The 72089-nt window shown below is 34.5% G+C and overlaps 1 protein-coding gene across 2 annotated transcripts; it reads right to left on the reverse strand.

Moving 5' to 3' along the window:
• Window positions 1-8804: 8804 nt before the first annotated feature.
• LOC138333520 (probable G-protein coupled receptor 139) lies at window positions 8805-57601 on the reverse strand. 2 transcript variants are annotated; one of them, XM_069281950.1, is made up of 2 exons: window positions 57245-57601; window positions 8805-11720 (listed from the first exon to the last, which is right to left on the reverse strand). In XM_069281950.1, exon 2 carries the CDS (start codon window positions 11709-11711, stop codon window positions 10479-10481), a length of 1233 nt encoding a protein of 410 aa, XP_069138051.1. In that variant the 5' UTR covers window positions 11712-11720; window positions 57245-57601; the 3' UTR covers window positions 8805-10478. The 2 variants fall into 2 exon arrangements, with proteins under 2 accessions (XP_069138051.1, XP_069138050.1); XM_069281949.1 differs by lacking the exon at window positions 57245-57601 and adding an exon at window positions 52686-53234.
• Window positions 57602-72089: the final 14488 nt, after the last annotated feature.

Here is a 72089-nt window from a genome sequence, read left to right on the forward strand (position 1 = left end):
GTTAGACGGAAACACAATACGAATATACCACAGTCTCCCAAAATCATACAGACATTGATTCACACACCATAATACATTGCGCATATTGGAGACCGTCCTTAATAACCTTGGTTATAAATAGGACGTTATACTAGTGTAACAAACGTGTACTTCCCCACCCTTTGAAAGATAGATTTAAGATTTACTGTGGTCTGTTATGTATTATGTAAGTAATCACTATTATGTCTGAATTATGTGAAAACAACAAAAATGCAGAAATGATTGAGTGAATGATAGAAGCCATCACATTTTTATGTGTCGTGGGCTGGCACTGATACATTATAATGAACAAACTTTATGTTCTCTCGAATTTTAATGGTTTTAACACACCATACACGATTAATATATGTAATGAAATAAGCATTAGACATCATTTTGGTCCGTGTTATAATCCTCTAACATGAAAGAGGACTGCAGCCAAATATTCATAATGCGCTTGCACGAAGAAATGAAGTTTAATGCTGAAATTTTAGTTGCCACATTTTGAGTTTCGTTTAATTTAACCATCCAGTATCTTTTATTTTTGGCAAAAACACGTTATTTTCTGTTGATGCCAAATAGATATGTTTATGTTTACAACTCGTTTTCTTACATTTTTGATCGTCCATACAGACAGACGCCCGTCTTAATTGGACGAATAACGAAGAGTTGGATGCTCCTATAGACAAAAGCCGATCTTGTGTTACATATACACTCTGACTGAAATTACCTCTGTCCAATATCGGCCTGTCTGCCTAGTCGGTGAGACAGAGAATGGTTCTGATCGCAGAGGTAACCGATCTATTATTTGTACCAATTAGACTACACACCAGTATTGACATGTCTATGGTACAGCCAGCGAACATGTATATATATAATACGTATCATCATTCCTTCATGGTACTTTGTACTCGGTGTAACGTTCCTACGGCAAAGTCTGGAGCGATACTACTGTGTATTTCATGTGTCCCTTTTAGTACTTGGATCATGTATAAGGTATCACATGTGTGTACTAGCATGTTGTGGTACATGTAATTCTGATCTGGTACTAAAATCAAATTGTACAACAAGCATAGCTTTAGCATTTGACGAATACATATACAGCAGTTCCGAACCACAGGATCTAGCCAAATTATAAAAAGCTCAGACACATAAGCAATACATAACGCGGTATTGGCGACATAACAGGACTATGCACTATATGAACATACATTTAGATTGTAAATACCCCTAAACTTTTTTTAATGTAAGTAGACCTGAATGACAGGCCCCAGTCACAAAATATAAACGTACATAACAATAGCGTATGACCTTACACGTGGACGGTGTAGTTCGACATCCTCTAACCACAAATACAGAGAGTACAGAGACATTGGGCTACTGCTATGGCTTTCCAACTGATGAAGGCGCCAAAAGGGCGGATCCCTATTCCATTAAGAGACCGTTCAATGGGGAAGATTTTGGGCTGTGGTATTTTAGTGATCTAAAACAACAGTTTTAAATCATTCTTAGTCTTTAAGTCGTCTTTTTCTTCCATAGATAAAATAAAGTATTCTGTTTATCTACGTTCATTTTCAGAACAAAATATGCAACAGAACATCTGAATGTTTTTGCGGGTATGGTATTTCGAGTGACATTGTTGCCGCGAAATTTAATCAGCAACAGGATGGGTAGCATTAGTCTGATCTTTTTATTTTGTCTTTGAATTTTAATCTAGAAAAGAAAACTGAATTTGATCTTTTAAAATCTAAAACATCGGATTTTGCCGGAAAATAATGTACTGAATATATGATAATCGTGAATTCATATTAAATAAAGTGATGTTATGTTTTTACTAATGATAATTAATATAGGTAGAGGTTTCCTATCTGTGGAAGGTAATACTATCCTTATTTTTGGTTACGAATTGTAAACTGTTCAGATACACACCTGTGACTGACAATATGTTGCTATGTAGTACAATGTAGGAGGTGTTTAGTGTCTAATTCTACTCCTTGTACTTGATTTACCGGAACTTGACACTGAAATAACGACATGTCTAAAATAGAAAAGGGTATACAATTTCATTACGATTTTTTATTATTAGCCGAGACACTATTAACATTCCATGTCGTAAACGGAAAACAAATTACCCACAAACTTGCAGTGAAGACGGGCATTGTTACACGGACCTATGTGTATTTTCTATTAGCTGATGATGATAAGATAAGATAAGGAAGAATGTTGTTGTATTGTGTAATATCATACCCGTGTATAGTCATTCTATCTGCCAATGAGGTACAATTCTGGTTGTCTTCATTGATAACATCCAAATATTTTGAAGAGCAATTCGTCCGATCCCTCTGCTTTGTATGTGATGTATTCATGTGTATGAAATGTTTAGCCGTTGCTAACAGCCGTTGCTAACAATTTCTCCTTCAAGTCAAAATATGAAACTAAAAGCAATATTCTAATATTTTGACATTGGTTGTTTGAAATTTCAATGCTAAAACAAAATTACAGGTTTCTTTAAATGCACATAAAGAAAATAAGAAAACATGAAGGGGTTCAAAAATGTCCTCTGACTAATTAATAAAGTAACTGACGTAACTGTATTCTCTATACAAAATCTAGATCAAATAAAGAACACACGGTCAAACAAAATTAGGGTTTGATTATTTAAGCAATCTTCCTTTTGGCGTTGCTGTTTCTCTCTTCTGTAACAGTCTCTCACTTATTACGACAATGCTGTTGTGTTTCGTCGTTTACCATTGTCCTTTCTCAGTTTCCTGTCTGGATGTTTCATGTCCTTCAACAATGCTGTCTGCTGTATTTATACAGTGATATATTACTTCGTATACTGGGCGGATACCTGATGACGTTATGTTTGCTCAGAGGGACTGGACACAGCTGAACATCATATAGAAGACCCTATAGCCCTGAGGATGTTCTAGTCTGCTCACTTGCATCATATCGGTATCAATTTTATTGTTAAATTGCAAACGTCAGGAAATTCTGGAGTTTTTATTCAGTCTGTTTCTTCTATCAATGGAATCGAATATATCCAGGAACTAGACAAATATACGTTTAACGTCCGACAGGCCTGTCCTTTCAAGATATTGCTCATGAGGATTCCACCCTGCAGGTAGTAAATGTTTTGCATGTTTGTACTTATGGACAATGCCTCGTAATGTTTGGATGATAAACTAATTGTTTACCTTGTAAATTCCGTTGCGTCATAAGAACCTCGTCATATCCAGACAGCCTAGGGATTTACTGCATGTTAAAAGAGAAAAAACACCGGCTATATAGTTTACCAATACCCTTTCATTACATTTTAGGATATACAGAATTTAAAAGTTACCGCAGGGTGTTCATGGTTAATACTCTGTGTGTTGTTGCTGTAAGTTTCAGCACACTGATGTCATGCTATTGTTTAGTTAACCAGATAATAAAGCTATGTTTCCCAGACGTCCAACACTCCTTCCACGTGGCTACAATCTAATAACGTAAATATGCCGATATGTGTGATGGTATTACAACATTCCCGTCCGAGACTGTTATTCGTTTATCTGGAAACTGAACGACTAATACACTATATATGTTATGATGTCTGTCCTTAAGATATTACTGTCAGCAGCGATTTCCTGCAGACACACGACTGATTGTTATCTATTGTTTCAACATGGTGAAGTTGTTCTTCTAAGAAAACGGAATTGAAAAATTGCACATATCCATGCTGTGATAACGGTAATTATATTAAGATAACTTAAAAAAATTGAAAATTATGATTGCACTTATTGAATTTGATGTGTTTGTTGTTAATGCAGCAAATTCCTAGCTCTTTAATGCGCTTGCTTTTTCACAATTGGTAGCAGTTGATTAATTGATTTAGCGGATTTAGTTGCAATGGTAGCCATCCGAAATATGCATAAAGTTTAAATATGAAAATTGCCATTTTTGTCAGCCTAATTTACAGTGTCTGTATAAGAAACAATAAAACGCACTTTTCAACATATCTAATATTAACTTAAAATATGTAGGCACTTGAGATACATATTTAGGAGAAATATAAAGATTGTTGAAGGATTCTCAAATGTATATATTTACAGTTGACGTGTATTTATTTATGATAATATTGTACATGGAATTTTATTCTAAAGAACTTCCGTTTACTTACATCATTTAAAGCTTATGATAATAAATCCAATTTTTTAAGTTGTGTGTGTTGTTTTGTGTGTTGTTTGTGTGTGTTGTTTTGTGTGTTGTTTGTGTGTTGTTTTTGTGTGTTGTTGTGTGTGTTGTTTTGTGTGTTGTATTGTGGTTGCTGTGAATCCACGAATAAGAAAACATTTTTATATTGTTTTCATTATATTGCTCCATCGACTAACCACGAATATTTCAATTCACGAATTTATTCACAATCTCCAAACCACGAAAACATGTACACACTAATATTTCATGTTTTACAGTATAGTATGCATATCGGATTCAGGCTTTGAGAATCCTGTCATACTACCTTATCACTTAACTATGTATATGTCTCCCTTGATGTAATCGACAGATCTCCCGAGGCCGACAAGCAAAGACAAATACTATTATGCAGAACTGATGTAATTCTTCACTCCTCTGTATAGTCGATAGACCGCACGGTCCTATTGTACAGAATATTGTTCCTTATATATGGGTTTTTATAATGATTTACCATGGCTAGACTATGGAATTGTTCTGTAAGGGACTGTTATTTAATATAGACTCTCATGTGACATTCCCATTTAGAAGAATCTACGAGGTGTACTTGTGACTAACAGAGCACAAGGTCTTGAATAAACCTTCAAGTATGCAGGAAAAAACGAGAAGAGATATATATAAGTTATTTGATAAATTATTTGACCCATTGCTACCAAGTTTTGATTGTCTTTGTGTGCTGTCAACCGTGGGTAAGACTATGTCATTTAAAAGCACACTTCTCATTATCACTTATGTAGTTAACAACCAAATCGGGAGCGAAAAATCGCTGTTGGAGGCCAATCATATTTATATACATGTAATGAGATTGTCCAACTTCCTGTGGCAATGCATCAGGGCTCAAAAAAGGCTGATTTTTTGCTCTGAATATCTACTCATCCTTAACGCTTGTTTGGATTACAATCACCTTTAGTTTGAAATATCATTGGTAGAGGAAAATCATAATTCATATAGATATGGTTGTTTAGATTTCTGGGGCATGGGGTGTGGTTCCAAAAAGGCAACTTCTCTCGAGCTTTTGATATTGGATCCTGCACATTGTCTTCGATGACCGCCAAGGATCCCTGTGTCTCTTGTTTACTGTTGTCTCATAAATAGATATTATATAGTATTCTTATACACAATACTGTTATGTGAAAATGCATCAATCCGTTTGCCATTGGTTTCTGAGCGAAACGTCATCAATTACTGAGATTTTCTTTTATCCAATGTCATAACGTCTGAATAATTAATCTGTTATGAAGAGTGTGCCACAGCAAAAATAACTGACTCAAAAATACAATGTATTACTTTGTATAACATACAACATATTTCTAGTTATTACACCATAACTCTATTGCACAATTTAGTACTTAACAATACTGACGTCGGTAACAAATAAAGGGAATTTTACATCATTTCTCTCATTGAAGTATAATTTGTATTTACACTTTGTACTGAAATTATAGGCATCTTTGTTGTAGTGTGTCATACTGCTTACACCCGAAGGAATTCTGTGTAACAAGAAATAAAATGACTGTTTAAAGTACGAGTGTTGTGTGTCTTGTGTCCACCGCTTGTCTTCTTCCATACTCAGGTTTTAATTGAAGTTGGTGTCAAATTAGCTAGTGTATTAATTACTTATTCCAATGCATGTTCATATCATGCATCAACGTTCTATATATAGTAATTATGATTACCCTGTTTAAATCTTAATTTGAAGTCACAAAACTATAGAATTTACATCAGTCTGTCGGAAGGATTGAATACAAGACTCGGTTAAGAAAGGATGACCAATGTAATTACATTTTTTTTGCAACATGAGCGCGAGTTAGAGTTATATATACATCCAGTGATATATGAATCCGTTCCTACCGTAAATTCTATGGCTGCTTGATCAACATTTGATCTTAAATTTGCATTTTGAAATAAAGTCATTTATTCATACAAAGAAATTAGGGACATGTCTCATATTCAGGTGTTTTATTTTTAGTCGACGCAAATTCTCATTAGGATTTTGGCATTAAGTGTGATTAATTAAGGACTCCCCTTCACCTCCTATTAAGACGTCAGTATCTAACGAGAACTTCAATGACGATACGATACTGCAGTAAGTCCCTGACGTTACTTAGGTGGCATATACTGACGGAACAACTTTGTAGCGTTCTTCACATTACTGACGAAACATTTATATATAGTATTCGAAATCCTTGTGAAGTCTTGATTGCCGTAACTGTTGTTACCTATTTTCATGTAAAGGAGAGAGCTGTATGGGTCCACAATATTGAGAAAACAAAGTTGGTTGCAAATATACTAACATCATTGACGAAACACATCTTGACAAAATAGCTATATGAAATTGTCGTTTAAGGCCATGGGTTACTGTAGCGAACAGATTGAGTGCCGACTAAAAGAAATGTTTAGCTAAAGTAGAGCAATGTATATTCAGTGTGAAGGTTGATTTCGGGCTCTTTTTGTAAAAGTATTTAAAGAAAGGATGAAAAAAAGTTAAGGATGCTGTTAGTTGTAGAAATCTCAGTCGACTCGGGCTTTTCTCTAACTAATATACTGTGTAAATTTTCATACCCTGTATACCATGAAGTTATCCATAAACAACAACAACGTGTACACAAAATTAATCGTTATTTTATATAATATGTAACCGATGAACAAATGCATAAACATGTAAGTACATTTGGATGAGTGAAATTGTTAATATTAGTAATCCTCCTCAATGTATATAAGGCGAGGACAACGTTTTATTGAAATATTTAACAAACAAACTCATTAATAAATTATTGTTCATTTACAGAGCGTTGCAGTATATACAGAACACGTGTTAAGTACATCAAACTAGGCACATTTTGCGAGCAACACTTTTTTGCAGAAAATCGCAAATCATATACATATAGCAACTGTGCATCAATACTTAACATCTTATTTCATTTGATGTGTTTCACTCTAAGCGCATTACAGAATACAGAAAACACAATTGCTGCATAAGTCACAATAGAAATCAAAATTGGCTGAAAACGGAAGGGCTTGATGGTCGCTTTCAAAAAAGAAACAAGAGCTGTTGGAGAACAGCAAAGCTCGCCTATTCAGAAGAAGTTGATGTTCAAGTATTTACTATTTAAACATGGAAATATGACAAATTAACAGACTCAAAACCCCCTAAAGGGCCCCAAATTGGTTGTATTATCACGTTCAGCATCCATACACATTAGGAAAATAAAATTATAAACATTTATGATGACTTATGCTTAAACAATTGATAAAATAGAAACTTGCTCAAAAACTTTAACATGGAAACATGACAAATTAACAGACTCAAAAACCCCCTAAAGGGCCCCAAATTGGTTGTATTATCACGTTCAGCATCCATACACATTAGGAAAATAAAATCATAAACATTTATGATGACTTAAGCTTAAACAATTGACGAAACAGAAACTGTTCATCAGAAATGGGACGCCAACGCTGACGCCGACGCCGACGCCGGGGTGACAACATTAGCTCCCTCTATTCTTCGAATAAGCGAGCTAAAATATCGGTGTTCCCTTATACAGGTGTCAATACACCTTATACTATTTATTCTATTTTCTGTGAAAAGAGTAAACATTCAAAGAAAAATCAATTTAACTTTTTAAAAGAAATATGTATTAGTTGTTTTATTCTGTTAATCAAACGATCTTGGTTTGCATCTTACGTCCCATCAACCTATATCCTTTTCAGGGCATGCATGGCTTGGTTATTAAAAAGAAACCAGAAATTCTAGGAAAAACTATCGATCCGTGACCGTTTCCAGGAAATTATCCCACGTATGTCTCGTTGTTGCAAACTATACATGGCGTAAATAGATTAGAAATGTATGCACTGTTCCTCACTTTGATAATGATTAAGCGCACATTTTAAAGTGTTCATGGTGCATTCTTAGTTTTCAGAGAAATTGAAGAAGTTTATTTGTTTTTATACGGTTTTAGTTCTTCCAGTTAACAGTGAAACAACTATCTAATTTGTCTTAAAAGGCACATGAAAATCGCCAAGTCTACAAAAGCGATGTAAATTATGCTATAATATGAAAGGTTACCTTTTAGTCTTTGTTTGGAATTATCTGTACTATTTCATCACAACAATTAATATTGTCCTCGCTTATCTATGCTATTTCATCAAAACAATACATATTTTCCTCCATTTGCATTTTCAAAGCTATTTCAAGGTATTTTGATATTTTGAAATAGACCTAATTAGTTAAGGCATACCATATTAAAAAAAATTAATTGCAAGCTTAAGTCATATTTATTTTGGAAATAGAATATAGCAACAAAACGTTTCTAATGCGTAAGAGAACCATGGTGATTTCAATTTTGAAGATTAAACAGCAATATTACAATTTAAGCATAATGATCTTAATTCTGTTGTACAGTCTGAAAATTTTGAATTATAATCTTTAGGTAATTCAATGCAAAAAAAAACCCACTAAGTTTTGAAAAATTTATATAAGACCAGTCATTAATTATATAACATTTTAAACGTCATACGAGACATATTTTTTTCTGATATGCAAAAAAAAATTTTTCTGATATGAAAAAAAAAGAAAAAAAAATATACATAAACATATTCATCATTAAAATGTATGAATTAGCCAATCAGATACAGTATATGTGTCATATAAACGTCAATAATTATATAAAGCTATGTTTCTGATATTTTTCCGTTTTTCAACTATAAAGAGAGCAGGCAACATTACCGTATCTTACACATTTACAGGCAAATCATAGAAAGAAATGGAATTTGAGAAAAAAATATTGATTTCTCAAATTTATTTTATGTCCTACTTCCAAAGACTGTTGTGAGTAATTAAACATTTTCAAAGCATAATCGATTATATGGCACCAGTATATGTTTAATACAACATAACAATAGACTTTGAAATGTAGTGTATCGAAAGTATTCACAATTGACCTTACATTGATCAGTTAGTAATTAGCAACTGCAAAATTAACATAATATTTAAAATACAATGTATGCCTTAATATTCAAATACATTGTATGTTTCCCTCAGCCTTTTGTAGGCTTTGTCGGTAGAAACAAGGCATGATGATCAAAATGCACAATATCTTCTGTACTTCTGTACATAAATGCTGAACAATAAAACTGACGTTATCTTATTACTTAATCCTAATTTTAACAAAGATTAAAATACGAGTTTTCAAAATATCCAGATTTGGAAGGTATTTGAATGTAGTTGAGAGGAAACATATTGTATGCGATCCATTATAGTTCTACAAAATAAATCTGTACTTTCATGATTAAAGTGTCCCGATTTTTTCACTTTCTCTTCAGAGAACAACTGAAAATTCAAAAAGGTCCTTAATAATCACCGTTATTACCCATGATAAACTTAATGCATTCCAGTTAGATATAGACAGCGTTAAACTTAATGTATTTCTATTAACAAATAGACAGCGTTAATGTTAAGAAAATGAAAAACTCAATTTTAGAGAAAAAGGTATGTAACTTCATACCAATGCACAGAATATTTCGTACTGGTAAAGGTTACATGTGACCGTTGAAAACAACTAAGATTCACGGTGTGTGGTCTTTGGTGTAGTATATCAGCTTTCTGATTTAAATAAAACAATTTTGGTTTTATGTTTAACCTATTTATAAAATCTTCGGATAGTCTGTCTAGTTTTCTAGTTGAAATTTAAAAATTGTTTAGAATGATATAATAGTTTTCATGTCAATGACACTACTTATGATACAGATTTAAATCACAACTGTAGATATCATTCGGTCCTCTAAACACAATATTTATTGTATTTCTTTGTGATTTCTTGGCATCCAGGATATTTCAAACACATATAGTCTGTTTAGATAAGATGACAATTAAGAATAACCTTTATATACAATTGTATGTTGATGCAAATGTACAGTTACACAAATGGCATGAATGCATTCTTTTTATGAACGCATCAAGCGGGGATGATATTAGCAGAAATCTTACGACAATTTTAAAACAATCAAATTAATATCAGAAAATTCCACCGTTGCATATTACAAAGTTTTCTGCTCTCGAAGTAGGTATTGTTTCCTACGTCATTAGAATTGTGCCCAAATTATATCCTAATGCAATAAAATGTGACGTTTTGCTCACAAACAAATGAAGTAAGAATCAATACCTTCCCGATGAAGCAGATAAATCTGCAAAATGCAAATACAGAATACGCACAAATGTATCACGTCAACATTCACAAGGTTGTCTCTGATGGTTCAGCAACTATCGGCTGAACACCGTTTGTAGCGCTCGTTGTGCTGAGTCCATTTGCATGACCATTGGACATGCGCACTGTGAGGTTTTTAGGATTATTACGTAAACTACCACGTAGACTTGTGTACTCTGTGGTCCAACTGGGCAAAGCCGATTTCATTTTGAGGCACACAAGCGACCTCCACAGTCGCTTGAACTCCTGTCTAAATACTTTTCCGGTTATACAATAAATGTAGAAATTACATGCATAATGAGTTAAACCAAGCTCCTCAATGATTGTTTTGATGTACACATAGTCAAAATGTCTTTGCCAGATAGCATCAGGAGGATTTAAGTTCGCAGGTTCCCCCATTGGAAAACTATAATACAATGTCACAACGATGGTGACAGGCAAAGTGGTGAATATTTGGTAAAATGACACGGCCAGTAACATCACGGTGGTGGCCGAGTTCTTATGAGTCCGTGATTGTAACTGTGTCTTCTCAAACTTGGATAGTCGTTTCGCCTCGACGATGACGAGTATGTTGAAGACAAGAATGAGAATTGGAACAAGGAAGAATACAAGCGCTTCAACGCACCATGTCCAAATAGACCAAAAAGAGGATTCATTATTTCTCACTACTTCCGCTCTAAGACTACAGCGCCCTCCACTGTCGTAGTGCCAAAAATAACCTTGTATTCCGTTGATTAGAAACGAAAATATGAAGAGGCACGCGATGACTATTTTAGCCCTTTTCGTCGTGCAGAACTTCTCCCTTGAAAACGGATGACATATTGAAATGTATCTCTCCACAGTGAAAGCTAGAACCAACAACGGTGACAAGTATTGTGACGTCAAGAAAATGATGGGATAAAATTCACACACAAATTCCACATCCAAACACCGGATTCCCCACTTCTCATTTAGTTCATACACGATTTGCAACAAGAGGAAAACTAAATCTGCCAGAGCGAGAGCAGCAAGATAATATCCGGATGAATTTCTCATCCTTTTCTGTAGCCATATCACAAGAGCAAGGATATTTCCTGGAAATCCAACCACGTACACATATGGTGTTAGATATTTATCTATCATGGTAGCTTCCGGACAATGCTCTTTGTATATTTCCCATACCGAAGTTGGAGTCTCATTATCGCCGGCTTCCTCCGTATGGTTCAGCAGGGACGGGAAGTACGTCGAGACGTCATAGAATACAGTAGAATTATTCGTCATGCTGGCTTTCTGAAAAGACACAAAGGAATCGTAATGAGCACAATGGCAATAAATGGAAACGACTAGCATAGAAATATAAAGAGAAAGTTTAACAGACAGACAAATAGCTTTGTGGAATTCATTATACATTGTAAGTACATGTACTTCATATTTGTCGGTAATGATTTACGGGGTGTTCGAGGTTCCAAAACGACGTGAGTAAAGTACTATTTACCGTCGATTAGTCCCACCTTCCGGTGATTATGACGTCACATAAATTACGTCAAATGACGACGTCATAATCACCGGAAGCTGGGACTAATTGACGGTAAATTGTAATTTACCCGTGCCATTTTGGGATCTCGAAACCCCCGTTAACAAACCATATTTTTCCTATGATTTTTTTCAATCGGTAATCTATGACCGAGAAAGTGACATACACTTTCACTTTATCATGTACTCAAGATGGATTTTCTATGTTTTCTTGCTTAGCTACATGAACAAAAATAATATAATCTATCGTCGCTATATCGACGTTTTGTTGTTTCTTTTAAACCAAATTCCTAACCTTTGTAAACATCAAAGTCATTCTGCCACCAGAAAATAAATAAACGTATCAATTCTATGGAATATTATCTGTTGATACCAGGCTGCCTCGTAATAAACATTTTATTGGTTTTTATATGAATATATTCATCATGAATTTTAAGGTTTTTTTTATACATTTTAAAGGTTTGTTTTCATTGTGTTACTCTACACCTCAATCCTGCTGTATATACAGTTACGTCCCATTAGAACAAAATATTTGTTTTTGTGGGCCTGCTGCTTTCCTGTTATTTTAAAGATAAGTCATCAACCTAAAAAAACTACCTTTTTGATATTTTAAGAATCCGATTTCATAATTAGCCATCTTTTATCGAAAAACCTGCCGGTAATAAATATTTTTCATTTTTTTCCTTCTCGGTAGATATGTCTTTTCCTATCAGAGAATATTATATAATTCACGCACAGTTTGGTTTTCACGCTTCAATTCCTTCACCATCTGGAGCTGTTTGGTCGATTTGATCGTTATCCAATTGTATTTATAAAGATCAAATGAATTCAGGTTATTCTGGATCCAAAATAGATTGGTAATGAGATATCATTTGCAAAAATATCTTAAAATAAACCTGACATTTGTATACATCATAGATATATATGGATGGTAGCGATACAGATTTGATGGGATTAGATAAGCGAACACACACAGACACCTGGGATTTGCTTTATTTAAAAAAGATAAATATCTTTATAGAAATATAAAAGTAAATAAACATTAAATGCCAAAGTAAACATGATTTTGTGTTAAAGGAAATAGCAGTAGATAAGAGTGATAATCGTGTACATTATTTTAGTCCCATATGGCATTGTCAGTTTAAAGTTTTATTCTAAAAATGTTTTTCGAGCTTAAAATGATGTAGGTCATGAGTTTTGATGTTAAGGCATTAACAAAACAGGCCGATATAAGATAGATAGTAAATATCTATTATTAATTCACATATCACAATACAACACAGAAATTGACATACGATTTTCTTTAACCATGTACCGTGGGTGATTTACCATAATTTCAATATTTTAGAACTGTTTTTCAACAATATCTAACTTTTGTGTATTCGTTAAGCTTTTACACAGTCCTTAATGTATGTTGCTTCTTGGTCAATAAACCTTCTGCGAAGTCAACAAAGAATCTCTACTGAACCATCCATATACATCGTATTCCTAAATGAAGGCAATTTTCCTTTTTCATATCAATCGTGATTACCATCCCAGATATGATCAATAATCTTTTGTCAAACGTGAAGGTAAGAAATTGATTTTAAGGTGTAAATGCCGGATTCGTAAAACTTTCTCACCGCACAGGACTAATACTAAAGCTTCTTTACTAAACGAACGAGTGATGTTTTCAACTTGTTTTTTACTACAAAGAGAATCATCACACATTTCCGCTTTTGAGACGTCAATTATTTATCAATGGTAAAGAAATTCAGAGAGTAGAGTTTAGTTATATCCCGAGGGAATGGATTTTCATCTGACGCGCCAAATATAACTGATATTAAATTTTAATAAGTATATTGGATAGGGATATAGATAGCTACTTATCTTAAGCTGCTTTCATAGGTAGTTGGTTAGCCAGAAGTAAAGAGTTGCTGAGAATACATCCCTTATAATTATTCATTCTCTGCTATTTTTCTTTTTCGTCTATTTTCTCTATAAATGATCACGGTAGTATTAGGCGAAAAATTGTGGGATATTATCTTCTGTTGATATAAATGTGTATTATCGCTATTGGTAGGAAAAATCTTGTTCATGTCCTATGATCGAGTTTAAGCTAATAGTTCAGTATTCACATATATGTCGTAGGACCATTTTTATCGCATGCTGGTAGTAAAAGGTGTTGTATCAAATGTATTAGGTATATCTTGAAGTGAACCAGACACAAAATCAGACACAACTAGACATCACATACAAGGCTAATCTACCTGGGATGGAATAGTATTGATGTTGATATCACGCTAGGTAAGACAATGAGTAAAGAAGACTTCCAGTCGGGATTAATAAACACTTGTACTACTTAATTTGCCACGATAACAATATATTCTGAAATGAAATCAAGATTCACGAAATGGTATAAGTTTAATGCCGTGTACCGATCTGTTTGCTCAGAGGACGTTGCAATCAAAGCTGCAATTGCACTCAATGACTTTTTAAAAGTGTCACACAACAAATCTTAATGTATATGTACGACAAGTTCATACACTGGGGACACTTTTCTTTAACTATTTATCTATATTTTTTATGTTTCAGATGCATTGTGAATACCCAGAATATATTTCTAGGCTTCGTACTAACTGCATTTTGTAATTTGTTTGCTTTAGCTGCGGGTTTTGAAGTCATTTGTCGGAGGAAAATCATAAAGACCATTACATGTATATTAGCAATTGGAATATTTTATTGACCTTAATGTATAGAGAGCAATCTCAGTGATTTGTCCTGTCACATGAAACAAACAAGATTGTTCACTACATGAGCTTCTATTGGGTTCCTCGAGACCCAATAACACAACCATGACAGTACAGGTCGGTCCGTTTCTCACCTTAGCCGAAAAATAAAAATCGTCATTGGGTACTGCACCATCTTAAGTACCTTGACGAACACGCCTGGCGAATAAGTGGTCTTGCAGCTCATTTACATTCATATTCATTTATGTGATCACCTTCACTGAATTTCAGCAAATTGTGTTAATAGTCATTTTTACCGTAGCTCTCCAATCAAGCTACATACTTTTGGAACACGTGAAATGGAGGACGTGACTATTTTATTACTGTAGCAGACAGGAAGGCGTCTCATACATAACATCATATCGATTACAACTAAGTATTATATAACAGATATGCTAGGACATCTTTTATTTCGCGTAAGTATTTGAAGTTTATCCTGAATGGCTTATATACGCTCAGAGGTGCATATATTGGATAATATCTGAAGTTGTCTTAATCAATTACAGAACCAATTGGATTATATAGGTATCCTATTCATGTAATTTTAAATGTAGGTAAATTGTATACATTGTGAGTTACTTCATTGGCATATCCATTAAATTTTGTTATACAGCAAGGTCATACGATACAGTTGCCGGATAATTAACAAAGGGTGGGTGAATGGGTGAGCATGCTTTGGCAATGATCGTTTGTCAACAGATGTTCGTTTGGCAAGAGGCAAATACAAACGCCAAAGTGTACCGAGCTATCCCTATAAATTTGTAAAAGCAGCGTCATTGTTTTTGTTCAATACATTAGTTCCTTGGTATATTTGAAAACCTTACTCAATTAAGATATTTTATGGTGAAATCAATATTACCAATAACGATTAAATGGCGGTGAACCTATTCGGGACACAAAACGTTGTTTTGCAGATAAAGTTGAGAATAGACATATTAACCGATGTTCATTACTGATTGTGAGAGTTTACTTCAAATCAACAGCTATATGGTCATCGACGAGCTAAAGTCGTTCTGTGGCACAGCATCTTATCCTCGATAACCGGTAAGTGGAGGATGTATATTTACTGATGTAAACTGTAATGGTTATACCGCCTGGGTTACCGAGGATGATAGCATCTTTATTTATTTTATAGTGCTATCTCACTGTAGCATACTGCTCAAGGCAACAGCAGGATATCTGACAGGTGCTAATTGTACAGTGATATAATATTGAGGAGTACTACCAGAAGCCCAAAAGCCGATATTATAGTGTTATACCACTGAAGAATTCTGTTGAAACGACGAGCATGGCAATTTCCCAGGCTATACAAGAATGTAAAAGAACAAGTCTATCGCTCCACTCTCCTACACGCTGAAAACTTTACAACTGTCTTATCTACACCATAACACAAAATATATAAACATTTCACTCCACATATGAAACCTCCCGTACTAAATATGGGTTAGCCCTAAGCTAGTGAAAACATACTCAAAAATGTTGTATACTGGAAGGCTACATTTCAATACACAATGAGAGCATATAAAAAAGGAGTTTATTGGGCGTAAATTGATATGCTGATTACATCTGCAGGTTAGGAAAGTCTCTGTCTCACAACCCAAATAAGAAGTGACAATAGTATTTCTGGAATGTAACTCCCCAGTCAGTATTGTCTTTGGTAATTTGAATAATAGTCGGTGAATGGTCAGTCTATTGTCTTAAGGGTCAGTTAATGAACAGTATGAATTCATGGCCTTTGTCTGAACTCTTTCTAAAAATGTTGTTACTTGTAGCAGCATGCAATTTGCTGAAAACACTAACTATCTCCGGGTGTGTATGTTGCTTGACATACTTTCTTCTTCTACAATCTTCTATGAAATATTAAATTTATTAGAATCAATGTCCAGTTAACGTTATCATCTTAGGGTATGTTTATGAGGCTGCTGTATATCTGTGCTGTGTTTTAGGAGGCTGCTGTATATTCGTGCTGTGTTTAGGAGGCTGCCATACACCCGTGCTGTGTTTTAGGAGGCTGTGATGTGCTGCTGTAACCCGTGCTGTGTTTTAGGAGGCTTCTTTATACCCGTGCTGTGTTTTAGGAGGCTGCTGTATATTCGTGCGGTGTTTTAGGAGGCTGATGTATTCTTCCGTTCTAGGCTTTATATTGATTAAAAAAGTTAATTGTCTACAACACATAAGTAACGACCAAATGGCTTCCCTATCCCTTAAGACATTCAGTATTCTCAAAACGTTTTTTCTTTAAAGGATGTTAAATTGGCATTTGGTATTGTTTAAAGCCATTTGCACTGCGGTATTTGTGTAATAACGCAATTCAAATATCACGGCAAATTACCACTGTCCATAACGCCTAAACAGTACACCAAGATGCAATCTCGACGCCATCTTAGAATTTTTACAATAATCTTTACTGCAGAACAAATATTACCAAAGCAACGAAATAGAGCTCCGGCTATATAAGGTAAGTAAACTATAGACTGATAATGTTTTTGTCTTTATTTGTGTTTGTACAAAGAATGTGTCCACCCACTCCTGGTCTATAAGAGGGTGCCACAGTCACAGACACGATAGAAAATCAAATCACTGATATTCAGATATACCAGTAAATTCCATGTATTACGTAATAGTACATAGGGACATGGTCACTTCCGCCTAATACCACTAGTACAGGACATGTAAAACTAATAACCCACAATAGACTTTGGGGAAATAACACTCGATTTCGGAGTTCTCCGCAGTCTGTTGTCTAGTTGCAGTGAATTATGTACTAATCAATATTCAATTACATAACGGAATCTCTCTTCTGAAGAACTTAACTTTGATTTCCTCTCCATTCCCCCAATTTGTCTACAGCGATGCACGATGTCTTTGATATTGTGAACCTTAAAACCACCATCAATCGCCATGATAGGAAATGGAATGTACGCATGAGCATTATGAGGGAATGGGCGTTGAAAGATGTGCAATACTGCATAAAGAATGAAAATATCCCACTGGCTACAATATGGTGGGTTTAATAAGTAAGTGTTGACATCATTTTAATATTGAAATACATATTTATTTTCAATACGACTTTTTCATGTTTTCATGCCTTGCCTTGCTCTTTTTCGGGCCGATATTATTCCACGATTTATAGCCATTTATGAGGCGACTAATTTTCGCGATTTCCACTTGCTCGCAAAATACGTAGAAATTAATCACACTCGAAAACATGCAACAAAATTATGTGTCGGCATAAGATCAATAACTTCCTTTATTCTTTGTCGTTGTTTGAATGTATCCATTAACATCAAATTTATTAAATAATAATAATAATTAATATTTTTATGGAATTTTCCGGGAGTAAGGGTAGGGGTATGCATGATATGGCTGTGTTACAACCAGAAATACTGATAAATCATTAAATTTCCGGAAGTGTGGACAGGGGTTGGGCTGGTGTTACAACCAGACATTCTGATAAACCATTAAATTTCCGGGAGTGTGGGCAGGGGTTTGGCTGGTGTTACAACCAGATATATCGATAAACCATCAAATTTCTGGGAGTGTGGACAGGGGTTTGACTGGTGTTACAACCAGACATACCGATAAGCCATTAAATTTGCGGGAGTGTTGACAGGGGTTTGACTGGTGTTACAACCAGACATACCGATAAGCCATTAAATTTGCGGGAGTGTTGGCAGGGGTTCGGCTTGTGTTACAACCAGATATTCTGATAAACCATTAATTTTCCGGGTGCGTGGGCAGGGGTTGGGTTGGTGTGACAACCGAACATACCGGACAAATCCTTGCAATTTACAGCAGCTGTTTCCCGTTCTCACGGAAGTTTGGAAATTTGAAAAACAAAGGACATAAATCTGTTTTAATTACACACGGAAATTGATTCTAAAAAGCTAAAATTTATTCAAAACTGCTTGTTAACTTGTCAAGAAGTATTGGAAACACAGGTGTCCAGCTATTCAAATGAACTTTTTTAAATTTGCTAATGGGATTTAAAAACGGTCCCTTTAAAACATCTAATGATGATTTATCTCATTCATTAGAAAAAACGAAGTAATTTGTAGCACAGCCTTTCCCAACTGTAATAAACAACAAAGAAAATTAATATAATTACGTAATAACCTAACATTTTACGTAAAGTGTTTTAAAAAAAATCAAATTTAAATTATCTAAATTATAAAGAAATGAACAAGGAAATACATGTGTAGGACCATTTGTCACGTATGGTGAGGCGTCTTTTATTTAACTTAAAGCAAGTTAAGTCAAAATCTCAACATAGGGCGATAAACTGAGCAGGGGTGTTAAAAAAGAAAACAAATCATCAATGACTTTTTATAAGACGATCGTTCGATAATCAATACATTATGTATATCTATGTTGAAATACTTTTTCATAAGACTAATCTATATTGACCTAATTTTTTGGTATAACATACTTCGTAAATGGAAATAACCGGGTCACATTTTACTGACAAGTGAAAAACAGTCGTCTCACTCCCTTTATGCTGAGCATGCACGTGAAGAAAAGTTGCCAGTGTACCGTCGTGATACGAAGGAATGAATAATAGCACATATTGTAGTAACATATTTAAATAACATGTAAAATATAAACATGATGCAATGACAAATTCTTCAAAGAGAAAAGAAATCATCATAAGTGACTGCATGGTCTACTCTATATCATTGCATGATATGAAGTTTTATGTTACATTACCATAAAGCATGATACCACAAACACAGCATTAGCATTGGAGTAGGAAGGATTGTGCCTTATGGTGAGGATTGTGCCTTATGGTGAGGATTGTGCCTTATGGTGAGATGCCATGTTTTGCCTTATGGTATCCATCAAAGTGCAGCTTATTGATGTGTCAACACTTTTCGTATATTATTTTCCCAATTAGGAACATTATGTGATTCAAAACATTTCGTCACCAATATCATAAATAGAAAATAAATCAACAACACAATCATTGAATATTTATTAATGAAATGAAATCGCGTTAAAAATTTAAGGCAATTTTATACAAAAAGCATCACATCAGATAGCATTATCAAATTCATTGAATTGTATGAAAGAAATAACACCAAGTAACTACAAAAATACGTAACTCTTCTCAAGAATGAAAATGAAGTAAAACTGCTTAAAACAGATACCACTTACCAGGCTGTTCAAATTTCCCATTTTGACGCGAATGAATTTATCACAAATCACAAACAGTAATCCAGGTTGGTTATGTGAGCACGAGAGCACGTGTTGTATCCCTTATTGCTGTGAAAGTGTCTCTAGTGACTATCGTTTTGCTGAAACATACTTTCCAACGCGTGGCTATTGGACGCTATACACAATGAATTGGTAAAGCCAGAATGGAATTAACGATTGAACATGGTAACCAATAGTCTATTACAATGAATAGTCGTGTATGTATTTACATGTGCCATCTAGAGTGTAGCATTTAATTCTGCATTAATCAAGGGCCCTATACCTAAATGTATTGGAGATAATCTCATATGGAGTTTGTACGAGTCCCTGAGGATCTTAATTAACCAATTGTAGTCACGAGAGGCCTTGGTTAGGACTCAAAGCTAACCACGTTACAAGCTATTTCCGTTTTGTCTAGTCTAGAGCTACACGAGAACGTGTGTCCAGTATTGCTGTTTAATCGTGGATCAACAACTGGACACAGACAAATGACAGTTTGACCTTCAGAACAACAAAACACAGTACTATCATACCATTATAAGCAATAGAAATTTGTTGCAAATGAATATAGCGAATCCGGATTACAATGCAGCATGAAGAAGTGCAGCAACCTTCAATAAGAAGGAGGCTCAAAAGGTCGCTCACCCTACCATCTCATCACCATATTATCCCAAACTATCTCATACGTTTATTTTTTGAAGACAAATCTCCCTCTCAGTTTTCTTTTGAAAGACTTTTCGTCTAAGATTGAGCGTTACACCAGTAGATTTCAACAACAAAACCCAGTACTATCATACTCTTATAAGCAAAAGTCATATGTTGTAAGTAAATATCATGAAACTGAATAGTCACCACAAGATCCTTCGCATTCCCTATCACCACATCATCTCAATCCCGTTTTCTTTTTGAAGCCATTTCCCCCTCTCGTGTCAGTTTCCTTTGTAAACAACAATGGAGTCTTTGCTCTACACAGGAATGTTTCAGAGAGACATCTTCATTAGTACACAAAGGTAAAACTATTCCTATCCAACATCAATACATATTATAAAGTCATTCCCAATAAAAAAAATGTCAATGCATTTTCATTAAAACAAAGCAATGTTTGGAGTTAAAATAAACATTGACGATATCACGACGTAGAATTGCGTGTTAATCTTGACTGCGAACTCTTCACCCCGGACCAATTACACCTTGTCTGAAATAACGAGATAGGGATACTCTGATGATCCCTAACTTTCGATTTTATTGCCGAACAAAATCATTCCGCATGATCATGGTCGTCACAAAGCAAGAATTAATGACTTTGTGAAATGTTTTTCCATTTCAAGCTGAAATGTTAACATTATTCATCAATGAATTCGGGACGGCGTTTATTTTAGTAGCTTGCAAATTGCGATTTGGTTTTTCCAGATAAAGATGTTTTCAACATGATAAAAAAATTCGGTTAATAGCAAATTTCGGTTAATTGAAGTAATTTAAAGTGAACCTGTTATACTTATCATCCTAAGTGTACAAAACATACCTAAACAGATTAGTTAAAAGTGATTTATTGATAATAATACAATGTGTTAGAACACTTTTAATTTACCTTGCTATCCATGTGGCCTAAAGTTTGATCAGAGTGCTAGATAAGGTGACGTAAATATGTAAATATAGACAACAGAGAACTCCAGCTAGTCCCATAGAAATGATAGATATATGTGTGTATAAAAACTGGGCGTCATCAGAGATAAATCAAAGATGACGGCTCTCTGATAGGTTCACTATCGTTTGACAAAGTTATGGTGTAGATATTGAATATTATCATTTCAAAATGTACGCTTTGTCGAATAAATTCTGATTTAATACCTGATGATACCAGTAAAACAATCTATCATTTGGGATAGGACGACTTGACTGGTGTCAGCATTGAAGAGTTACATATATTGTAGACTACCAAGGAAAGACAAGCACGCTACGTTTTATCCTTTTTCTTTAATGACTTCCATATTAGCTTTTGTCGGTGAGTGTTAAAAGTGTCAGCGAATAGCATGTTTTTAGACCTTTAACCAAAGTAAGTAATACTCCGTTAAACGATATGAAATCAAATGTAACTATTACTTCATATGAACATAGCCCAATCAAACGAAATATAAATAGATAGTTACAGATACATGGATAGCTATTAAAATACTTATCAAAGTATTTAAATGAATAATCTTTATTTGCACATTGCGAGATATCTGCCATTGTGGGGAGGCATTGATTGAAACGTCATTTTTCGTGATAAAAACGTGAGAAATACGTCGTTTTCTCTGACAAAAATAATGTTGTGATGGTAAATACGTGACATCACAATCCATGAAACAAAAAGCAGGGGGCGGATTAATTTTCAGTATGAAAATATGGGATACGATTAATATATAACATCTATCATTTTACTACGATATATTCCGAATAGAAATAAATGTTGAAACCAAAATTGAGACGCATGAGAAATAAAAATAAACTATTTCATTCAAAATATTGCCGACCTTCAATCGGGTCCTGATCATGGATTCCGTATGCAGACAATATTGGGCGTCCATTTGTAATTATTGCGTTGACAACTTCCCTTTTTGTACATATGTAATCCATGATCTCAAGGGACAGACATGGCGATAGAGGACAAAGAATGGTACAAATTGATAACACGGACAAAAACTCATGAAATGGTCAACACGGTATGATACAAATATGTTTTGGGCCAGATATCGGGATTTCCAAATGTTTCCGAACGTTCTCCAAACAAAAGCACATTGTATTAGACCTAGATGATAATTTCAGAAGTATAGCTATATCCAGACAATACTTCTTTTCAGGCAATAATCAATAGGAATAAACTTGTTATATCAAACTAGTTTTACACAACACAATTCCTTCCACATCACTATCTTTTCCCGTCATTACTGTATTTTCATATTACGAGAAAAATCTATATTTCTAAATAAATGTGACTAAATGTGTACATAATTGTCGTTGGTCATGGTTTTCATCCTTTGACGGTCACTACTGTACAGTATACCATGAAACAAGTGTCCTGATCTTACTATGTTCTAATTTAAATTCGTAGATGTAAGGAGTTGAGCTTAATATAGTTCTTTGCAATAGTATCAAACATTAACATTGTAAAATATCATAGTATGTTATCAACCAAAATTATGAAATAAAGACATATGGACCATAATAAAGACCATAAGAGGGATCAGTTATTAAAACTGTTACCTGTTTTGAGAACAGCCATCAAAGCGCGGCTTTAGTAGCTTTATATGAAAAAAGAGCATTATCGAGTTTGCAGACACATTCTGACCCATCGAGCCTCTGAAAATTCTAAAAAAAAATCCAGCATTTTTCTTTTTTCAATTAGAAATGTCTATACCCATTACAATAATTAAAATAATATCTTAATTTAGAGAGCAATGCCAGTTAATACGGAATACAAAATTTCACAACCAACCCCGACGCCAGGGTGATCCCATAAGCCGCTCTCTCTTGGAGAGACGAGCTAAAACGAAAAATATATGCATAGTTCTAAATCTTTATGTTCTTTTAAGAAAACATGTGTTAAGATGTGATATAAGATATCCTGGCATTCTGCAAGGGCCACATATGACACTTCCGTTATTTGAAAGTTTATTTCCCAGAGCAAATCTACAAATAAACTATATCTACGAGAAACTTTCTATGTACTGCATCTTTTTATGATATTCATTAAAATGATACAAGGAATCCCAGAGGGATCTTGGCGCCATCTGATGATGGTGGGCCAAAAAAAAAAGTAAATGTATTCGGTGTAAAAATTATGCACATTCAATGAGGTGAATTTACTCTTGTGACACAAATAAATAAATAAATACATAAATATTTTTGTGTGTGTGGATGTTATGTGTATGTTATCATTACACCTATCTATTTATATACAATCAAGGGTTGTTCGGTACGTCTTTAAGATATTTTCCATAATCTCCGTGCTGTACCCTACTTATTAAACAAACCAGCAGGTTAGCTACATACTGTACAACTTCCCATGGTAAGTTGTCCGGTTTGTAATTCCTTCTACTTTGGTCGAAAATATATAATATAATACCGCTCATGCAGCACATGTTTAAACACTACTGAACCGAAAGAAGGCATCACAGTTTTATAGAAATATGACAAGTTAAATTCAATCTGATAAATTATATTACCACTCGCGAACATTTGCATATAGGCGAGATTGATTAGAAAAGAAGTGTCGACATATGCGATAGAAGTGGAAAATAGATGACTGTGTACTGGATCCTATGGGAAATTTCGGTCTAAGATTGTAGCCAAATTAAGGGCAGAAAAGCGCGAAAATCAGCAAATGAAAGAAATGTTGTTGTTTTGTTGTCCTTTAAGTTGTAGTTTTGCAAGCATTGCATTATTTTGTAATTTTCAGAACCTATTTTGATCGTTCCTATAGTTGTATAAATCGATCCAAATGATAAATGCCTTAAATTTAATAATTTACGTTTTTATATCAAAATTTGTTTATTAATATGAAAAATTTAGATTCTTAATATAAAGGTTCGTAAATTTTCACAAGGACGAATCCTTTCAACAATTATCCGCAATTTTTAAGTTTTGAACCTCAGCTCAACTTTAGCTGGAAGCACTGTTAACTGCACTGTTTTTGAAATTCGTTTTAAAATATGAGCATTAAAGGAGTTGATTAATAACTTGCATGCTGAAATTGACATTTTCCAGACTTATTTCTTCCAGGGGATATTGATGATCACGGTCTGCTCGTGCGACTGTTGATAATATATTTATCATCTTCACCGCATGTTGCCGGGTCAGAGAGGGCAGAGAAAACTGCGCATCGTCTGTAAGAAGACCTTGATTGTTCCTATGAGTTAATATATGTTATCATTTTCAGTTTGTTTGTATGTAACGTTTTATTACTCGCTTGTAAAGGGCTAATTTCTTTGATGTTGTAAATAAGGAGTACACTGCAGAAACCATCCGACCTTCAAGAAATGCCTACCATCTATCCTAACAAGCTATTCCTAGAAACCCGAGAGCTGTTAAAACAACAATATGCTAGTCACAGATTCACGTAGGCCTGAATATGTCAACAAAAGTAATGTTCATTTGTTTTTTTATAGATATCACCATTCTCTTTACACCACAATAAAACATTTACGTGGTTGGAACGTGATAGGTTATACATGTTTTACAGTGTAAAATGTTTGCAATACAGAACAAATATTTCAACATAATAATGTAATATTGTTTTAAGACTTCAATTACAAATTACACAAGAAAAGTAAATGGGTTAATTAGATTTGCTTACAACCAAGGTTTTTTTTATAATAGAGTTTAAAACCAGCTTTTCGGTATATTTACCCAGTAAGTTTATCATTTGTATAAAATTACATTAATTTTGCCTATATTTCTCATTCTGCATCCAGCTCTCATCTATTTTATGCTTCTACCTCGGTAGATACAATTATGTTATGTTTTAAATCTTGCAAACATCGTGATCAGTATTAAAACAACATGATTCCTTTCTGTCCTGTTTCGAATAAATCAAGAAGGTAGGGAAGTGCAGATAAATCTCATCCCGATTAAAGTGCTTAAAAATAAGAGAATGTCTTTAATTCTATTTCTATAATGAGATCAGAGACCTAAACGTTAGCACATTGCCTTGCATTATTATGGCGTAATGACTTCCCACCAGAGGGCGCTATGCTCTATCTCTGCGAGTTTTCGCCACCTCGATTACGCCATATGCTCATCCCAAGGTCTCATACGGTTCAAAGGCCAATAACAAGAATCCAAGGAAATTCTTTGGATATTTCCAAAGCTATAAAAGATAGACACATATTTTGGGAATTAGAAAATGGAGATGCCAGATTCAAAACGTATAGCACGTGGCAGATGCCAGCGCTGTTTTGTTTTGTAATTTAAACAAGACAATAAAAATAAACAAGTATAAATACATACAAAACGATAAGCAAATTATTTTCGTTAAAGATACAAAATGTACATGTGATATCTGGATCCACTGTCGCTTTAATAGAATTTCAAACGCAAAATCTTCATTTTTATTAATTTCAAATTATATTTCTTTTATGATAACTATTTATTTTACTATTGTGTACATGCATTCTATGCTTTACTTAAGCTGCAAAACATCATAACTTACTATCGAAGAGTCTCGAGTCATTTTCATATTTCATATTTTTGTGTCAAAATGTCAAAATATAGATATTTACACTATATCACATTTCGTCACATAGTTAGTTAAACCTACACATCCTATTTGAAGGTTAGAGAAATGTTCCCATTAAGAGCGAAGAGTTGGTAAAGTGTATGACATTAAGTCAACAAATCTCATCAAACTTGGTAAACTGTAATCCTAATGTCAGACTTTCTATATAAATCCGCTAAATGGATCTTAAAAGGCTTAAAAAGAAGTGTATATGTCATCACATTTATAAAAATGTCAATACTTTCTATATCCCTAGGACGAATTAAGCTTCCACAATAAAAAAGCATTGCGCGATCATAATGCATTTATGGTAATCTTCCCACATTTAAGGCGAAAATAATTAGCTTTATGGCATTCTCTCAGAAAAAAAAAGCTTTTCTGTAGATGAATATTTAAATGATTTCATAGACTATAGTGATGCTTTCAATGTCTCTTACACGGTATCGAGAAATAAATGTTACAGTATAACTTGTCTAAACCGAACCCTGTATAAACCGGAAACTTGTCTATACCGATTAATTTGTTTGGTCCCGGCAAATTTCTTAATAAACTATTGTACCCAAAACCTGCATAATCCGGAACCTGTCTACTCTGAAAACCGGAACTGTCTAGGTAATGTTACTATACCTTTCTTTGTAAAATTAACTTGGGCAAACCGGCAGCAATGTTTTCACAACATGGGACTGATCATGAGGCGCCTAAGGGGATTTACCTGTACCGGTATACTAAGGGCTAGATAGTGACAACTTTTCACTTTTCATTCGACGGTTTTGTTACATGTACATTGTATTTGTGAATACTTTTCACGGTCAATTCTAACAATAAAACATACACATAACTTCTGAGAGTTCATTTGAATGTAGCACACACAGAGAAATGGATCGTACATGTATACCTCAGAAAACGTAGGATGGAATTCTGTGTTCTACCATGTACATATGTGAGAATAATTGTTTGTGCTGTAATAAAAAAAATCTTCTGATGATTTCCATGTGAACATATTGTGATAAGGTTCTATCCTTTATAAACCGGACACCTGTATAAACCGAACAAATAGACTGGTCCCGTTCACATCCGGTTTAGACAAGTTATACTGTATTTATTTCAGTTTGTCAAATTATATATATTTCAAAATTAAAAATATTGTCCATCAAAGTTCCTTGTTGGCCATGTGGTTCTCTCAGATAGTTATCCTGTCATAGTCAATGTGAATCTCGCCCCTGTACTTTCCAGAAAAAACTATGATGTATGTGGGATCTTCAATCTTTACCAAATATTCTACGAACCACGTATATTTGTACACGATATTGAAAGTAAGACACAAATCATGATGATTTACAATATATATTGAGCTCAGTTGCCCGACTGTACCAGAAACCTTTCACAAAGTTAAGTTGCAATTTAATCGTAGAAATACGACGTGTAAACTCACAATAAGGTCACTTTTGTTACGAATAAAGCTATGTGGAGGTAGACATACGAACGCATGGCTGAATTTCCGCGTTTGTACTGAAAATTGTAGTTGACTGAAATAAGAAGAGGTTGCCGTTAAGCTATACAGTCAGGCTGCAGGAAACCGACGCCAATTATTGTCCACAGGCAGAGAGGTCGAAGGGGATGTTTTGGTAGTCGTAAAAACTCGCAAAATAATCATCCTATGGGACGGAAATTTTTAACATGAATGGCAAAGACCTCATGAAATAGATAGTAACGGATGTAAAGTCATAATATACACTGACAGCAACTATCCATATATATCTAGTGAGCTAATTATAGTGTCAACGCTTGCTGTAACAGTAGCTGTAGTTAATTACATTCGGTTGCCCTTTTATTGGGCCCCGGTAATGAGTACGTCAGGGTCATGCATTTATATAAATAACTTCATTTAGAAATAAATGAAAATATCTCTTCTAAATCTCATTTAACTTAGACGATAAAAACACACTAAATTACTTGCATGAAAAACTTTGATTCAAAACACCCAAGTAAATTGACTAATCAAATTAAAACCTAATTCACTTGGCAAACCCGAATGAACCGTGCAAAAATGCATACAGATATTTTGAAGCCACCTAGCTGTGTGGCACAACCTTAATAGCACTCTGTACAAACATTTTAACTCCTTACTTAATTCACGTATAAGCGTTTCTCTTGATCTTTAAATTCCTGTTAACTTCAATATATATTTTTATACTTATTGCCTTCCATTTTGCTATTGAAATATGTACGGATTACCATTCTTATATAACCTCGGTTAGGGATATAAGTCTCAAGAGGGCATTTATTTAGTTTTTTCGTCAGAAAATATTATGATAAGACCTACTAATTATGTTTATTGTGCCGATTTAGTTCTAGATTCGAATCTCATGTGGAAGATTTACCAGGTAATGACAACAAACCTGATACGTGACCTGACTGTTGATATATGTAGGATCTAAAACTTAAAACACCACACAAAATAATTCCGTGTACGATTGAGATGTAATCAAATATCATAAATGACCTTTCAACAACCCTTTTCGCCACTGACCAAACCGTAGTATTACACGAATTATGATAATATCTACATATTTTACGCTACTACATTTTGTATTTCCATATATTCCTTTTATTTCTAAATCACACAATAACCAATCCAAAAATCGATGGCAAACAACAGGAAACGAACGCGTCGCGAGTGACGTTTAATCAAACACAATGTGCACCTAAGGAACTATTGTCTTTCTAGAATACAGTAATGAAAAGTTTGATTACACTGCAACCTTATAAGCATGTAAACTACGAATAAAATAAAAGTGTAGCTAGAACAGAGGCATAATTGATTTGTAAAACCCTTCTTGGAGAATTTGTGGAAGCGTGAAAGTTTGTTGATTTTCCAATTGTGAACACAGTCATATCATTTGTTTCTTGGTATCACGTTTTGTTTGCTTTCTTCAAAATACATTCCTCAGTACCGTGCATTTCCCCAACTAGTATCGCTCATATGGATACCGTTATCATAATGTCGAAAGCTGGCGTTCAGCCTGACAGTTCATATATACTCGCTGACAGACATGGTTTCTTAAAAGGGTGGTCAGTTTATATTAACATAACTGAGCTGGACGGTAAACATGTAGTGATATTAACACGTACCTCTGAACGGACAATAGCCGTGATGACCGGCCACTGTCATACCCAATCAGCATCACTGTCCAGCGAGGACTATTAAGGGGAATCGTATACGGATATCGTATAACCGAAATGAAAATGAAAAAAGACATGAAGAAAGATTTTATGAGAAAATTATATTTATTGTAAGGAATTCTTGTTTTATTCGAACATAAAGAAATCTAAATTGGACATTTTCTCTTGACGAATAGCCATTTGAATTGCAATAATTGCTTCAAATGTACACCTGTTTTGACTCCCATCGACGAAAAGGTGCTATAGTGCCAGATATCATTACGTGTTCTCTTTTCTGTTGAAGAACTAGACTGAGTAGAAAGTTCATATCTCCAAAGATCTGTTAATTACCCATCAAATTGAGAAATAATGTGTAACAGGACAGATGGGCTAGCCTTGCGTGGTGGTGTGTATATGTAAAGCTGTGTTTTATGATGTAGTGAACAAGCCCAGACCCAAAAAGCTCAAAAATAGTCAACTTGACTAAATATCGCTAAATAACCCACAATAATGCATTTTATATAGAACATTATGAAATGGAGGCTGAATATTTGAATAATTGTATTCATTGAAAAAACACGTTCCGACTTATACCCTCCATACGTTGCTTAAAATGCCAAGATTTTATTTAAGATGTGGAGAAAACAAAATTATTTCTAGCAAAGTTGACAAAGCTTTGGCGAGATAATTCCTGTAAAAGTATCAACAGTGATAGAGCACCGTCTACATTATGAGGAAACCCATAAAGCATACATAGTTAATATCATGTTCTGTTTGAGGAAGAATCGGCCAGTAGTGATAAGTTTTATCATACTTCTAATCAGGACTGTATTTATTTAGTCTTAATACCAGGATTTACCATCAGTAAGAAACGATTGTACTACCCCAAATCCCATGATTACTTTATGAATATACTCTTTTTTATCTTTATAGAGCTTTCAGCACACTGCTATCATTGAAAAGAATAAATCAATCTATGAGCGTGGGCAGATTCATTGGACAAAATGGCTATGATAAAAATCATAAGGATAAAACGCGCTTTAATCCATCTGATCTAGAAGCGATATAAAAAAACAAATTTCGTTGAAAGTTGATCGTTATGTTAGTGAAATATTCATTTTATTCCAATATATTATATGGTATGATATATGTAAGTAAACACTTCACCAAGAAAAGAAATGATCAAATACCTACAGTGTGTGAACATAATAGATTCATCAGATAATGTACGTGATGCTGTATAAACACTGTACCGCCTTGTGCTTATGATGATGTTGATTTCGGTCAAAACCGAAATGTAAGCTCAGTATGACGTCAGTATGACCTCATGTTCCCACAGTTCCACATATGATGTTACAGCTTACAGAACATGGCATGGGAATGCATATGGCTTATATCATAGACTTTTTCAATCAGAGAACATGTTGGGGCAATTGGGATGTCCGAGACAATAATCCATAATGGCTTTGAGGTCAAATTATTTTGTGGTTATATTGTTAAAGAAATTTACAAAGATAGCTATGTGACAAAATCTTCTGACGAAATGGTTTAATAGATAAGTTCAAAGTTAACGATCATTGAAGTAAAATATCAAACAGTATTAGTGTATCACAATGAGTGCGAAAGAAAATAAACCAGATGAGTACTACATCAGTTAAACATTGTAAAATGGACACCGTTTAACATGTAACTGTAATTTGTTGGTCACAGTTTTAAGTCATGCATGTTTTATTAAGTATTTCGTTTAACGTCCGGATGCATACTTGCGTAGAAACGTGAAATTAAAAACTCACTGATAATCAGACAATAGGCTAGACCATGGGTATGTGCATACATAATTATATTTAAAAAAAACCATTTATAAATGTTATCTTTATTGTCCGAACGAAAAAGTCGTTCACGTAGTGTTGATTTTGTAAAAAAAAATGAAATAAAACGCAGACTAATGAGTTTGTCTGGAGATCCACAGGCATAACGCTTAACAGAATGTAAGATGTTTTACTAAAATCTACATAAAAGAGCTTTTCACGCATGACTTTTACTAAAGTAATTACTTGTGCCCCTGGGACAGCAACAGCAAGTGCAGTTCATTGTTGTTCCTTACATACAATGCTTTTCCGAGTTTTGCTTTTTAATGAAAATGTTTTCGTGTGTTTACGTTGTTATTTTTCAAACATAGATAGATCCTAACCCAAGGGAATATGGGAGTCGCTTTCCACTGTTCCTCTAAAGATGTCCACGATACACGCATTTAAGCTACATTTCAATATTGCAATGTAAACTGCATCAAATACCTCTTCTCTTCCGTGTGTCTTATGTGTGGTCGTCTTGAGTGAGGTCTGCTTGCTTGGTTTGAGATGCATGCCTTGATGTGAATGAACCGATTTTACTTTGTTCTCAGTTCCATAACTAAAGATGTTCATACCTTTATATTTTCCATGATTTAGCTTCAACCGTTAATTTTGCGATTTGGACATAAAACTATGAAATTAAATTGTAGTGAATCGAAGTTTCAATATTTGGATACATTTTTTTAATAATTCACATAACAAAATTCGCGAACCGCGACATCTAAAATATATCCAAGTGAAATAACTTATATTAAACTACATAGAAACTCATGCAAACGATGTACTTCTCATAAATGTAACTTAGAAAAACATCAACAAAGAGTTTAATTTCAATTGTCCTTCGCCTAGTAATGCTGAGATACAATATAAATATGTGCTCACAGCTGCAACCATTTTCCAGGCTGATATTGCGATCCGAGATCGGTGAAAATACACGCCAGGCGGTAAAATCAGTTATTGATATATCATCGTGGTTCTCTCGCATACATTCGAAATTAATTGGCAAAATATCAAAACCAGATTTTTTATGAAACATTTTGATGCATAGGAATTTTCAGGGTAACGGGAGAACAATATCATAACTCACAAAAAAGTCCGTCATGACCTTTGGTGTAACTCTTTTGGTTTCGTTATAGACAGCTACATGGAAATTTCAGCCAGTTTCTCAGCACACGGACGGTAAGACTGGCCTATGATATTGATATTTAGCTTACCAATAGCATTACCATGTTAAGAATAGAAAACAGCTATCGAAAACATTTAAGTTAAACGTTTACATGTAAACGTCAACGAATATTGTAAGCTTAGGACAGCCATTCGATATCACAATTAAAAATAAACGTCACATCAAACCACGTGATTCATAATATCAGTCATGTGATATAAATATCGTAGTTTTTTCCGCATTCATCGATAATGAATGAGATACCTTTGTAGTGATGAACATGAAATTTACATACGACGATGTCTCGCTTCGTTGGACCTTGACAATGAACGACATACGACCTCATTCAATTGTGTTCTGTTCCTTAAAGTGAGGAGTCACCGAGAATGTCGTCATCTGGGTCAAAACTACAGTTCTTAAAGAAGGAGAATGAATGTAAGCTGAATGAGGGAGTGTGAGATTGTACGGGATACGTTTTAACATCATTATAGTAGAACATCTTTGAGTGATATTGAGGCAATATAATTGTTGACCGAGTAATATTTGTCAATGATTTTTTCTCTTTAGTATACAAGACTTTGTCGTTATACAATATGACACTCGTTCAGCTGAATTCTTAAATGCATATACTATAGTCCGATAGATAAGTTTTCTTTTAAAAAACCGTTTCAATAACACAATTAATTAGCTGTAATTAATTATTTTATCGTCATCCACAAATTCTTATAATATGTGCGTATATACATGATCTGCTGAAGTGTAATGGGTATCTGGCACTTTGTAAGGGGTTTAACAGCCCTCTTATATCATATTTCAACCTAATTTAAAACTTAATTCAATCTTAAAAACATCAGCGTTATTAAATGAAATCAACTTTCACATCAATGATAAAAAATATTTAATTATACCATCATATAGAATTTCACTTTAAGTCGTAATATCATTGTGAATGTTGCGAATTTCAATAGCATACGAAACACATTTGATTAAAAACTAGATCTGATAAATGGCTAGGCAGAGGAAATGGTAACTTCATCTTAATTGAGATTATTCAAATTGCCGTACATCACTGATAATTATAAATAATAAACTGCTAACTCTGCCCTGAACAAATGTACTAGGTTCAAGCTAATGTTTTATTTTACTCCGGTTTCCTTGTAACTTTCAAAATGACTTTATTAATTAGGAAATCATTTGACATATCAAATTGAAGAACAATTTGCAACGTAAACATATTATTATATATAATTTCCATGTATTTGTCGATTAAGAAAATGCCTTCCATTTTCCAAATCGCAATAGGTTTTCCATTATATAATTATCTACGTATTTAGTTAATTATTTTTGGATATGTGAATGTCATTGAGGTTATTTAATAAGATGTTGTTTTCAAATTTAGTTTCTGGTTACCTATTTTGTGATGTTTTATGTATGTTTGATGTCAATGAAAACCACACAGCTCTGACGAGCAAGACTTAAAAGTACCTTAAACATTCATTTATAATCCTATCTGAAAGATTGAAGGTAAACGCGTCATCTTGTGGTCAATCATAGAGCAATTACTGATTTAAATAAGCGGAACATTCATAAGAATGTTATAATTTTAAACATGACTGACACCAATGTATATATTATGAAACAAACTGAAGAGAGTTCGACAAGTGTTTATGTTTATTGAGATAAATATCCATATGCATAATATATTGGATTATACTTCTCAACACCAACCGCAGCGAATGAACCTAGTGACATAGCATAAAACCACAATATTATTAATACTTTTAAATTGAAAATAGTCCTTCCTTGTATATAATTTGAACCACCGTATCATTATTTTGAAATCTTATAAAAATATGTTATTTCCTAGACAACTAAACTATCTGTTTCCTCAAGCAACTCGTAGATATATAATGCAGAATAAATCTCTGATATGTAGTTGTAATTCTGTAACCCTAAAGACCTCTCTTCACCATAAATTTATCTATTAATCATTTCATTTCTTAGCTTTCAACGTAGCACCGGTAATAATTCCCTCTTAGCATGTTGCGGGCTTACCTCCCTTGCGGGTAGATTGTGACATCATTATTTTTAGGCAAATCTCATGTATTTTAACTCAACTATAAGAACTTGTGCTTGCAAACACTTTATGTCTTCACAATTAATAAATAACCTAAAGAGAAGATAACTCTGCAATATGCAAATCCAGAATAGTGCATACTTCCTCATTTTCTAGGTGTATACTCTTTACAAGAACACACGCTCTTATACCCTTGAAGTCACAAAATCAAAACAGCTTACCAATATATTTCTATCTTATTCATCTTTTTGTATCAATATTTCCACATGACCTTCACAATATTACCCCCTGGCATCTAGTGATTTAGAATAATAACATAGCCGTAAAACAAATCGGAGACCCATAACTCTGTGGCATTGCGTTCTGTTTACATTGGCTTCTATGCCAGTATTGAACAAATCATTCGTCGTAAAAGAATCACAAGCTCTCTAACATCAACAGATTCCTCCATTCCAACACAAATGGCAGCGCTGGCTGGTGTAGTATTACTGCTGAGGAAATGATATTATAGCAGTAGAATGATCGACAGTGCTGAAACACTACACCGGTTAGTATAGCTGGAGAGATCAAGGAACTGTGGAAATTAATCCCACCAATATTGCTCCTATCAACAGTCAATAGTTTTTAGACATTTCTCAGCTTAAATAATCTCCCACACAGTTCAAAACGAGTCAAGCGAGATCCTCAATAAAAGAAATAAAGACGGACTTACACACGCATCTATGACTTTAAAGTGTCTTGAAATGTTTTACTCGTAAAATGTGAAAACGACACTTTTTACCTATAATGAAACATGCACAGATAACTACTTTAGATTATGAAGATAAATATAATTTTCTTTTATTTACGATATAAAAATTAATCGCAAAGTTCATCATTATATAATTATATGGATCGTCCTTCTATTATTCTTAATAAGTAATGTTTACACCCATCCCTCGATCGGGAAAGATATTGCTCCACAAACAAGTTTTATTAAACGCGATAGAAATGCACTACCTCCAAAAAGTTCTGAAGGCCGGTGTATGTTTTTGAAATCACTTTATAGTATATTACACATCTCAATTCGTCAACAGAGAGGAGGAATGCAAAATGTTTTGGAAATTTGGATCTATATCTGTTTAAGCCGACTACTAACCAACCTTTTAAATCAACCTTGGGTAATCAATGGATTTGCATATCTGGTACAAACTAAATACTGATATCAAATATGTTTGATACGAGGTCCTTATGACTATACACAACGTTTAAATATATCATTTAAGACATTTATTAAAAATATTTCGCTTTATATAACTTGATATACATGATGTTATGCAAGTAGGGATATGATAATTCACGTAACTGCTTCATCAGGTTTCTCATAAACAATCGCTTGTTCGTCATATTGCCCTTATTTGGTCATATATGATTACCCTTACATTTGATCATATATGATTACCCTTACATTTGATCATGTATCTTAACGAGTACAAACAGCATCTGACAAATATGAAACATGCCAGAAATGGTTAGGGAGATACTCTCCAGGCTAAAACCCGAGGTCATCCGCAAAGCTGAGATGGCTGTCCTGGGAATCTCTCATCGTGTTAAGTAAGTTAGTGAAACATCTTTATTTTGTTACGTCTAACATGTCCTGTGTCACCGTAAGTGATACATTATGGTAGAAAATAATTATTCGTGGAGATATATGCTCAATATGGTTACTGATATAATAAAATAGACATTACTTAAACGTTATACATGATACTCCACAAGGAGCCTTGCACAAATAGATGTTTTACGATGTCTGATATTGGCAAAGATACCGGAGAACGCTCATAATTATTGACCTTAGATGTTTATTCGCCTCAAAATTTCATTATCATCCTATTTTCGTAAGTTTCAATAATGTCATACAGCGTGAAGAACATTATACCACTTTTAAATTGATAACAGTGTAATTAGAGCCGTATTTATGATTATATCAATATTTTACGTTTCCCAATTTCCTTCAAATATCATGATGGAATTATGCAACTTTGACTTCGCAGTATACATTTTTCCGGAAAGTTTTCCATGTTCACAATATGGTTTCTAGTCTTTCTTGAAACTAATTGTCCTTAATCAAGTTCTCTTGAGATAGAAACTTCTTACGGTAGTTTTCTATCTTAAAAAATAAAAGCTTTGCATCATCAACATTAAAAGTTTAAAAACCAGCATCCATTCAAACGAGGAAATAGCATAAAACCTAGATAATGATGTTTTGAACATATTTGATCTTAAAACCACATACTTGCGGAAGAGATTCTCAGTGCTGGACTGTCAAAATTACTCAAATTGACAGATACCTTATCGAAACTTTGCTGTACAATACATAAAATTTAATCTTTTAAACATTAGTACGATAGCAACTGGATAAGCACAGACGGAGAACGATAAGAAAATGTCATCTATCCGGGAAACTATGGTTTTGTTATGCCAGATGTTGATCTGACAGATAAGGTTTTGAGTACATTAAATGTATAAGGAACGTAATGAACTCTGTAACACATATGTCGGACTGATGCTTTAATAATGTAGAAACTATATGGGGCTATAAAACGCACTGATGACCCTGCCTCATGTCCCGTGAAATTCCACATTATAATACGGTATGTGTGAAGTACAAATAAGATGTATTCTAATACATGTAGTAAAGTCCTGTCACACCAGGTCCTTGAGGTAATATTTTGTGTACGTAATATTCACCAATATGAGTATCTAATGGCGTACCAATGTTTTAAAATGAAAAAGAAATTGTAGTTTCCTGACAAAACCGTCGTCCTATTTACATATACAAGGTCAGTATATGGCAACTATTTTCATAAAAAAACTTTCGGTCCATCATTACACAACTCCAGATTTGATTTTGATTGATTAATATAACGTCTTATAATGAACCATTTCTTGGTAATTTTAGGAATATTAGTTTAAAACATTTTTTATTCAAATAAACATTGAAGATATACAAACACATACCATACCTACAGCTAGGCTTGGAGAACAAGCTTAAAACATATATGAGTAAAGGATTATTAGTTATAAATGGTGGACAGTACCCAGAAAAGAACATATGTCATGAAAATTATATCTCATACACCATGTTAAAACAATGATATCTGAGTATGTATCCATATTCAGTTATGATAATATTTGAAAGTTATATGGATCCTTGCGCACAAACATGGTTTTCCAATACAACTATGACGTCATACAACCATACAATTACAGTGAAAGGTGAAAGAGTTCCTTGCAAAGTTAAGCCATGGCGAATTAGCAAATTAGTCTTACAGAAACGATTGATGCGACCTTAAAGGAATTAACTGTTAATGTTATTGAGCCATAAAATTTCATTATTCTGTAACAATTACAGCGTGTGTGACCCTCACATCATTAACCCTACAATTCTGTTTGAATTATTGTATTTTCTGATTATTTATATGCCCGTATCTTGAACAAGAATTAATAAATTTACGAGACAATGTTGTTTTGTCTATCATGCGAAAATGGGATCCATTTTACTTAAAATACTGTAGCAATAAGAAAGTTCGGTTACACCATTGGGAAGGTTTCACTTGCATACACAGAGAACGGGACCAGCATGTATGCTGACTTTATTGCTAAAGCAAGTGATGCGTGATGATTCGTGGATTTCACAAACAAATCTAGCAGAAAACAATGTTTTATTTAGGCTGAGGAGGGATTGTCTTCAAACGTATTGTATTTCTTTCCATTTGCTATAAAAATAGATTACTGGAGAATCTGCCCGTACTATCTTCTTGTAGCACGTCTCCCGGAAGGAAGGACACCAGGATTGTACCAGAAATATCTCATTTTTAACCAAAATGGATGTCTGCATGCAGAATGGTGTCACAAAACACCAAAGTGTCATTTTTACCAATATTAATTTTCCGTGTAATTAACAGGAAATTACTCATTAACCAACTTATTCAGTGGTATATTAAGAATCAAAGTCTATAAATATCAGAATAACATTCTTGTTTGAAGATAGTGTTCTTATTTTACCAAAACCACGTGCAGTGAATGAATGTATAGGTATAATATTGTATACGTTTTCAGCTGCTTAAATCTGTTTAAAATCAATTCCAGTTTTTTTACGTTCAAATATGTATATCGGTTGGGTTTTTTCCTTGAAAAGTTATGTTTCAAACAGGTGGCATTAATTGTTTCGAACGATATGTCCAGTATATACATTAATTGAAAAACCTCTAACATGAAAACATTTCATTAACTAAAGCAACGAAAACATTTATATCTACAATGCATATAATTTTTAAAGCCAAGGAATGCAAGCTGTAATACTTGAATACACAATTAGGTTTTTTGGTTGTTTATGACCATGGTTTCACCGTGTATGTTCGTATTGTTCGAATTACGTGTACTGGCAAACATATTATCATAAGAATCTCTCTTCCGGTTCATAATGAGTCCAAATCACTAAATGTCTACAGGAATTACATTAATTTACATACAGTAGAATTTACTTTATGTTGAGAAACGTCAGTAATCTCCAGTCCATAGAAGGCTGGATAATGATGCTATCAAAATTCTTGGTTTCTTCATCGGTAATTATAATCATTCCACAGACACATCAATCAGATATCTGACATAGCGAACGCGATTCTGCTTCATGTAACTGCAAATCAAATGTCTAGTTTATGCATATGTTTTTATTATGTATTCTTTGACATTTTACATTGCCCTCTCGAAGGAAAAGTCGACTACTTATAGTATATGTCACTGACGTCCGTCTTCAATGACGGCCAATATACAAAAGAAAAACATTTTCCGGTTTTCTAATTAGAAATCAAAATGTATAATATAGACCATCTTCCCTAAGTAATATACATCGTATTAAAGAAGCCATGAGGACTTAATTGGTGTCTCTGGTCGAGAAAATAATGTCATTATCAATGTCAGTGAGTACTTTAGACCTTTAGACGTTTTGCAGACTAAATTCAGCATACATGACTCGCCTACTGTACCGTGTACATAGTCATGATCTCAGTACAAAAATGCATCGGTCCTTTGATTTATTTGATCAAATTATCTAAACATGCATCCTTCTTTCAATCCGATATACAACACCGCCCAAATTAAAAAAAAAACACTTTTCCGTTCAACACTTTTGCTGATTTTCAATTTATGAAAGGTAATAATAGATCTGAATAAAACACTAAAACATTTTTATGTAAAATTCTCGTTTGATATATTCCTGATTTTGACATGTGAATAAAATGCGTTTTGGTGTACGAACTGTTGAATTAACGTTCTGTACAATGAGAAGTTACATTTATTTCTTCACTAGCTGTTAAAATCACTAAGTATGTATGGACTTTTTATTTTGAAGCTATTGTAATCTTCAACAATATTTTGCCGATGTGAGCGAATTGTACGAAATCATGTGAATTGAGAAAAACAGATAAACCTTAGACTGATGGACAGATTATGGTACGTGAAAAGCTGTAGGATTTTTGTATATATATATATACATGTATGTAATTTAATAACCGGTAGTTTGGCTTCAAATAGATATACGCTGTCAATATCGGTATGCAATGTATCTAAGTGTATCGATTGGCAAGATTTAAAATTGGCTAAGGTACCTTTCAACGCTATAAAATAAAGCAAAGTTGTAATAAATCTTCTATCAGTTTGATGGCTTGTTTACATTTTGTTGAGTGTGTATGATCCGGTTTTATGTAAATCCACAGGTGCCTCTTGACAAAAACCAGCGATATATGCAGACCATGCAGCGAAAAGCCAACACTTGACCAGCTAATCCTATTTATAGCTCTTTTTCAATTTCTGCTGAATTGGGGTTATTATGTATTTGACAAATATATTATTAATTTTACCTACTAAGTATAAACTTTTATGGCTGCTTTCAATACGCTCTGGCCTGCACGCTATGAAGTATGGGAGCGTTCGATACGAAATAAAACTAGCACGTAACCGTGTGTCAGAAATGCATATTGATTGTTTCGCGAACAAAGGACTATAATATCTCGATACGTGTATTAAATATAAATTCATACTCGCCACATGCAGTAAAACCATATGGGGATGATGCATTCATTTATAAACCAAATGCATACACTATTCCAACGAGCCTTTTATGTTATTAATAAAAGTCATAATGAACATTTACCAATTCTTTACAATATATAATGAAAATATTAATAATGAAGAAAACTATCTAAACACTAATCCGTAAGTGTAACAGACGGTTGAGACTTAATCATTACCTGTAAATGGTTGAATGATGCATAATGTTTATTTTCATCAAAGTCTTTAGCGGTAGTGTGGATAATCATGACTGACGCTACCTATAGCTAGGAATAATTATCAAGTTACAATACCATCAGGATTCACAATAGTAGTATATTAAAGAATTAATGAGACTTATCGAAATAAGCATACACTCAGGTCAATAACCCTTTATTTCTAAAATTATCATCTGGTTTTTTTGTTTTTTGTTTTTTGTTTTTTTTTATTTTGCAAAGTTTTGCATCAGGTAATTGAATTCTATCTGGATGAGTTCATCTTTACTTATTTTATCGAAACTGAATTCTTGTAAAATTGTAAAATTGTTTAACTTATAAATTAACACATGCTGATGTGGATTTCGGAAAGGGTTGGCGATTTTCTTATCTTTGCCTTTGTATAACTATACAATAACAACACAATACCTTTGGGTTTTATTTATCTTCTTAAAGGGAGAAAAACACTTTACATGTCTTTCATTGGAAAATGAATCACTTTTGATCTTATATAAACCCATAAAAGGTACCTACATTGCATTTGCTTTCTTCGTGCGTCTTAACTTGGATTTATGATAACTGTCAGTTCCGGTTGGTGTCTGTCCATTTCCTATTAACAGATATGGTCATTTAAGGCCATCAAGATTTCGGTGAAATATGAAACTGCACCGTAATGCCTGGCAACTGCCCCACGTTCATTTCAGAGCGAAGACCTAAATGTGAAGGTTTAATGATTGGAATCCAGACATGTTCAAAAGAGCTAGTCCTGATCCGGCCCTCTGTCATATGTCATTACATTTAAAGAAGCTATATATTTATTTCTTGATATAATCTAAACTATGTGAAAACTAATCGGTCGTGAAAAGTCCGTTTATCTATTTCAACACCAACTTAATCATCTGTAGGATATAAATTCTTGAAAAAGAAGGTGATGCCAACAAAAACAGATTCCGCAGTTCGTTCCGTTACTCTGAGTTATGATCCTAAAGGTTTCCATCCACGGGAACGAACTTGTCTACAACGATGCAGACTTCAGCGATTTATCAATGCAGAAAAATTGTATTAATAAGATCAACCTTCGGCCTGTAGGTAGGTTTACACAGTGGGCATAGTCACAAACCTATCAGGTCTGATTTCACACAGACAATGTGAAACTGAGCCAAACGCGTGTGCAGGCCACATACGTTGAAATAGCCTCGGGAACCATAAGCTATTAGCCCGCTGGGAGACTTATCTCCTAAAGCTGGGTTTATTTCGAAAACAGTCAGGATAAGATCTACATCCTTTGGCTTTCGATTTTCGAGAGTTTTCTCTTGGATATTTTTAATAAAGACTAGCATGCGGACGACGAGCTTTAACACACCGCCTGCATTTCACTGATTGATTTAAGCCTTTCTTATAATTCTATCAGTACGCCATTTTTTCCAAACCTTTAGCAATATTGAATAATTTTTCATTTGCAATTTGTGACCATCAGGCGTTTACTGTTTTGAGAATATCTTGTTAATCAAAATAATCACTATTTGGTTTACCTATTTTTCTGTCTGGAATTATATGAAGATGTATCACCACTGTAAATATACTTATTTTGACGTGTTAACGCAAAGCCATCTTGAACAGGTTGGTTCGTTCAAGTAGAATTCTTACAAATATCATAATGGCTATATAAACGATATACAGAAAATCAATTTAGTTCAACTATATTTAAGCGAAGCATTTCTCGCTAAAATGGGATTACCGCTAACATATTTCATTAATGAATTACAGTATTCCGTATTTGCATATTACAGAGTTATCTGCTCTTGAAGGTATTGATTGTGACGCAATGTTTTGCGAGCGTAACGTCATACTTTTCGGGGAAAACGACGTGAATTGCGCTAACAAAATAATAACGTAACAATACCTGCAAGGGAGCTAACTCTGTCATGTGCAAAGACGGAATATGTGTTCCATAGTATTTGTATAATGTTTTGAACTATATTCTATTTATCTTTTGTAAATTTTGAAAAAAAAATCTGTCATACTTTTCATAACTCTTGTAAATAATATCATAATTATTAGACGTATTTACATATGAAACTTGACTTGAAATTATCTGCTGCCTTTGATGACATTTTGATATATTTTAATGTACAAAAGTAACGTATATATAAATCAATACATCATGTGTTTTTTTTCATAAATTCATAATGTCTCTTATAGCAAACTTATAAAAGATTCTTTTGTGCCATTAACTTAGAGTTAGTAATGAGTTTGTGTGTACAATGTAAGTGGGGGTTTTTTGCGTTCATATTTAATGAATAAAGCATAATTAAATCACTGTCTGTTATTCAGCACTTTTCCAGATGAAACTTTATTATCAAATTTCGTGAGACCTTACGTTAGTTATAGAGTAGCTGCCCTTTTTATCTTATTCGTCTTTGGGTAAAAAGTCATCTTAAGCCACCTACACAACTTCGATACAATGATTACAGTCATTTGTCCCCAAATAATGGTACACTGGTGACAGATGTTTCGTCTGAATTGTCCGTTATCTCGATAAAGATAACTTTGTAATAGATATGGGCTCTGTTGCCACGCCCTAATTTGGGCCATTTCCTTTACACGGGCCCCATAATAACTCCCTACGACCATCTTTAGATGTCAGGACAGTTTCATTATCCGTTCCCTAAGACCTCAGAATATTTTCATATTCTGCCTTGAAATACTCTGAAATACCATCCTGGTCATTGTACATTAAAGTCTAAACATTTATAGTTAAAGCAATTGACATTTCAATATAATCATACCTTCTGTTTTGTCATACAAACTTCCGTTGCATGTTTTACAAATCTTATGATTCGATAAGCATGACGAATCTGAGACTAAACGAGCTAGAATTCAAAATGCTTAAATTTTCCATAGTAAACACATAAGCATTATTTCTTTCGATTTCGCAAATGGTAAAACCTCAGTATTTGAAAATACATAAAAACTATAATTGTTATCTTTTATTTAACTATATATACTGAGAATGACAACCTTATTAGATATAATATAAAGAATTAGCGGGCAACTATTAAGCATTGAGAGCGTGTTCAAATTTGAACTTGGATATGACCTCTTCGACCACTTAACAATCTACATCTTTGATTGGCCACATTTACATGATGATAAGACGGCAAATTGGATATCGCCTTGGTGAGAAATTTAGAAGGTGTAAATATCAACATTCTATATTTAGGACACGACCCCGCACAAATCGCTAGCGGAATATCGACAGCAGGACATCACGCTCTAAGCGAGATTTGGAACTCCTGGGAGAGAACTACTGCAAACTCGTAATTATTTCAGTTCTTATCAATATGAATGTTGTCGATAAGATGGGTACTTCCGACGAATAAGAGCAATATGACCCGGAAAGAGAAACAATTATCTTCTTTTCACAAACAGACAACTCTTGGGCCGGTACCCCCTTGCTGTTTGGAGCATCGTTATTGTCGATGATGACCCCCATAGAAATTTTAGGTTACATACGCATTTTCCTGTCTGTAAAACCCACACCCATTACTTATGCACAAAACAGACGAACGCTCTCTAACATCTTTCAGTTCTTCACTATGTGAGGTATGACGAGAACGCTGTTTGTCAATGACCGAAATGACCCGGATTCCTACTGCTTAATTTACGTCCCTTTATGTAAACCGGAAGTAGGCGGCGGGTCAAGGAATAAATTACGAGACTGCTCGTCAATTATACACCCTTCTATGTAAAACTCCGATGGGATAAAGATTAACTTTGCAACAATATGCCAACTGCATTTATCAAAGAACTATGCTTGTTTGCTGTTGATTCAATATACTTTGAACAAAGCTGGCAACATGGTTCAATGTTTATGATGAAAACCGGAATATTTGCAAAACAAAGAGTAAAAAGCGATCGGTTTTTGCTGAAAACAATTCTCATTAAGCATAGTTTATCAGTTTCGGCTGCATGCAAATGTTCTCGATACACAGATCACGTGGTCAGTAAAATCTATATTGTAATTAAACAAGACAATTTGGGAAACATTTATTCGTCTGATTGGAACTTCAGAAGATCCATGAAACCGTATTTGGTAATTTAAATACAATATAAATCACTGAGCTCGAAATTAGTTCGGATACATGACATGCAGCTGTCAAGGTGTTGAAGATTTTATCCGCGTTATCTTTCGTTAATTGATAGTTGATAGCTGTGCAGAATCAGGGATATTCAATAATTGGATGGAAATCAGTGCCCGTGGCGTTTTTATATAGATTCCAAACGATGTAGAGGGCTGAGACCATAATTGAATCTGATATGAACCAAAATGGCATCACAAGAAACACAATAGCGAACACAATCATGTCACAAGACTAAAGCTGCGCATGCGTGAAAGAAATCGTGTAGACCAATCAGTTTTGTCATGTTGACATGTCATTGCCAATAAACCGGAAGAAGCAATTTGTTATTACAAATCTGAATTTATTTGTCTAACTGACACGAACTTGGTGACTGTTTCATATCCCAAGCAACCAGACTGGCCGTGGATTTTATATCTAACAGAGAAAGAAATTAAAAGTCAGAGCCAAATCGTACAGTAGTTTCATGGATGACGGAACTACTGTGCTGTTGTTGGATGTAAGCATGTCATAGAGTCAGATTTCTGACATCTTTGAATCCAAGCATATGTATGAGACAGATTTACTCACGAGATAGATCAAGCGCCTGACTAAATAATGTACCAGTGCAGACATATAGAAATCCAATCGATCAGAATAGGTCAGCGGGTTCGAATAATCCAATATCAAAAGTGATTAATTAACAGCCAAGTCTTCGATTATTTCTGTGCTAATGAGTGAAGTATTCAGGATACAAATATCAAAGAGAGATCTCCTATTTGTGTTCGTTGTACATGTCTTTCTTAAAGACACACCTGAACGACTAAGCTAGTAAATATACAAACGAAACGCTGGTTAATAACAAAAGTGCCTTCTTCATCAAAACTTGAAATAATTATAAACTGTTGATATGATTTATGTTTCCTGATGAAATATCAGCACAGCATAAACAAACTCGCCAATGTGTGGCATGCTCCAAAAAATATCTATTTCTCTGTTCAAAAGATAAAATATCATTGAGGAGGAATCTGCCAGCATTAACATTAAAACATAACAATACCTTGGGTATAAAGCCTATCAAGACAACCGTGCAAGTGGTAACCGTATTGATACCAATTTTATACCGTTTAACATGGTATGTTCGTTGTATAGCAACTATCCTTTATACGTTCGTCGTTGCTATGGATACATTTTTATAAAAAAAAAATCGATATACATTTAAAACAACTGTTGAATCATTGCTAAAAAGATGTACCACGAATATTTCAACCCATGAAATTATTTAAAAATTTCAAACCAAAACTGTTATTCAGTATATCATCTGTGAAGCCAAATATAAAACATCATCGTCAGAAACGTATCTTCGATTGAGTCTATTTTCTTCAAAACACCTACAACTTTTGCAATATTGTAGACATTATCGAACCCCCAGCCTATGGAAGCGGGCCAGAATTCTCACTATCTAAATCTGATATTACCCTTTAGCTAAACCACGACAACCAATATATAGGTCACATGCATAATATATAGTTGTAGTTTTAATCTGTTAAAATCGTTACTTTAACGATTCAGCCGCATGCATGTACTAGTAGAAAGAATTCGCTAGTTCAAAGGTACAGGAGGCGCGTAGACGAAAACAGAAAACTAAGAGCTCTGAAACACACGTGCAGTAATAATCCTTTAAATTTAGGTAAACTTGGCCAAGGGTATTACGTGGATTTCATAGGAATTTAATGGGACAAATAGAAACTGTGGGCGGAAGTATACCCCTTATATATCCAATAACAATACATCCCACATTGATGAACAATAAAGTTGGAAATGCCATGTTATCAACATCGCTTACACGATATTTAATAATAAAGAGCAAGCACTGTAACAATGACCATAAAACCGAAGACAGAAAAAAATGTAATAATGTTCCCGGACGTAAAATACAAAGACATTCCGTAGTTTAAGGCGGAAAAACCACGAGGTACCCCTATCACACTAATATCTATGACGGGATAGGACACCAGGGGCGTATGATTGAGAAGCTATTTATAGACCAGCGTTTGACAACTTCAATATATTACACTCATACGTTACGAAGTTACGGTCCGTAATTGTGTAGGAAGTATCACATGGTGTTTAGGACGTTCAAATAAAAACGTCATCAATTGGCCACCACGTGGTCCAAAAAGTGTCAACCACACAGAAAGTCTGTAATATCAGAAGGAATGTGGATCAACGTGTAGACAAAGGAACAATCAAAGCAGCATTAAAACAAGACGGGACCATTTTGGTAACCAAAGTTTCCGCTTTAGAATTTATATGATTATAAACACTAAAACGATAATCAGGGAATAGTCTGACACAGGTGACAGATATAATTTCGAAGAAAGTTTGCGAATGAAAAAATGAAGTGGCGGTTAATAAGCGCATAAGCTCGTGATAGATGTAACGAAAATGTCACCACAATAGATACGACAGATGTAACTAATGCATGAGGACATAAATTGAATCTCAAAAACAATAACTAAACAATAACAAATATCAAAAAAATGAAAGATTTTAATTAATATTTTGTGACTAGAACCAGAAACAATTCCTCTTTGAAGAGGAAGACTTCACTGCAATAACGACTTCCGGGTCATGTCATAATTTCAAAGAATGTATAATATTCTATGCCTGTAAATATTCGCTCAATGACACAAATAAAGAACTCTCGTACGAGCATGGCAGGAATTCACCTTATTTCCCTTCAGCATCGATTGTGTCGTCTATGGAAATGATGCCTAGACGTAATAAGATCATGTCTATGATAATTTTCAACGAGAAAATAAGTTTCGTTCGAGCATGACAGGTTTCACTTTAATTTGTAAGAGCATCGGATGCATCGTCGAGGAAGGAAATATGCCATTGCTGTTTCAGAATTTGTTTTATTTAATATTTTTCCTTATTCGATCGCTGTTCAAGTGAAATTAGTTTCCATGGCTCACTCATTTGCAAGATTTCCAGGTGGTAGTTTTACATTAAAAACATATTTTACAAATTTTTTAAAGTCACAACACATTTCAAAGCCGGTTTTATAGATAAATTGAAGCGTAAAGCAAATAATAAATGACATATGCTTAATGCATTGATCCAGTTTGAACTTGGTGACATTGGATTTTATAGCCATTGAAAAATGTTTGTTTTCCACGGCTTAAAACGCGGACAATAAAAATGACAACCAAAGTCTGTTTGGTATGTAATAAACATGACTTGATGCAGATTTCGTGTATCATGGCAACTTTGAACACGAAGAGAACGACCTTATGTAAATATGTTATTCTCTTGTTGGCTAGTTAGCAACCGAAGTGCATTGTCATTAAAGATTTTACACAAGAAATCCTAAATTACATAAACCTTCACTGTCCCGGATCCATTAAAACACCATTTTCTTGTAAGCAGACAGAAATAGGCGCACTTATTTAATAAAAGTACAATTTTATAACGCTGAAAGCCACATCAAAGGTGTTTGCGTTTAATAGTATAATATCTGCGTTACTCCAGCCCCTAATTGGATTTCCTATAGAAATTAGCGAGCGCGTTAAAATGCTATCATATGCAGTGATTTCAATCAAAGATCGTCTGGGATACAGCAAAATACCTCGACTCGTTACCTTTATGTATGTTACAACATAATTGGTATTATACTAACAACATTTTACATGGTCTGTATCCCGTAAATTATCTTCCTAAACATGAGGTATTCCTTATTTATATACTCTAGCGAAATTCAGTCAGACTTCCGTTGTATGTTTCTAAGGCAGCCCCTTAAGTGTTTGACAGATTATCTAATTGGTGTATTGATGTTAAGATTGATGAGCTTTCTGAACCACAAATAAAACCTTGCAGATTATTCGGATTTGAACCACAAAAAAGACCTTGCAAATTATTCGGATTTCTTTTCTTTCAAATAAAGAATTGAAGTGCCTTATTTTTTGTTCGTTTAAAAGAAAAGCTTTCAACTGCCAAAAGCTAAAATCTAGTACTAAATGCTTCATAGTTTTATTTTTAATTATACCTGAAAGAACAATGGTAACGCTCAGGTAGGGCGTTAAAATTTCACCTATTGTCCCCATTGTATGATAGTAAAAGAAACCAAAACTTCATTTAGATTTTCTGACATCTCCTCTGACACCGCCTTACTTTTGGCCATGTGTTTGGCCCACGCCTCTGTGCATGATGAAGACTCTAGATTCTGTCCTCTGACCAAGACACACCACAAAGTGAAATAGGGGTGGTTTATGCTCCTGCTCCCGCACAGCATTAAAGGAGTGGGACGACTGGTTTGCCCCCGTCAGTATAATATGACTTGGTACGGTATGCTTGTTCAGTGTTTTTGGAGATACCCTTCAGTGAGATGGCACTGTATAAGGGCTAAAGTTAATCTGTTGCACACTGTCACTACACGTACATGTTGCAGCCTCCAAAAAAGCACGCACACACATACGCGGGAGCGCTTAAATGACCCTGTTAATAGGACGTTAATTTAATCAACTATCCAAAGCCGTTTCGGGTCATATTCAAATAGCATGAGTTCGAAAATATAGTTTCTGTGATGGTTTAAATAAGTTAGAAATTAACACAATTCGTCGTTAATTTGTCTACATTAGCGGAAATAGTTGCGGCGTGAAAAATGGTTATCTTTTATCTGAAATCGACACATAATTAAAAGCTTCAGCACAGCGGAAAAACAAAATTTCTCATGATCAACATGTTTCTCATTACACAATATTAGTTAAGTCAGAAAGGAAAGTTGGAAAGTTCACAAACGGCAGGCGAGTTCGCCAAAACCCACATAACTAATGGAGGTTTTCTGGCATCTTAAAGAATACAAGATCGTTTAAATACCATGAATAAATTCAAGTGTCAGATTCGAAGAAAAATCAAAATGGGAATGAAATAAACATGTCATATCTGAATGTAAACAATTTTATGATATTGACATGGGGATTAGAGACAATTAAATGTCAATCTGTTACAAAACGACATCTTGGTCTTGTTCTCGGTGTATAGAATGCATTACTCTCTACAAAGACAGTTTAGATTTCCTTAAGATGCTTTCTACACAGCGATAGGTCACTCCAAAACGGAATAATTAAAATACAGAGAAAGACATAAACAGAATTTCAACTAGGTTTAGAAGCGTTCGTTTTATTTTATTATACTTGCAAATTTTCACATCTTAAAATAATCTCGTGTCATTTTAACACACGAGATCTGTGAAGAGACGGACTGAACTTTTAATTGAGTGACGGACCACGCCTCCTTGATATTTTCCCATGTAATGAACAGGATAGGGACATTCTATAGACTACATATCGCCCGGTATGTAATATTACACGAGTAGTTTAGAAGATAGACATACAAAATACATATCGATAGGAGAAGGATGTTTTGTTAAGTCTTTCAGACAGTTCTTTGTGAAATCTTTGAACACCTCTAAACAGGGTCCACGTGTAAAAATTAATGAAATAGCTCTACAGCGTCACCAATCTCAGAACTAAGAAGGGATCAAGCTCATAACAAATATTTTCTCTAGAATCAAAGCTACCGACTGTGTATCAGTATTTTACAAAACTATCAGCCATGAGATCGCCTGTCTCTGTTAAGTTATATGTAATAGCCAATATTCTACCTTTGTGCGGTTACAAAAAGTTGAAATAGATATAGGTTATATCGTTGTAACAGCTACGCTATTATCAAAGTTGTGAACGTCATACCGTGGTTATAACGCTGTCTAGGTCATATCGATTTCACAGCGTTTGACGTTATACAGTTGTCAGAACGATATCTACGTCACACAGTGGTTACAAGCGCTGTCTACGTCAGACGGTTTTCAAAGCGTTGTCTACGTCATATCGCGGTCAAGACGTTTTACCGCTGTCATAACACTGTATACGTCATGCAGTGGTCTGACTACATCATATCGATGTGACGCTGCTGTTCACGTCACATGGCTGTCTTTCGCCACGCAGTGTACATCCCACATAAAGCTGTCTATGCTCGCGCCGTTTACGTTGACAATTTCATACCATGGTAGCAACACTGTCTATTTCATAATTGATCAAGATGCTAATAAGGTCATAATTTGATTGCAAGATTACATACACATCACATTTGGTTACCAAGTAACAATCAGTTTACGGCTGTGTGGGGCTGTGTAATAATGTTAAACGTACTGGCTTTTTTTGTAGGGTTTTCCTCTGAGGGGCCGTAAAGTGCCATAACAAAACAGCACTCACACTTATCTCCATATGAATTAACGATAAAAGGACAATTTGACCTCCCCGGTATAATATTTGTCGACACATCTTTGATAAGAAATGTAAATTTCGTGTGAAGATATCAGATATATTGTTCAAAATTTTTCATTTCTAAATCGCGTTTCTTGGTTCGTGGTTTCGCGTTGTAGATTTTAACATCCTTTTAAAATTATTTATGGTAATATATAACTTATCAAAAGTGTCCGATTCAACATCTATCTAAAGATGTACAAGTACAAAACAACCCCGTTCTTATAATATATCGGGGTAAAGTTACAAACATTATGTCTTAACAAAATAGAAAATTCTGTTTATTTTAAGCATAATTAAACTCCTTTCATGCCGGTAATAAATAAGTTGACAGAACAGTCATATTCATATACGTGCGATCATATGTAACACTCTTTCGATCTGATTCTAAACAAACATCGGGGCAATATATGTTCTTTTTATAGTGTCACAGTAAACGGTTGATTTCGTAGGGTATCGTACACATTTGTAAATAAACAAACATACATGTGTTCGATAGCAAGGGGGCGTGGCAGGGAGTCAATTTCATTTCAATAATCAAATATATTTCATAGTAACGAACAACATGGGTTGTGTTGCATTTCCAATTACATAGACTTGAACATGGGGACGAAACGGTACGCAGTTTTGTTTACCTGCTATCGTATAACCAATATTGGGCTGTTTAATAATTTTTTAGGGAGGAATATTGTGTCGTTTTCCACCTTTTACTGATAACCCAGAGATCCGATTTATATTGGTTGTATATTTAGCCTTGCGTTAAACATGGAGAGTAGTATAAATCTATTGCAAACGCAATGATATGACGTCACAATACAATCATATGAGTTTTGTAAAGTGCACATTAAGGGTCTAACGCAAATCTTCCATGATCTATCAATTTTATAACCTCATTTTTAAATATGAAAAGGGGAAAATAAGAAAAGGATTTACCCAAAGATTGTCGACAGATAAGCACTCTATTTAGAATGAACATCAGGTTTGAACAAAGAAAGATAAAGTAAAGATTCCTTAAGATATGTCCTCAATAAAGATCCCGGATATAGGTGTTCAAAATAAACATGGTATTTTAACGCCAGAACATGGAAAGTTGAAAATGAGGAGCAAATTTTTCCTCTTTAGTATTAAAATGATTAAAGTTTTAAAACGTCTTATGAAACATTAAAATATATTTATCAATATAAATATATTATTATTATCAGTATAAATATATTACTTTTAAGATAATTTCTATAATTTTTAAGGTGTAAACGTCGACAGATTACTAAATGTATTTTACATTGATGATTTATCTATCATCAATCGCCAATAAATTAATAATATAGATGGTTTTCGTGTACTATTACGCGAAACCGGTCTTCATTGACAAGCCATGTCAGTGGGTGCGTGTGTGTATCATTTTGCTATTATTTCTTCAAACCCTTTGATAAAAAAATAATTTGTCTAAATTTTTAATCGTAATTGATATAAAGATCAATATGAATCTATAAATAGCTTACCTTTCAGGTATGTGTGAAAGTCACGGGTAGAAGTTGTCCGTAATAGGTGATCCTAATAAATTTAGATAAAGCATTCCGTATACATCATTACGTCCGCACAATCCTTCATTAGAAATTATTGTCCAGGTGAAATTAGAGCTCCGTCAGATGGTATTTTTATAAAACGGCATATTCCGTCCAATCAAGATCTTCAACTAAGAAAGACTTGTACTGTGTGGAGAAAAATACTCCATGTTTTATAATAGATGTCTTCATCAGAACGATCACACACAAATACGGATGTAGATTATATATATGTATTGGATACTATCCATCAAGCACATCGCCGTGCCTACACCATCGGCAAAGGTTAGCGGTATGAAGCATTATCATATAAAGACTACGGGATAGCGTGTATATAGGGGGCCCTGGACCACGAGGATGTGGCTCCTACACTGGGGAAAAATACATACTCGGGCCACGATACTCAGCTACTCACGTTAAAGGTGTAGTCGAACTATTATATGTTCCGAGCGCGCGACACCGCAGTGTGTGTATATGTATATATATATATATAGAAGCATACCACAATAGGTAAACATATGTAGGTATATTGTGTATCTTATTGTAAACAATTTGATTATCATCGTCAGCGATTCATAGCAATATCCAGCATTAATTGACACTACACGAGAACCAGATAAGGTCTTATGTAACATGACATACTATCCCAAGGGAGACTGATAGAAAAAATCCGATATTTTCCCACATAAGGGATGACAATGAAAACAAACAACTTCGGGTGATATTAATCTACGATATTAGTCTGTTGTTGTTGCTATTGTTAACTACCCATTGATGGTTATTTGTTGTCATTTTCACCGTCATTTTACCGTTATGATTGACATCAGTAGCACGTTATATATATACTATGGACTAAATATGACGCTTTATAGTTGTTTTTTTATCTCTTTTCGTGAGGCATACTACATGAACAATGGTAATAAAAGGGGAATCAGATTTTTAAGATGTAGATAAAGCCGGAGTACCCGTAGAAAAACCGTCGTCTGACGATCGGTACCTGGCAACAGCCCCCACGTGCAGGTTTGTTTGTTTGTTTGATTACTTAACGTCCTATTTACAACCAGGGTCGTCTAAGGACGACCTCTCTTGTATGCGGTGTGTAGCGTGTATGTACCGCAGTCAACCATAACAAACACCGCACATTACATTCGTGTTGTGTCTTCTTGTATGGTGGAACTCTTGCTCTTTTTAGTGCTATATCACTGAAGCATGCCGCCGAAGACACCAAGCAACACACTTCACCCGGTCATACAATTCTCACAAAAGTGAGACGGCGTCAAGGGAGACATTGGGAAGAAGAAAGTTAGTTATAAAGTTATAAAGAATAGAAAAGATAATATCCTAAATTTAGGAGCCTTTACGTATCAAGCAATAGGGGCAGCAGGTACAATTCTAACGCCTATCTGCAGGACCAATGTACGTATGCTTCAAACACACAACTCGCAGGTAGGGGTAAACCGGCAATGGTACAGTGTACGCCTTAATAACTCTGTCATCATGGCTCCATATATCAGAGATAACCTTCATAATATGACATTGATTCAAAACGAAAGAATCATTTTGAATTGCTTTGCAAGAATGTTGTTATTCCAAATACCATATCAATTGCAATCAAATATCACAATAAGAAATTTCGTCAAGGTAATCTAAGTTATGGTTGTGGTGTCCTACGTGTGTGAAGTGCGAGGTGTATGTTAGCATATTTTAATAACCGTTAGAAAAGGCAAAACATTGTTTACGCAAATGAAAAAAGGCCGGTCACTTAGGACGTCACAAAATAAAGAGGGAATTATCGTGACCCGGAAGTTGTTAGATGAATCATATTAACCGGAAACCGCTAAGCCGACGCATACAGATGAACTACGATATATGGTCAGTTACAATGGTTGTCAGTTCTAATTGTTTTCTCTTTTATACAACATAAGGGGCATATTTGTTTATCGCTAAATCCCGTTCGGGTCATATAAAGGTCACCTTAACGGTGTATGTAAAACACACGAGGAACACTTTGACATTTTCTTTTGTATGAAATGAGATAGTTAGATACTACTTTACGGGGCATTTTCATATCCACTTTCTACAAGTTTTCAACACCATAAAATTACACCATATTTATTCGAGAGGAAATGAATGTGGAAATCGCGACCTGGCATTTGTTTATTTCAAATGATTATATGTGTAGTTTTGTTCATGATAACGATTGGTTTCAAATTGATTTACAGAATGCGACAAGCAAATTAAATATTAAATAATATTGATAATAAAAACGGGGGAAAAGAACAAAGACTCTTCACAATAAACAAATACAGTATATCTTTACCCACTTGTTTCGGAAGGTTTAGCGCATTAATTTTCGATGTGACTGATATGATTAATTTGAGAATAATACACAGAAAAATAACAAATTAATATATATTACAAATATATGTACGTGTATATTACTAGAAAAGGGAAGCTTTTCCACTGTATTGCATATTGCACTGTTTCATTCTCGACCTTGTATCAGTTATAATTAGTCTGACCGGATGTATTGAACGCTTTGATTTTGTATCCAACAATTTCCTGACATGACAAGATAAACAGTCATGAGGTCAGCTATACGATTTCTAGGGTAGTAACTAATCATCTGTAATAAGGTCACGTGATGGCAATGTGACCTCCCAGAGTCCGGCTTAGCCGTCGGACATTTTAGTTCGGTATATCGAACCGGGTGTCAGTGGAGTCGGATAAATGACCTAGACATTATATAATTGTCCATCTTAGGGTCTCACACACATAAACCCAGGTTGTCAGTCTACTAAGGTTTCCATCACTAGTCCTAAGCATCGTTATGCTATTCAGGTAGGCATTTAGACTATCAATAATTACGTTTGTGTATTTACATCATCTCTAGAATGAATTAATCAATTTCATTTACTTAAATTGGATTGTTCAATTATGAAAGTTGTTAAACGGGATTGTGAAATTATGAAAGTGGGATTGTTATATGACTTAAGTTGTAAAGTGGGATTGTGATGTAATACTAGAAGAATATGATGTCATTCCATAGAGATAAGGAGGATATAACGATGGGGCTCGTAAAGGGGAAATTATGTCATGGGACAACCCAAAGATAAATTGGCTTTATTCTTGTCGGGGTCTCATAGGGCAAAGGAGCACAAGGGCGTGTCACTTAATGGATAAAGTTGGATTTGAACGAGGCTTTATAGGGGATATGGAACTAACTATATGAAAAATGATTATTACGTCAATGGTGTCATTATTTGCGGGATCATATTGTGGGATGAAATCTGTACTTAAACGATCGTGTGGGATATGGTGAAAGGATGTTTAGAGAATTATGAAGAAAACGTTATCTTTTGTAAATGACATTGGATGTGCACAAGTGGCGGCATCGCAAAAATAAGCAAATTATCTTTATAGTTCGATATTATTATAATTTGCCGCATTAATGATATTGTGAAGATTAATTAGTTTATCATAGGACCGTCACAGCTAGCATAGTGAATGATTTACGTCCTTTAATTGACACAAATACATCGCTAAACCCAAATCGCCTATAGTCTTTAATTTAAAGAATTTTTAATTAGATGCGGACCATCATATTGATGATATTAATAGATTTGACAGACTGTTTGTACAATTAGAACATTTTGCAAGGTCGTACGTGACAGATTCAAATACATCTCTGTATAATTATCTGTACTGCCACGTTTGTAAGTTATGCCCGTCTAAATATGGAATTATAGTTTTAATTATGCATATGGAAGCATGTTTCCTCCTAAATATAGCGCACAAAAAATCAAATATCAAATTTGTTTTATGTTTGTATAAAAGCATTGGACATCTGTATAACACACGCTGAACTAATAACAGAGTCGATTTCAATAAGATGTAGGAAATGGTAAAAGAAAGATATTCATAAAGATTAATTAAATTCTTCAATTAAAGATGTAAATCTGACAAATATATTTAATTGTCTGGTTAAATAAGTGTCAGTGGTATACAAAATAAATTGCTGAGTTCCTAATCTTCTACGTCGCAATATAATAATCAACTTCTAAATTCGACAGAACATCAACATCGATAAACGTGTTTGTTTGTTGTGTTGTATTTGTGTTTAGAAAAAAAATAACTTGTGGTATATATGATTCAAAAATTCACTATATACGTATGTTTACGTACAAAAGTCAGTCAAAACAAATAATCCTTAATTATACTTAAATAAATGTTTTGTTATTAATGTCTTGTTTATCAAATTTAAAACGTCATATTTAATCATAAGCTGAAGAAGTTAATTACATTTAGTTTTAACGTGATATGTACACTTACACATTTATCGATATCAATGATTTGATCTTGGACATTTAAACTATAATACGTTTAGTTTATTATCATACTTGAATGTTTGAATAGTATTTCTTTACCGTCAGTTGATAAATCCGCGAAATTAAAAACCAATATTCGATCAAAGAGATAATTAAAAGTAAACTTACCTTCACTCGTTAGTCACTCATATTCAGGGAGTTGATTTTATCGATTTGGTGATTTTCGCCAACTAAATCCTGTCTGCGGGGAGCTAATTACCGAACTAATTTCGGTTACGCTATCACCGGGACCAACCCTCCCGGGGAATTATTGATAAAATCCAACATAACTTTGACTATAGTAAACCCAAACGCAGCCAAGACCAACTGTACCCACCGACGAAACACGAGAATGGCCTTAACAACGTATCTATACGAAGGTTTCGTACTGTTTACAAACACCGAACGGATGGGGATAGAATGAATGTGAGCTTGTACGTGTGGGCTCAGCCAATCACCGCTGATAGCGATCTCCACTCTTCTCTGCGTGGAGGTGTGTTTCAGTTCTCTACATGCACGTGAATTGTATCTGTAACATCCTCTTACACTACGACAATTCGTTTTGACTTCCTATGTCATTTTACGCTTGAGTAAATCGCTCGTTCCCACACCTTGAAGACGTTATAGTTATCAATGGGTTGTTAAGACCAAAGTTACCGATGAAGGACTCATTATCTACTGAACCATGGTGAGAAATTTTGTCTTGAACTGGACATGGTCTTTAGTCAAGTGTACTCCAAGAACAAAGGACTCGATTTGTTTCGTTTATACATTGTATGTATAATCTTACCAGCGAAAGTTATATAATATCTAGCTCATTGACGCTATACAAGACGCAAAACGCAATTTCATAACGAGGTTCCAGATTGGTCTAATTTGTTTTGTATGATTTAGAAATATGAATTGTTTTCAAAACAAATTTTATAAATCATTTATCCCGACAAAACATCCAAATGACAGAAGTTTATCTCGATAACGTTTTGATTTCAAGATTTCAAGATTTTATTTATTCACTCAGACAAACAAAATAGTGTATAACAAGAGGTCAGACATTTTTAACAGAATGGATGCATGAAAGGCAATTTTTGCAGCAATGTTTGATGTTGCGGTAATGACAAAAAGGTGAGCATTTGATCACCGCCATATTGTCAACAAACTTGTGTTGTACCCAGTGTTAATGAGACGCTTCCATTCCAGAGTGATACGTGAATTAAATTAAACTTTCTCAAGACATCACTGCAATATCAAACAGACGACCACTTAGGCAATTTATTCATTTATTTGATTATATGTTTTTAAGAAAAAGCTCTACGGCAGTTGTTGCATAATTGATATCATTTCTTTGATAAGTATGTTTCAATCTATCGTTTCGAAGGATACAGATCTTAAAATATCGTTCTTCAACACATATATTAAAACCAAACAAAGTTCGAAAGTGATTTTGACTTTGAACGTTATTCAAAAGAAACAAGGCTTTGTGAAAAAATTGCAACATCTTTTACATTTTTTTATTGTATCCGTCCTGTGGCAATTGAGATAGGGAGAGTAACTGACCTATTTGTCTTAAGTAAAATCAGAAATACACGAAATAATCGTACAACATTTTCATATATTTAGACAAAGTCATCGATACAAAAACTTTCAGAGTTACTGATTATATATAAAGAGCCTATTGACCAGCTGTTGACCTTGACATTCGATCTCTAGGTGCCATTGACCAAGTACGTGTACGTGTATCACGTAATGATCTAGAGTACCAATCATTGTGAAATTATCGGTAATTAGGCTTGACCACATACAGAGATAGTATCTATGTAGTCGGTCTGGAGTGCGTGGTCAGTTTGTAATGGATACGATAAACGAGTTATTTATTCGCTGACCACATCCGGGCGAGCTGATAATGATGATAGGGTACACGGCACGCGCTCATACATCTTGTTATGTACGTACCCTGTGTCACCTGTCAAGTACCGTGGTCCTCATTTCTTATCTTATAACAGAATCATGTAGAGGAATTCGGAGGTCTTGCCTTTCTCAAAAATGAGCTTATGTAAAAAAAAACACACCCATTTTTGGAATGATTTCATGTAAGCCAATTTTGATTTTTGCAATAAATAAACAACGACAAATCTAAATTTATACTTCAATACACCAAACATCAAATTTTATAGGTAGAAAGATTGAAATTCAAAAACTGAAAAAGTAACAAGTTTTTGCATTTACGAAAAGCAGGCATCTTAATTAATGATTATCTTAACGGCATTACGATTGCCTCAGATTACAAAGTCGTCATTGTAAAAGTATCTCTACATTGTTAAGATAAAAATAGCGTCATTTTCTCATCGCTATTACATGTAAAGTAAAGAACTGCCAGAAATGCATATAGCCGTATAGCATGCCTTACTAAAATCGCACCATTTGTTAATAAAATTTATATTTATGTTTGAGGTTCAAAAGTATTCCCCTGCATGATTAAGAAACTATTTTTGGCTATATCAAATTAATGGTTTGCTCGTGGCAGCCATTTTCTTACCTCTCCACCTTAGCAATTGAAGAATTCTTCTATGTCGTAAAATTCAGAAATTGCATTCCTGTCATAAAGAGCTAGTAAACAGCGACCTATCGTAATCAAAAGCGTCTGCGTGCCACTTTTCACGATCGTTTTGTGGTTGTTTGCACGTGCTTCCCCTTTCACACGTGCCAGAAGGTCATATGCTCTACAATGCAGGGTCTGTAGAGGCCTTAATTCCGTCATAAATCGACACCAAAAGATCGTTAAATCACAATGTTCGACAAAGGGCGTTACTTACTAGAGTAACGCATTTCTTTAATTATATAGTGGTTCTTAGTAATTACAATACCCAAAACGTAGAAGAGCGTTTCAGAATTTTGTTTTCATTTTTATTACTACAACAAATTGTCACGCCAGTAAGTTAAAGAGAAACTTTTTTAAACTATTTAACTATTTTTGATTGACATAACACCAATAAATAATATCATGGTCTAGGTCATGAAGTAAAAATATCCAATGTGTGCAATACACAGAAAGAATAAAGACATGGCTTTAGATGAGGAAAATAGAGATATGAACTATCACCGGAGAAAACGTATTTCAACCAATCAAAAAGCTTCGTTTCATTGAAGACAAGACAGGATATAGTGATTATAGCGATGCACGTGTAAAAAAGATAAGAGTAAATGCTTATGTTTAAACAAACGAAATCTTGTTTACAGAAACATGTTCATGTATGAAAGATCTATGGGTGAGATACGAATTGTCAATCAGCAATTTCCTTTGATGTTTTAAGAACCGACAGCCAACTCCCCAAATTCTTACGTTTAAAATTATTATTGGCTCCCACATTATGATGATAAAAAATTGTAAAAGGTGGAGAAATACACTGAAAATGATAATAAATTTTAAGTTATAGCTACAGAAAATTGTCTGGCAGATCTTACTGTATTCTCAGGACAAAGTGGATTCAGTTTGTTTATTCTCTGCTGGTGGCTAAACGAGATATAGTTGAATAGTGGACTTTTACATTTAAACGAAAACGCACTTCCAAACAGCAATGGTACAATGGAAAGATTTCATTAGAAGGCCGAGTGCAATATAATATTTGTTGATTACCATCACCGAGGGGTAAATATTATGAACCAGAGCACAGTAACCCATGAAATATTTGTTTTATTACATAATCACCAGTTTTTCAGTTGAATATTATTATAAAATGAATACGACAATCACTTAACAAAATCATCAGCACCGTACCGTACGGAAAAGCTTCAAATCCTATTGAAGATTGACGTATAAACGACGTACGTCACGTTGTAACTCCGGTTTGGATGTCTTATTGTCTTCTTTAACAATATTAGACCTGCATGCAGCCTTTTGATCTAATGCATTCGCCGTGTCCGTCCTCTACTCGATAAACGTCTACATGACGTGCTTGTTTCGAGATCTATAAAGCTAGCGCGAAATTGAACGTGAACATTTGTGACGTCATAATAACGTAACTCACTGTTACGCGCGATTCCTCGGAGGTTTTCTACAAAACTAGACAACAACAGCGAGGTGTTCCTAAAGCCGTGCAATATAACATCTCGAACCGTGCAATATAACGTTTCCATGGAAGCGTGCAATATAACTTCGAACCGTGCAATATAACAAGGTTTTATTGAACGGTCGGTGTAATAGTTGAAAATATTATATTACTTCATATATAGATTGGTGTAAACAAATTATGTAATAAATGTATATGAACAAGACAATAAGATTTACACATATTGTAAAATAGGTCATAAGCTGGTGGGGACATCAATGATCGTTGTTTCGGAGAACCTTGGCGGGGTATATATATGTCACTGATTGTAATCCCGAAGGACATTGTTGATCCCATGGTGGAATGAAGGGAACAATAGAGTAAAACGAACAATACAATTGGTAATGCGTTTATATTGGGTTTCAATATTCTATTCTGACCATATATTATGGATTTATATATTTATTATCTATTAATTTGTTATCTTTTTGGGAAAATACTCGTATGGTCAATATTATATATTTTTCAAACATTCAACAAGGTCAGACAAACCAATAACTAACATTAATATATAGTTAAAAAATAAGCACACCATCATATTATCTTCAATTTTCAAATTTGTTCTGAACTTCTATTACTAAAATTTGGCTTTTCAGCAGAGAATATCCTTAAGGTCAGCCTCCATGTATGAAAAGTGTTCCATGTGGTGTGTTTTGGGAGACTGTGGTATCTTTAGCCAAGAAGGATAAAATACTTCACAAGGCCGAACACTCAACTCAAGGACGAAATTGAGACAGAGTCTATGGAGTTAGGAAGAAGAAGAAATATAATATCTCAAATTTAGCCGCCTTGCGGAGTCAAGAGAGAGGCTAAAAACAAGAAATATGATATCCCAAAATTAGTGCCTAGCGGAAGGTATCAAGGCAGAATTAGGAAGAGATATTATATATCAAATTTAGTCGCCTTGCGGAGTCAAGTGAGAGGTTAGGACCCAAAATAGTCGCCTTGCGGAGAATATATAATTTCTCAAATTTAGTCGCCTTTTGTTATATTTTATAGACACTATAGACACTATATTTTATAGACACACACTATTTGTTTGACGAATCTCACTGAAAATACTACCCAATATACTGAAATCATGCTGTACAACACACGGGAATGTCTAAGTTTAGCTTATACATGCATATCAACTTTACTACCGATTTAGTGAGAACAATTACGTCGCTTTCCATGATAAATGTGACATTACGCTCATTTAAGTTTTACTTAACAATCAATACTATAATATACAAAGAAGGTTAGACGGAGGTTATAAATAACGTGTTGTGTTGCCATAGGGTTAAGGAGATATGATAAATTGTGTCGTACTTTTGTGTTAAATACTACATTAATTGCCATCCATTTTATTACACATCACTGCAAAAACAACGTTAATATTATGAGTTACAAAAGGTTTGACATTACATCTGTATGTAAAATGCAAAAATAAAGCAAAACTCGAATTTATATAAATATATCAAATGGCAAAAATTATTCAATGTGTCAGCGGATCTAAAACAAACCGTTACATCAACATAGATCAACCCTTGTTACAATAACTTAAAACTCTTTCATCTATTCTGGGATGATGAATGATTACAGATCATTCATAACAATGCTATTAGGGTTTTCCTTTCATTCATGTCTCGGTTTTTGCCTGTAAAATGTCATTGTGTGACGAAGGAAGTAGACGCGCATGCGCACACTTTTTATGATGTTGTTATTATTGTCGTTGTTACTATTTATATCTTTACGTTTGAATGAAGTTATATTTATCCTCGAGTTTGATAGGTCCCTGACAAACGTTTATTACGAGTTCACCTTGTCCTAACATGACCGGAAACCCATTAATATTACGTTAGTGCATTATGTACCTCTATTTTGTAAGAGTTCCGTTCCTCATACAACAAAAACAAACTTTTATACAATTTATGTGCGCACGCATTGCTAATCATATCAATGCTTTAAATGCTGAAAGTTCCAAAGATTATTTTAAGATACTATTCAATTAATTACTGATATTTCATTTCAAATCACACATAATCTTTTCGATATCTTGTAAACCACAAATTGCATGTGGCCTATATTAAGCTCCATGAGAAGTGTACTTTATTATAAGTACCAGGGCCCTTGAAGTATATGATGAATACTCAAGATTTATATTGGGTTTTCCAAAGTGAACATGACCTGAAAGAAATATTCTTAAGATTAAAAAACGGAAGTTTAGCTGAATTATTTACTTGACATTTATCACAGATGATTAGAATGAAGCTGAGTCGCTCAGCACAACGGAAACATCACTATTAGGAATAGGGCATCTGGGGACTATCGTCGAAGACCAATGGTATTATTTTTAATGAACTAAGTCTTATGTGGACCAATAAAAACGCGACAAAATAGTTCAAAATTATTCTGTATTTTTCAATAAAAGAACAATAATTAGTGCCAAGGTTCGCTTACGGCCAATAGATGAAATTAACAAAATGTCCACTAATGTGTAAGAAAAAATCCAGTTTTTACCATCCAAAAATTCATAAAACAATACACTTACATATATAGCATGGCCTGAAAAGTATCGACTTTCAACATAGCATTCAGTAGATACCATCCAAGTTAGGTCTTAAAGTTGCATGGCTCTATTGGCATCTGAAGGATGTGGTAAAAAACGGCCTCCAACGGTTCGTGTATAAGACAATTTGCATATACTAAAAGTGGGTAAAATATATTATATTATTTAAAATGTCCAGTGTGTCTATTTAAACCTGTCATTTGTAATAAATTATAAAAGAAAATATTAAATTGTAAAAGCACTACAATATTACGTATTAGTAATATATATTACTACCCTTATCAGGTTTATTATTTCATATATGTATGATAATTAAAAAACCCAGATAACCGAACAAAATACATGGACTGCAAGAAGCTTATTAAGTGCTATTTACATTGGGACGATACTGTTTTGCTCCAGTAGTACATTTTACGGTTCAGTATTTTGGGTATAGTTTTCCTTTTGTACATGTTAATACATATTGGTATCTCCCTCTTGATCAGAATAAATTTGTCCCTTGGTACATTTAAACCATTTTATCCTAATTTAATTATTTTGATTTTATGTCAAAAGAGCCACTTTTTGTCAATTTTATCACACGGATTATCATTGAATGAATTATTTGTTTACTGACGAAATGTCATTATCTTAATATCCTCTGTAATGATACCCTATTTCTGCTTTTATCTCACATAAATCAAAGGACACAGTGTAATTAAGATATTAAAAATTATATCTATTGATAAGAACTTGTCATTTTACTTTAAGCCAATTTTGAATTTCAATTAACCGATATATGAGCATGCCGTAACATGGATGTGGTATAATCAAACTATTTTCAAGTTTAATTGTAAAGATCAAATAATGATAATCTATAAACAACCATTTTGTATTAATTAGTATGTTTGCCTTTATGTTACGGTATGTTTTAATAACAGTCAGGACCATTTTAAAACGTGCACGATTATGATGGCGAATAAAAGTCAGAGTATCCGTAGACATTCACAGACCTATCTGTAACATATGCACCTGTAGAATCGCCCCCACGTTGGCATTAATCTGTATTTTTCGGTGTTCCTGGCTTCGTACTTCATGCTTCGGTGAAACAGCACTATAAAAGGCAAAACTCCCACTTTATCAAAGAGACACAGCACGGACATACCGCAGCCTCCCAAATCATACAGACATTCACACATACAACACCGACATACTACAGCCTCCCAAATCATACAGACATTCACACATACAACACCAATGTTCCACAGCCTCCCAAAACATACAGACATTCACACACACAACACCGGCATACCACAGCCTCCCAAACCATACAGACATAAACACACACAACACGGACATACCGCAGCCTCCCAAATCTTACAGAAATAAACACACACAACAGGGACATACCGCAGCCTCTCAAATCATACACACATGTCGTAGCCTCCCAAATCATACAGACATAAACAGACACATAACGGACATACCGCAGCCTCCCAAATCATACAGACATAAACATATACAACACAGACATACCGCAGCCTCCCAAATCATACAGACATAAACACACACATAACGGACATACCGCAGCCTCTCAAATCCTACAGACATAAACACATACAACACGGACATACCGCAGCATCTCAAATTATACAGACATAAACACACACAACACGGACATACCGCAGCCTCCAAAATCATAGACATAAACACACACATAACGGACATACCGCAGCCTCCCAAATCATACAGACATATACACATACAACACAGACATACCGCAGCCTCCCAAATCATACAGACATAAACACATACAACACAGACATACCGCAGCCTCCCAAATCATACAGACATACATATGTAAACACACACAACACGGACATACCGCAGCCTCACAAATAATACAGACATAAAACACACACAATACGGACATACCGCAGCCTCTCAAATCATACAGACATACCGCAGCTTCCCAAATCATACAGACATAAACAGATACATAACGGACATACCGCAGCCTCCCAAATCTATACACATACAACACAGACATACCGCAGCCTCCCAAATCATACAGACATAAACACATACAACACAGACATACCGCAGCCTCCCAAATCATACAGACATACATATGTAAACACACACAACACGGACATACCGCAGCCTCACAAATAATACAGACATAAACACACACAATACGGACATACCGCAGCCTCTCAAATCATACAGACATACCGCAGCTTACCAAATCATACAGACATAAACAGATACATAACGGACATACCGCAGCCTCCCAAATCATACAGACATAAACACATACAACACAGACATACCGCAGCCTCTCAAATCATACAGACATAAACACACAACACGGACATACCGCAGCCTCCCAAATCATACAGACATAAACACACACATAACGGACATACCGCAGCCTCCCAAATCATACAGACATAAACATATACAACACAGACATACCGCAGCCTCCTCAAATCATACAGACATAAACACACAACACGGACATACCGCAGCCTCCCAAATCATACAGACATAAACACACACATAACGGACATACCGCAGCCTCCCAAATCATACAGACATAAACATATACAATACAGACATACCACAGCCTCTCAAATCATACAGACATAAACACACACAACACGGACATACCGCAGCCTCCCAAATCATACAGACATAAACACACACATAACGGACATACCGCAGCCTCCCAAATCATACAGACATAAACACTGACAACACAGACATACCGCAGCCTCCCAAATCATACAGACATAAACACATACAACACAGGCATACCGCAACCTCCCAAATCATACAGACATAAACACATCACATTACACACAAAGGAGACCGTCCTTTAATACCCCTAGGAAGTTATACCTAATCAAGTAGCCAACTATTTCGCGACTTAGAGGTTGAGTACTACAGGTACAATGTAGAACGCAGTACAAAAAGTTCATATGTACATATGTATAGATATATATATAAATAGACACATCCCAAATAGAATCCCCATCCATCACTTTTGATACAACATTACAGTAACATACAAACACCAATATCAAAGAGGACAGACCCGTGTTGATGTAAAATAAATTGGTTTTGGAGTGTTTGTGATGCTAAGGAAGCCTTTTTGTTTTATTTTGCTCTGTTCCGCCCTCATTGTTAGCCTTTCAGCTTGTAATAAAGATGACTGATGTCTGTTTTGATAGAAAATAAATGGAATATGATACAAATACTGTTACATTCCTACAGCAAACTCTTTCTTACTTTCGCGTATACAATTTATCGCGTCTTTGTTATTTTCATAATATTCGTGAATATGTTTATCGCATTTAATGGCTCTTACTTAAAATAGTCCATATATATGTATATGTGTAATATCATATGATATTATTCAATTCGCGTTTGAGATAATTTTTTGAACATTAATATCTCGCGAAAATCAAGTTGTTTGCAGTATATCCATACCAAGATAACGTATTCGTTTACCCATAGACTTATTAAAGAGAAATGCATGTGCAATGGTAAAGAATGGCCACCACCACTGACTGAAGTATAAATATTAAAAAAATTACTAAAATTTGGCTTGGTAACGTTTGTCTCTGGAGTATGTCTGATTCTAGGTTTCAAACTATCAGGAGATAATATAGTATTAGAATTCCGCTGAGAAATTTAGGGTCTGGTGGTCAGTCTACCATGTGAAAAATATATGTACCTTCCTCCTCTGTGTGTGGTATTAGCAGCTTGATGGCTGCAACTGCTCTATTCCACGAGTTAGCCAACATTGTGCACATTTTGCTTGAAAAATATAATCAGGTAACTTGTCCTGTTTGTAATATTAGGAGGTGTGCTTCAGTGAGGTAGCACTGTAGAATGTATATAATATATATCACAATCACAAAGAGACAAATATAAATTCACGAGACCCCGTTCTTTAATAACACTGACTGCTACGGTAAAGATAACATCAAGTTGTATTAAGCATTTTCTTAGGTAATATATCTGATGGTGATATTCAAACGTTCATGTGCTTCAAATTATGCAATTTATTTTAATTTTGCATAGATATAGTTGATAATCAAGTTTTAACACAAACAACAATATGAACGAGAAATAACAAATTAATACCCCCCAGAGAAGCTAATCGTGTTGTAATGTATGATTGGAGCATTCCTTAATAGCACACGCAACAATGAACAGGGATACTAGATGGGAGTGGAAAAAACATGATTTAGATAGTGGATAACCAACTTGGTATCCCCTTTCATTCATTGGGTAACACATATTTATATTAATATATTAATTTGAAACGCAATTATAAGGTAACGTCATAATATATTGATATAATTGTCTTCAGATTGATTAACTGGTGAAATTATGTTTTATTATTTCAGACATGTATTATTAAACTATCGAATGACACACATAAAATGTTACATTATATTCTCCTTCGACCCATATTACGGTCCAGTTACACAGAAACACCAATTAAAACCAGGAAATGGTCAACAAATGTACCAGTTTTGTCACAATCAATAATAAAATTCGTTATTTTTCTGTCAGGTTTCAAACCTGATCACAAACTGGTATAGACGTGTAACGCGATCACAGCCGGGACGGCTCAGGCTCAGACAATGGACCAGTGATCTAGAGACGGCCATTAAAATATCTTGTGGTCAAAATTAAATTGTTTGGAGCTATTTATAGCAATTTGGAGACATCTGATATAGTCACACCATTATATTACGGATGCTAATAAATTGATATGAATAGGACATTATTCTTTCCGTCAGACGTAATTTTCATATTTCCAATCAAGTAAACAAATACATTCGTAGTTAGAAGTCACAAGCGTACCTTGTTAGGCTAGGGAATCTATAAATACACCACCTATGACCTTGTCATATAGTGTTGACATGCACTTGGTCGAAGCCAGGGCGGCATTAATCAAACTAATGATAAATATAGCGCTACTATTGCCAATTCAGCAATTATTTAAAGACCACGTTTTGAAACGTTAGATTCTCGTACAAACGCAGTTATAGCTTAGCCTCCTAACTCGACAGCCATGTGTAATTCGAAGATTTAGAGATCGAGCCCAAAGCTACGTGGGTAAAACACTATTTACTGTACGACTAGTGCCATCTTCCGGTGATTGTGACGTCACAAAAATCACGTCAAAATATGACGTCATAATCGCCGAAAGGTTAGACTTATTGACGATGAATCGTACTTCACCCACGTTGGTTTGGTATCTCGAAATTGATGCAGTTCGCCCACTAAATATTTAAATCTTTGCACTGGATTGATTCAGACTAGTCATAGTAAATTCGACATCGTGTTTAAGAATTTCTCATTGTATGATTGTTTATTTCACCTGCAGTGAATGAACGCAGGTGTATAAGCGTTAATTAGCATTCCCGTGTAATATAGATGAAAACTGAAATCCCACCTATATTTATGTGCGTCCTCCATAACTATTTAATGCGAGTTACTATATTGCTAAAAACCTTGCGTCATCAACCTTTTCAAACAATGTAAGCCAGGTATTTATATAAATGCCGACGTCGTTTCCAGTAATTATGTTTTTCCTATGGTATTTAAACTTTTCTCTTTCAACAAAATCCTCTATAGATAACATTGGGGTAGAAAATACTTTCAAACTTTCATATCAAGATTGCAATGTTATGTTCCGAAACATGATTTATCGTTGCTTTACATCTCCGTTTCACGATATTTGAATGTTTAATGAGGATGGGTTACTCTGTTATCATGTCGACCTTGTATATATATATTAATGTAGTCGTTTTCTAGACTTAATTAATATTATCAACTGTGGAACTCTAGTGCTGATAACAGATATTAAACGTTCAGTAACCTTGCAGCAGCTATTTCAAAAGATCCGGGTAATACGTACTGTCTATATCTAGAAAGTGCGTGGTAATCCATAAATTATATTTATACGCGTTGTTGGGGGAAATAACTTTTTTTCCTATCAGGATAGGCCCAAGAGAGCTAATACTCGCTAGACAATGACGTGACGTAATCAATTCAGTCGGTGACCATTTATTTTGACGCATTGCGACGTCCTTGTGATGGCGTTGCTGTAAAAATGTTTCCTAACAACTGAATATTTTCATTCTACTTCCAGTTTCCCGTTTAATCTATGTTAAACCAGATGGGCAATATCTGGCTATGAACTCCAATCTGGTCAAGCGTATGAATATTTAACGTTTCCGCCGCGTCACTGACAATGTATTCAATGTATACTTACGCCTATACATAACGGTCAAATAATTTCAAAAGTGGTTTTAAAGTTGTGCAGTCTATGAAATCTAATAGTATTATCGTGATGACAAAATCACTTGTATTAAAAAACATCATCGCATAATTTCCATTTGTTCGCTTGTTTCGAACCATTTTGCGTTGAACTATTTTCAGAAGCTGATGCTATTGCTGTTCCGTCTATTGAACTTGGTGACGTCAACACTAGCGCAAGCGGGAAATTTAAAGGATATACGTGTATAGTTTTGAATTCGAATGATCGTAATGGAAATATAAGTAATAAACTGTTACCAGATTGGACATACAGTTGATATGAAGCCCATCCATCTGAAAGATAAATATTCATGGCGCCCTAACGGGCGCCATTCTATTTATCTTCCTTCCGGATGGGCTTCATATCAACATTATGTCCAATCTGGTAACAGTTTATTGCTTAAATGTTCACTAGGCCTATATATGGAAAAGTTTGGGAGACTTGGGTCTGTCAGGTGGACCACGTGAAAGATTTTGGGCCATCAACACTCGATACGTCTCGGATTGAGCAGCCAAAATATTTCACTCGGATTGATAAATATCCCTGTCTACTTGACAGACCCATTAAGAATTGGAATTATGACGATTAGAAATCGAGATCATCAGATTATCGATGAATCTTATATTCCAAACAAAAACTAAAACATTGAAGATAGAAGTTTTTCTTTACAATGACCACTCTCAATGTTATTTGTATCTGTATAACATCGAAATGTCGCAATCGACCGACCATGGATTATTTTGTTTGTCTAGAAGAATGATAATACTGCAGCAAAGTTTGATTCAGCGTCCTTCTAACCGGAACAATAGGGAACAATTTAATTTTAAAACACATACCGATTATGTAACACTTTTTAAGGCATTTAATTCAAACTAGATAACCCCCCCCCCCCCCAAAGGAAAAGACGGGATATTGATCTATGTAGTTAAATGACTCGGGCATATGGATATACAGCAGACAATGTTCTATTCAGAGGAAACATTTAACAGGTTCAGATGAAGGTAATCCAGTTACAAACTAATTGTTGTTCAAGACTTAATTTTATAAAAGGTTTGTCAATAGTGTAGAAACCACTGTTGATTATTTAATTATCCAAGAATTGTCTGTGCTGCAACTTGAGCCTTGTCTTTTAAAGACGAAAAACGTCCACGTTTTTTAAACTACATCCCACATTGCAGAACATTGAGGCTTCTTCAATAGCGCTTCCGTTTTACATACATGCTTATCATGTAATTGATCAAATTATTTTGAGGTAGGAATCATGTGTCATTGCTTGGAAAAACCTAGCGAAAGAACAAGAAGAAAACCACAAAGCAACTTTTTAACTACATTTGCGCCGACACATTTATACCGCAGTCACGAATTTGCCTTTTTTTCTGTGATTTGAAACACGGAAACCTGAACAACTGATCAGACAACTACTCACCAACCATTTTCTATCGGGTACACTGATCAAATAAATCAGATATGGCAGAGGATGCAAATTATCAGTATACATTGGAATCATTCTGCTTGGTATTAAGATCACTACAGTCAGGCTTAATGTGTGTCCATACATTCCGTTAACTGCAAGGTCATCACGATCGAAATTTATTTAACAAGCGCAAAATTGTAAATTGAAAGTGATTTTTTTTCAAATATCTCTTTCGTAATGCGCTAAACGCATTTTTGTTAAGAAATGTCATTTGATTCTAGAAGACTCCCTCCGAAATCATTTAATGCGTTGGTTTCGCGATCCCCAAAACGACGTGGGTAAAGTACAATGTACAATTTACCGTCCCACCTTCCGGTGATTATGACGTCATAAAAGTGTTTATCGTTAAGGTTTATCTGCGCCTGACGTATAAGCCGTTATCTTTTAACAACATTAGACTTATATGAAACAGGATTTTGGTGTCTGATAGGAAACGTTAATCCACGGCCTGAAGTGTTAGTCGCGATCTTCTAATTCAATACCTCTTACAGACACCTAGAGTCAAATCACTGATAAACAAC

This window comes from Argopecten irradians, chromosome 10, assembly GCF_041381155.1.
Source record: "Argopecten irradians isolate NY chromosome 10, Ai_NY, whole genome shotgun sequence".
NCBI lineage: Eukaryota > Metazoa > Mollusca > Bivalvia > Pectinida > Pectinidae > Argopecten > Argopecten irradians.

Coding starts and splice junctions, on each gene's coding strand:
- LOC138333520 (XM_069281950.1), bottom strand. CDS start 11,711: ATGACGAATAATTCTACTGTATTCTATGACGTCTCGACGTACTTCCCG.